Raw genomic sequence first — 72,089 nt, forward strand, 5'->3', positions numbered from 1 at the left:
TCATAATCCTATTTTGCCGGAGGAAGTAACCGTTGGCTGATTTACCAGGTCTACCAGAGCAAAAGATTCTGCTTGTTAGCGGCTCTCCTACCATGGTTCATAGAGGAGGGTTCCCTGCTCTATGATGCCTATATGCCGTAGTAGGCACGTGGAAAGGGGCTGTCAATGTGAGACAAGCCCTGTATGGATAACATTGGTGCATGTTCTAGTACAGTTCACAAAAAATTCTCAGGTTGGTTCTTATGTGTGATGCTCCACATTGTCTTGTCCTTTTTGTTCCTACAGCAGCTTTTCCCCTGTTGACAGCGCCCACAGTACATTACGTTCATTTACTAATCACATAAAAATGTTTTGTAATGTTCATTGATTTTTCTATTTATTTTAATGGATCAATCACAAGTACAGCTTCATAAGCATCACATCCTCTTACCTTGTCCATGGAGCAGTGTGACCTACATAATGTGATAATAGATTTTTAATATTGCTAACAAAGAATGCCAGCTGCACAGACTGTAAAATGTAAATCACTTTAGAATTTCTTTCAGTTCACAATGGCTTGATTAAATTGGTAATCTAAATAAGGCATGACAGTAGTACCATAAGTTGTCAAAGGGTATTTTTTAAATCTGAAATATTTTACAGCATCAACAACTTTCAATGAATAGTAGATAAATGTCCTACACCTTAATCTATCCATGTTCATTGTAGCCCTTTACAAATGATGAAAGAGAGATAGCAGTGGAATGTGAAATCTAATGAAGGCTTGAATCTCCTTTGGAATAATTATCTATCTATCTATCTATCTATCTATCTATCTATCTATCTATCTATCTATCTATCTATCTATCTATCTATCATCTATCTATCTATCTATCTATCTATCTATCTATCTATCTATCTATCTATCTATCTATCTATCTATCTATCTATCTATCTATCTATCTATCTATCTAGCTATCTATCTATCTATCTATCTATCTATCTAGCTATCTGTCTGTCTGTCTGTATATCTGTCTGTCTGTCTGTCTATATCTATCTATTTCATATCTATCTATTATCTACCTATCGTATTTTTTATCTTTCCTATATGTGACCCTACTGAGTAATCTCATAACTCACATAGGATCTTCTTGGTTTGATGGAGATAATATTTATTTATAAGTCTAGGTTCACATTAAAGCCCTGCTCACACTGAGTTTTCCTCTGTGGAAACCGCGTCGGAAAACTTGGGAAAAAAACTGCCGAAAATTGATTTCAATGGGAGGCTGACGCGTTTTTTACCGTGAGCGGTAAAAAATACTCACGGTAAAAAGAAGCAACATGCCCTATCTTCAGGTATTTATGCCTCTGACCTCCCATTGACATCAATGGGAGGCAGAGAAAGCGTTTTTGCCGTGGCACTGAATGGGCGCGAGCGAAAAACGCTGCTAAAAACGTGGCAAACGGCGTGCAGGCAGATGAAAATCTGCCTCAAAATTCCAAACGGAATTTTGAGGGAGAATTTTCTGCCTGCAAAAAACTCAGTGTGAACTCAGCCTAAGTTAGAGCATTCTGTTTAAATGACTTGTTTCTTTTCATTTATATAAAAAAACAATGGATGTCAAACAGGATGATGCAATAGGATGCTTATGGCTCTGTTCACATCACAAATTATGTTGTTTTTTTTCTGAACGTAGCATGCACTGCTATTTTGTCTGGCAAAATTAGGTAAACTATGACAGAAAACCAACGCAACTCATTAAAGTCAATAAACCTCAGTCAGGTGTTGGTTTCTGTCATAAGACAGATTCAGCTGTTCTGTTTTTCTTGATACTCTGTTTTTATGATGGAATAGAATAACGGAAATTGTAGCGCTTATGTGTAGAAAGCCTATCCTGCGGCATCCAGTTGCTATAGACCGGCATTGTACAGAAAAACAGAATTGGTCAGGATCCAATTCTTCAACAGTTCAGAAAATAAAACATTCTCCGTTTGTATTGTTAAAAAAAAAAACGATTCTGACAGAAACTTATAAAACCGAGACAAGCAGACACTTTAACCATGACGGAAGCCCCATTAAAAACCTATGGATTATTATTTTATTTTTTTCAATGCTGTTTTTATTGAAAATATTTCAAGAAGTAAGACATGGCTGGATGATAACTATGACTGGGCTGTTAATATGCAGGGTTACAGTCTGTTTAGAAATGATTGCATTAATAAGAAAGACAGGGAAGGGTTTGCTTATATGTAAAATCCTGCCTAAACCCCATCCTGTGTGATGATGTCTATGAGAGAAATGATCATGTGGAGTCCCGAAGGGTGGAAATAAAGGGAGGAAGAAAGAATAATAAAACACTGATAGGGGTTTGTTATAAGTTTCCAAGTTTATTGGAAAAAGCATAAAATCAACTAATAAAGCAAATAGATGAGGCAGCGAACCATAATGAAGTCATTATTATATGGGACTTTAACTACCCTGATATAAACTGGGAGGCAGGTCCTACAAAGGAAACAGGTTTTTGACGATAATTAAGGACAATTACCCTTCACAACTGGCGCAAGATCCAACAAGAGGGGAGACACTTCTAGACCTAATTTTAACCAATAGGCCAGACAGGATATCAAAAGTACAGGTTGGGGGTCCTCTATGTAATAGTGACCACAACATAATACGTTATCATGTATCCTTAATAAGATGTTTGGTAGAAGAGCTACAACAACACTAAACTTCAGAAAGGACAATTGTCATGGGTTAAGGAATGACATTAAGGGCATAAACTGGGACAATGTCCTCAACAATAAAAATACACAAACTAAATGGGACACTTTTAAAAGCCTCTTAAAGGCTATGTACACCTTTGACAACGTTTTTCTGTTTTTTTTCAAATAAAATTGTGCATCAGTGTGATTGGTGCAACTTCCTAAATACATTTTTATTAAAAATGTTAACTTTTTGAGATGCAGCTGCTTTTATTCAGTATACAGATCAGATATATCATTCGCTAAGACCAGAATCCGTCAAGTTTGCGGGACTGACATGCAGGATCCAACTGTAATCAATCACATCTAAATGATTAACTTAAGGCTGGGTTCACACAACCTATTTTCAGACGTAAACGAGGCGTATTATGCCTCGTTTTACGTCTGAAAATAGGGCTACAATACGTCGGCAAACATCTGCCCATTCATTTGAATGGGTTTGCCGACGTACTGTGCCGACGACCAGTAATTTACGCGTCGTCGTTTGACAGCTGTCAAACGACGACGCGTAAATTGACTGCCTCGGCAAAGAAGTGCAGGACACTTATATACATTATATGCAGGACACTTCTTTGCAACGTAATTTGAGCCGTTCTTCGTTGAAGTCAATGCAGAGCAGCTCAAGATTACAGGCGTCAAAGACGCCTCACATAATACGAGGAGCAGCATTTACGTCTGAAACGACGCAGCTGTTTTCTTCAGAAAACAGTCTGTCTTTTCAGACGTAAAAGCCTCTCATCGTGTGCACATAGCCTAAATGTGATCATTAACAGCTCGATCCTGTGTGCCAGAGACACGCAGTACCCGCTGAAACTGAACCCATCACTGCCACGGACCTGAAAGATACAGGATTCAGGGTAAGATACAACTGCTCTGTATAAAGAAGCTGTATATCAAAAATTAAAACTACTTTTTAATAAAATGTATTTAGGAAGTTGCACCAAACACACTGATACACATTTTTATTCATTGAAAAATATATACCTTATGGGAATAAATGAGGTAGAAACAGGGTGAAACCAATGTGGTTAAATAAAACAGTAAGGGGGGCGATAAATGATAAAAAGAAAGCATTCAAACTATTAAAGCAAGACGATAGTGACGTGGCATTAAATAATTATAAAGAAAAAAATAAGTTGTGTAAATGACAAATAAAGGCAGCAAATGATTGAAACAGAGAGACTCGTTGCCAAAGAAAGTCGAAATCGGCCATCGGCACCCCCTGATCACACCACGGGGGGGAGGATTGCTGTCAAAGGGGGGTGCCCCTCTCTTTCTAACATCTTAGAAGCTGCGATCGTGCTTGATCGCAGCATCTAAGGGGTTAAATTACCAGGGACAGCGCAATTGCTGTTCCTGGCCATTAGTCCTGGGTGTCAGCTGTAAAACACAGCCGACACCAGATCCAAACATCACACCACGACACAATAATACGTTGTGGTGCACGAACAGGTCAATGGAAAATTTACTTCATGCCTAATTATGTCGTCTGATATTGGACTTTCCTGTGTAAATACAGTAGAGCAAATGGTTGATTAATTTGGTTCTTTGGAGCAATTCCAAGAAGAGCCTTGATGCCTTTCTTGAAAAATATAATCCTACAAGTTATGTCAACTAGAGTGTGGCGATCATGGGACATTGATCCAGGGACTTATTTTCATTCCCATATTTAAAGAATTTTCTTGCATCCTCACACATGTGGAGAAAACATGCGAGTGAGAAAGGATGAAGTCTGCTTCATTGACTGAAAATTTTTGGTTCAATTATGATTTCGATGCTTTTAGAAAGGATGCTTTCCCAAGAGCTATTTAAATCTCTGCCTCTCCCTTTTTAAATCTATTACCCATGGCAATGAGCTCTCCTCTAATGACAGATTTATGTGCCTCCCACAAGGTAGGTTTAGTCATCCCTGGTGTGTTGTTCAGCTGAACGAACTCAGAGCTAGCACCTGCCATTACTGATTAATAAAGGACGAAGTTCCAATTTCTCTTTTAGAGGGAATCAAAGTGAATAGTAATAAGAGACAGGGGTTTGCACTGAGATTGTGATACAACCTGATTTGGAGTTAATTACCGCTGGCATGTGGCGCTTAGTCACAAATAAATAGTCTAACTGGTGATAGGTGAGGTAGGGGGCTAAGAAGTAGGTAATGTCCTTCATTCCTAGGTTGTGTAGTCTCCAAAAGTCAACTTAGTGTGCCAAGTGGGGACCTTAGTGATATTAAAGGGGCTGTCCCATTCCTCAAAAGGAATGGAGTGGCAGGTCGGGCAAGCGTACTGCCACTCCATTCTATGTTTATGGGACTGCCAGAGAAAGCAGAGTACAGCTCTCGGCTATATCCGGCAGTGCCTTAGAGAATGAATGGAGCATCAGTGCGCATGCTCGACCTGCAACTCCATTTGGAGGAGTGGCACACTCGTTCTCATGATTGGCATCGACCCTTAGCCCTATTTGCCAGACCTCCTGTTTTATATTTTGTTTTGATCACTGGATTCTGGGTGTGTATAATTAGTTTTTTGAGTAGGAGCGCGATATGTTGAGGGAGCCCAGTGGCTGCCAGGATAAGACTCCATTGTTGCCATCTCTGCTTTTTCTGTTCCTCCTTGCAATGACGTGGCTAGTTTAGGCCCACGGCTCGAATTACCACTGTGGTTCTTTGTCACAAACTTGTCGAGACTTGTGTACTGGATGAGCGTTGTAGGTTGACACAATCACGCGACCTGTCTCCCCAGATCTTGATGCGCAATTAGGGGATAAATGTACAAATATCTCAGATTGCGCTGATAAGTAACTAGTCCATTGACATGCGGACTAGTGTGGGCATGAGTGCTGCTTCAATTGACTTAGGAAGCAAATTGAGGGGAGGGTGGCGGGTGGGTTGCTTCTTAGGTAGCAGTTCAGGCTGTAGCATAGTTCTGTGGACCTGCACGCAAGCAAGTCCGGAAAAATTATAACCCTGCCTTTAAGAATTGGAGCAGCTGGGAATGATGCTGTTCTCTGATTGCAACCTGCAGGGATAAGTGCATAAAGCCTGGGAATCACTGCATCAGCAGACTTAGGAAATATGCAGCTGGAGTCCAAGAGACAGAGAGAGCTGCCAAGCCTAGGAGTTTAGATTTTGCACAGGAATCATGACCTCAAGGTTACTACGGTGGTAACAGACAGTTTGGGTGCAGGTGTGGCAGTTCCCTGTGTCTGTGTCCCAATACAATGCCAATTAAGCTGTTGTATTAATGTTGTATATATATATATATATATATATATATATATATATATATGTACATCAATAAAGAGAAGGAGCGAATTGGCCCTCAAAAATAAAAAATAAATTGGTTTTATTCATCCAATATCCACTACAATGATTCACCCTCACTATGAAGGCTTTTTCAAGTCTATATATACCCTCTAGAGGTAATTTGTAGTGTTATACTTGTACCAATGGTCTCAGCAAGATACTCTGTATTTCTAGCAATCCTTAGGATTATGGAGGAGCTGGAGTCACCAGACCCAGCAACCACAGATAAGGCGAACCACTGAATGTGTAGAGGTATGTGGTTTAGTTCATCCCTTAAAGTGCTGGAAGTAATATCTAATGGCTGGCTGCCTTTATCAGTGTGCTTTGCCTAATTCAACACTTGTTGGTGCATGGAGTCATCTTGTTTATCATCAAATACTTTGGGGAAAAGAATCCTCAACTTAAATGGGCTTCCCTGTGAAGTTGAGCCTCTGTGCTCCAATGTGCCGGTTATGGAGGTTCAGTGTAGGTCTGGGGCTTAGGAAAGTCTGCTGTCTTTGGAGGTCTGGTAGGTTGTAGTAGGCCTCAATTCAATGGAGTTGAATGCCTCAATGAATCCCTACAATATGGGTATCAATCTTTTCAGTAAAATGTGCTGAATACTTGCCATCATTTGATGTAAGGTTATGTCATAGTCGGCAAGGGGAAGTATTGAGCCGGCTCACGGGCACTACACTGTAAGGAGCGGGATCGCAGATATCTCCAATCCTGCTTGTTTAACCACTTGGAATGCCGCAGTTAATATCAACCACAGCATCTAAGCCATTAGAAAGAAGGCGGTGACCCCTCCTACAGCCCTTTAGGCCCCTTGTGATGAGATCGCGGGGTGCCAATGAAGGCCCCCAGGTCTGCTATCTTTCTGCTCCTAATAAGCCCTCCCAGAGGCAGAAGAGCTGGTGTAGAATGCAATATACTGCAATACATATATTATTGCAGTATATCGATCCAAAGATTGCTAACTCAAGACCCCTCTGGGGACTAATAAAAAAAGTTTAAAAAGTTAAATAACGTTTTTTCTTATATACAAATATAAATATTTTTCCCCAAAAGTAATATATATATATATATATATATATATATATACACAGAGAAGGAAATAAGTATTTGATCCCTTGCTGATTTTGTAAGTTTGCCCACTATCAAAGGATAGTGGTGTCAGGGGCAACCCCAGAGCCAAAGTCACTGGCAGAGCGCTACTAGCACTCTGTCTGGGACACTGCTCTGCTCCTGACACCACTGTCCATATATGGACAGTGATGTCAGGGACTTTCCCCAGAGACTGAGTCCCAGAGCAGAGCCACTTCTTGCGCTCTGCCTTGGACTCCTCTCCTCCTGAAATCAGTGTCCCACTAGAAGCAGAATCCCCGGCAAGACTCTGGCCGGGGACTCCAGTCCTGGGGGAGCCATGATGGTAGCGGCAGCCCCTGGTGGCCTAGTGGGCCCCCCCAAAGGTAGTGTGCCCCAGCACATGCCTGTTTTGCCGGGTGCTGATGCTGGCCCTGACGTTATACATCGGTTCTAGTAACTGTCACTATCTAAAGTGAAGGAAATAAGTATTTGATCCCTTGCTGATTTTGTAAGTTTGCCCACTGTCAAAGACATGAACAGTCTAGAATTTTTAGGCTAGGTTAATTTTACCAGTGAGAGATAGATTATATAAAAAAAAAACAGAAAATCACATTGTCAAAATTATATATATTTATTTGCATTGTGCACAGAGAAATAAGTATTTGATCCCCTACCAACCATTAAGAGCTCAGCCTCCTCCAGAGCAGTTACACGATCCAAATCAACTTGGTGCCTGCATTAAAGACAGCTGTCTTAAATGGTCACCTGTATAAAAGACTCCTGTCCACTGACTCTAACCTCTACAACATGGGCAAGACCAAAGAGCTGTCTAAGGATGTCAGGGACAAGATCATAGACCTGCACAAGGCTGGAATGGGCTACAAAACCATAAGTAAGATGCTGGGTGAGAAGGAGACAACTGTTGGTGCAATAGTAAGAAAATGGAAGACATACAAAATGACTGTCAATCGACATCGATCTGGGGCTCCATGCAAAATCTCACCTCGTGGGGTATCCTTGATCCTGAGGAAGGTGAGAGCTCAGCAGAAAACTACACGGGGGGAACTTGTTAATGATCTCAAGGCAGCTGGGACCACAGTCACCAAGAAAACCATTGGTAACACATTACGCCGTAATGGACTAAAATCCTGCAGTGCCCGCAAGGTCCCCCTGCTCAAGAAGGCACATGTACAGGCCCGTCTGAAGTTTGCAAATGAACATCTGGATGATTCTGAGAGTGATTGGGAGAAGGTGCTGTGGTCAGATGAGACTAAAATTGAGCTCTTTGGCATTAACTCAACTCGCCGTGTTTGGAGGAAGAGAAATGCTGCCTGTGACCCAAAGAACACCATCCCCACTGTCAAGCATGGAGGTGGAAACATTATGTTTTGGGGGTGTTTCTCTGCTAAGGGCACAGGACTACTTCACCGCATCAATGGGAGAATGGATGGAGCCATGTACCGTCAAATCCTGAGTGACAACCTCCTTCCCTCCACCAGGACATTAAAAATGGCTCGTGGCTTGGTCTTCCAGCACGACAATGACGCGAAACATACAGCCAAGGCAACAAAGGAGTGGCTCAAAAAGAAGCACATTAAGGTCATGGAGTGGCCTAGCCAGTCTCCAGACCTTAATCCCATCGAAAACTTATGGAGGGAGCTGAAGATCCGAGTTGCCAAGCGACAGCCTCGAAATCTTAATGATTTACAGATGATCTGCAAAGAGGAGTGGGCCAAAATTCCATTTAACATGTGTGCAAACCTCATCATCAACTACAAAAAACGTCTGACTGCTGCGCTTGCCAACAAGGGTTTTGCCACCAAGTATTAAGTCTTGTTTGCCAAAGGGATCAAATACTTATTTCTCTGTGCACAATGCAAATAAATATATATAATTTTGACAATGTTATTTTCTGTTTTTTTTTTAATATAATCTATCTCTCACTAGTAAAATTAACCTAGCCTAAAAATTCTAGACTGTTCATGTCTTTGACAGTGGGCAAACTTACAAAATCAGCAAGGGATCAATTACTTATTTCCTTCACTATATATATATAAAATTAACATAATTGTTATTGCGCATCTGCGAAAGTCTGAACTTTTACAATATAACATTATTTAACCTGCACGGTGAACGCTATAAAAAAAATAAAATAAAAATGTCAGATTCACTGTTTTTTGTCACCTTGACTCCAACAAATAATGTAATAAAAATTGATCACAAAGGTGGCCCCGCAAAAAACAGGGCCTCAAATCGTTTAATCAATGAAATTATAAAAATGTTATGGCTCTCATAATGGCACACAAAACCCATTTTCATTAAATAATAAAACATTTTCTTTGTAAAAGTTGTAAAACATAGAAAAAAACTATATAAATTTGGTATTGACGTAATTGTTTTGACCCGCAGAATAAAGTTAATATGCCATTTTTACAGCACAGTGAACGCCTTATAAGCAGAATCCAAAAAACAAAGTCAATGTTCATTTTCATTAATATACATTTCCCTCCCTGACCCAACCAATTTTTTTTTTGCAGTTTCTCAGTGCATTATATGGTTCAAGAAATGGTGCAGTGAAAAACTACAACTCGTCCCACAGAAAACACATCCTTATACAGCTGTATCGACTGCAAAATAAAAAGGGCATGGATTTTGGGAAGATGGGGAGAAGAAAATAAAAATAACGAAATTAAAAATGTCTTTAGCGTCAAGTGCTTAACCCCTTGCGTACCTTCGACGTAATGGTACGTCGCTGGCCGCTTATTCCAGCGTACCTTCGACGTACTATTATGGCGCAGGAATAAACTGTCACTATGTGAAATCACATAGTGACAGAACAGCGGCGGCAGCTGTCATTGACAGCTAACCGTCTCTGCTACCGGCCTGGGGACCAATTAGCAGTCCCCAATGCCGGCGATTGCTGTGATTGGTCAGTCTCTGAAGACTGACCAATCACAGCCGTCTGTGACGTTTTCTGCAGGAGAAAGCTCCTGTCACTTTCTCTGATCTCCTCACTTCTGTGAGATACGTGAGGAGATCAGAGAAAGCGGTGTAAAAAAAAAAACACTATTTTTATTAACCCCTTCCCGAAAATGGGCATATAGTAACGCCCTGAGGATGAAGCGGGCACAGGAGCTGTGCTCGCTCCATCTTCATCGGATGTCGGCTGTAATATACAGCCGACATCCCACTGCAACTACAGCGATCACTGTCCTCCCCGATCGCTGTAGTTTAACCCCTTAAATGCCGCTGTCAATAGCGACAGCGGCATTTAAGTGATTGATACAGAGGGAGGGGGCTCCCTCTGCACCCCATTGCCCCCCCCCGCGCGAAAAATCGCGGGGTTCTGATGGTTGCAATGGCAACCAGGAAGCCTAGCAACGGCTTCCTGGTTGCCAGGTACGGGAGCCTATTAGGTCCTGCCCAAGGCAGGACGTAATAGGCTCAATTGTCAGTTGTAAAGTGACAGTTACAATACACTGCACTACATCAGTACATACAGAAGAAGTGCAGTGTATTGTACAGAGGATCAGAAGATCAGATCTTCCAGTCCCCGAGTATGTGTAAAATAAAAAGTGAAAAAAAAGTTAAAAAAAAGTTTTAGATAAATAAATAAATAAATACAAGTTTTACGTAATAAAAACAATAATCACCTTGTTTCCCTGATCAAGCCCTTTATAATTAGAAAAAAAATGAAAAAAAAGACAAAAACTAGACAAAATAGGTATCGCCGCGTTCGTATCGGCCTGACCTAAAAAAATATCATATTATTTATCCCGCACGGTGAACACCGTAAAAAAAATACCATAAAAAACAATGGCAGAATTTCCTTTTTTGGTCACGATGTTTCCAAAAAAATGGAATAAAAAGTGATCAAAAAGTCGCACGTAGCCAAACATGGTACGAATAAAAACGACAGTGTGTCACGCAAAAAATTTATGTACTCCGCACAGATTACATATGCCCCCACATTATAAACTGAAACACCAGTAAAACACTAAACAAAACTACTACCAAGCAAAATCTGCGCTCCAAAAGCCAAATGGCGGTTCTTCTGGGCCTGGCAATGTGCCCAAACAGCGGTTTATGACCACATATGGGGTATTACCGTACTCTGGAGAACCGCTTAACAATTTATGGGGCGTATGTCTCCAGTGGTACAAGCTGGGCCCAACGCATTGGGCACTGAAATAGCATATATGTGGAAAATGTCAATTTTCAATCTGCAACATCCACTGTGCACTAATTTCTGCAAAACCTTTGGGGGTCAAAATGCTCACTACACTTCTAGATGAATTCCTTGAGGGGTGTAGTTTCCTAAATGGGGTCACTTCTCTGGAGTTTTCACTGTACTCGTACCTCAGCGCAATGCAACATGGCGTCAAAAACAAATTTTGTAAAATCTCCACTCCAAAAACGAAATTGCACTTTTTCCGTTTAGACCCTTGCCGTATGTCCAAATAGCCGTTTACAACCACATATAGGGTATTTCCGTAATCAGGAGAAATTGTGTAACACATTTTGGGGTGTATTTTCTCCTGTATTCCTTGTGGAAATGAAAAATTCTGAGCTAAAGCTACAGGTTATTGGAAAAAAAAAATGTTTTCATTTTCACGGACCAATTCTAATAAAATCTATAAAACACCTGAGGGCTCAAAATGCTCACTACACCTCTAATTTAATTCTTTCAGGGGTATAGTCTCCAAATTGGGATCACATCTGGGGAATTTCTACTGTACTGGTACTTCAGGGACTCTGCAAATGCGACATGGCCCCCAGAAACCAATTCAGCAAAATCTGAGCTGCAAAATCCAAATGGTGCTCCGTCCCTTCTGAGCCCTGCCATGGGTCCAAACAGCAGTTGATTACCACATATGGGGTATTTCCGTAATCAGGAGAAATTGCTTTACAAATTTTGAGGTGCTTTTTCTCCTTTATTCCTTATAAAAATTAGAAAATTCTGTGTTTTTTCCAAAAAAAAGTCTCTTTTCATCTTCACAGACTAATTCCAATAAATTCAGCAAAAAACCTGTGGGGTCAAAATGATAATTATACCACTAGAAAAATTCCTTGAGGGGTATAGTTTCCAAAATGGGGTCACTTTTGGGGGGATTACACTGTTTAGGTCCCTCCAGGGCGTTGCAAACGTGACACGGCACTGAAAACCATTCCAGTAAAATCAGAGCTCCAAAATCCAAATGGGGGTCCTTCCCTTCTGAGCCCTGCCATGGGTCCAAACAGCAGTTTATTACCACATATGGGGTATTTCCGTAATCGCGAGAAATTGCTTTTCAAATGTTGGGGTGCTTTCTCTCCTTTATTTTTTGCAAAAATTAGAAATTTTTACGTTTTTCCAGAAAAAAAGTAGATTTTCATTTTCACAGACTAACTCCAGAAAATATAGCAAAATACCTGTGGGGTCTAAATGCTAACTATACCCCTAGATAAATTCCCTGAGGGGTGTAGTTTAAAAAATGGGGGTCACTTTTGGGGGTTTCCACTGTTTTGGCACCACAAGACCTCTTCAAACCTGACATGGTGCCTAAAATATATTCTGAAAAAAGGAGGCCCCAAAATCCAAGAGGTGCTCCTTTGCTTCTGAGGCCGGTATTTCAGTCCATTAGCGCACTAGGGCCACGTGTGGGATATTTCTAAAAACTGCAGAATCTGGGCAATAAATATTGTGTTGCGTTTCTCAGGTAAAACCTTCTGTGGTACAGAAGAAAATGTATTACATATGAATTTTGTAAAAAAAAATGAAATTTGAAAATTTCAGCTCTACTTTCCTTCAATTTCTGTACAACACCTAAAGGGTTGAAACACTTTCTGAATGCTGTTTTGGATACTTTGAGGGGTGCAGTTTTCAAAATGGGGTGTTTTATGGGGGTTTCTAATATATAGGGCCCTCAAAACCACTTCAGAACTGAACTGGTCCATGAAAAAATCGCTTTTTGAAATTTTCTTAAAAATATGAGAAATTGCTGCTAAAGTTCTAAGCCTTGTGAGGTCATAGAAAAATAAAAGGATGTTCAAAAAACTATGCAAACATAAAGTAGACATATGGGAGATGTTAATTGGTAACTATTTTGTGTGGTATTACCATCTTTTTTACAAGCAGATACATTAAAAATTGGAAAAATCATAATTTCTTCATATTTTCGCTAAATGTTGGTGTTTTTCACAAATAAGCAATGAATTTATCGACCAAATTTTTGCACTAAACTAAAGTACAATATGTCACGAGAAAACAATCTCAGAATCAATTGGATAGGTAAAAGCATTCCGGAGTTATTACCACATAAAGTGATACATGTCAGATTTGAAAAAATGGGTCTGGTCCTCAAGGCCAAAATGAGCTGGGTACTCAAGGGGTTAATTGGCATTTTAGCAGTGTATTTATTCGTTTTAAGCGAAGATACCTGAAGGCTAGGTTGTAGGCATCTGGAGCTGACTGAATATGCTTCCTCCCTGTTCAGCAACCAGGCCATGCCCCACCTATGGATCTGTTAACGGATCCGTTTGAAAATGAAAAAAAAAAATGATAAATAACTTGCAGCAAGTGGGCCTCAGCATATTACTTTATATAATGGCAATAGGGGCTGCAGAGATAGGCATCTATGCAACATTCTATAATAGCAGAGCTATAATTTGCAAGTGTGGAGATTCAATGTCATACTAATAGTCACACCCGACAGATCTATATGTATTCTTATATATTCTTTATTTAATCTAATTTTTCTAAATAAACAACACTGCTGTAATCTACATTACAGCGCCGATCACATCATGTGCAATATAGGGCACTTATAATGTGGTGACAGAGCCTCTTTAAAGAATTCCCTCTTTAAAACCATGAATGTATAAAAGGAATCCACAAAAATCTAGATACATTTATATTTACATTGAATTACATATCCTGTTTGTGTTCATTCCATCTTACAATTCTGCAGTCTTCAGAGCTGAAATCTCCCAGCATTTATTGCTTGCTCAAGATCTGAATTGAGCTTACTCTGATTGTCAGTTTGCATTCTGCTAAGTGTTGTCTTCATAGAATGCATTGTACTGTAATCTGATGTAGGAAAAATGAACTGAAAAACAAAAGAGGTCTTCCGCTCACACTTCACTAATACACCGCAAAACGATCGACCTTAGGGACCTTAAACACCAGATTGTAGTAAAAGTGTAAGTGATCTTACTCTAGCAGTGCAGAGAAATATGTTTTTCAGGCCAAACCTCCTTCCAGTGCTTGCTCCGTTCAGATAAAAAAAACAACCGAGTCTCCCCGAATTTTTCCGCTCCACACCATAGCCTCTCACTGCAACAAAGTTTTACATTTCCCAAACATAGTGTAACTCCGCAACTTCAGATGAACAGTGGAAACAAGGGGGTTTTAATTATACTCACAAACATGAAGAAAAACAGCGCTTTTTCATTACAATGCAGACAGCACGCCTCACATGAACCCGACGCTGGGTTTTGCTTTAACAGCTTCTTCCAGCCACTTTTGACCTTCCTGACGGAGACTAATTTTTCAAATCTGACATGTCTCAATTTCTGTGGTAATAACTTTGGAATGCTATAACCTATCAAATCGATTCTGAGATTGTTTTCTTGTGAAGCATTGTACTTTAAGTTAGTGGTAAAATTTGGTCGATGTATTCAGTATTTAATTGTGAAAACACTAAATTTAGTGAAAATTTGCAAAAATGTGCATTTTTATTAATTTTAATGTATCTGCTTGTAAGACAGATAGTAATACCACACAAAATAGTTGATAATTAACATTTTCCATATGTCTACATTAGATTGGCATCATTTTTTGAATTTGTTTTTTATTTTGGGGCCTTCTTTTTATTACTTTATATTTTAGGCACCATGTCAGGTTTGAAGAGGTCTTGCGATGCCAAAACAAATTAAACACCCCAAAAGAGGCCCCATTTTGGAAACTACACCCTACAAGGAATTTATCTAAGGGTGTAGAGAGAATTTCGACCCTACAGGTTTTTCATAGATTTTATTAGAATTTGAAAATGAAATGTATTTATTTTTTTCCAATAAGATGTTTTTTTTGCTTAAAAAAATGATTTCCACAAGGAATAAAGAAGAATCCCCCCCAACATTTGTAAAGCAACTTCTTTAGAGTGCGGAAATACCCCATATGTGGTCATAAACTGCTGTTTGGGCAGAGACGTGCCATTTGACTTTTGGAGCGCAGATTTTGCTGGATTGGTTTCTCAGCACCATGTCGCATTTGCAAAGCCCCTGTGGGACCAAAACAGTGAAAACTCGCAAAAGTTACTCCATTTGGGAAGCTACTCCCATTGAGGACTTCATCTAGGGGTGTAATCACCATTTTAGCCACACAGATGTTTCATAGTTTTTATTAGAATTGGGCAGTGAAAATAAAAATGTAATGTAACTTTTTTACAATAAGATGTGGCTTTAGCACAAAATTTTTCATTTTATCAACAAATAAAGGAGAAAAATAAATACAACATTTGTAAAGCAATTTCTCCCGAGTACGGCAGTACCCCATATGTGGTCATAAATGGCTCTGCAGGGCTCAGATGGAAGAAGCGCCATTTGACTTTTGGAGTGAAGATTTTGCAGGATTGGTTTCTGGGCGCTATGTCCCTTTTGCAAAGCCCCTGTAGGAACAAAACAGTGGAAACCCCAGAAGTGACCCCATTTTAGAAACTATACCCTCAAGGTATTCACCTATGAGTGTAGTGAGCATGTAAACTGCAGTTTTTCTTGTCCGAGATGTGCAGTGCTCGTGTGAATCTGGCCTAACGCTGTGAAGCAATCCTTTCTGCACAGGCCGGTGTCGCACTGACAAATGGTGTTGTTTCTTATCCCCCGTTTGGTCCACACTCTGCACTTTTGCAGATTGGGGAATTTTGCTGGGGGGTGTTGTCATGGTATAATACGGGCGCCCTCGCTTCCAGCAAATATGTTTGAGTCCTACCCTTCCTGGTTCCCTAATTTTAGGGCCTTGATAAATTGCCTCTCAAAACAGAAGGAATATTCCCCTCGGGCCGGCACAGCTACATATTTTTTCTTTCCTGACTTATTGGAGCCTTATTTAAGTTTTTAGATGTAGCAGTATGAGGGCTGTTTCTTTTTGGCGGGACAAGCTACAGTTTTTATTGGTACCATTTTGGGGGTATATGCGACTTTTTATCCTAGTTTTTTAGGATGCTAGGTGACCAAAAAAACAGCAAATCTGTCATAGTTTTTTTTAGGGCTTTTTTTTTTATACAACATTCACCATGCATTATAAATAACATGTAAATTTTATTCTGCGGATCAATATGATTCTGGAGATACCAAATTTATAGAACTTTTTTATGTTTTACAACTTTTTGCACAATAAAATTACTTTTGGAAAAAAAAAAATATTTTTACTGTCGCCATGTTGTGAGAACCATAACTTTTAAATTTTTTTGTCGACAGAGCTGTATGAGGGCTTGTTTTTTTGTGGGACGGGTTGTAGAACGGGCGTGTCGGCTGCGTCTAAGGGCATGACCACACATGGCGGAATTCCTCCGCAACTGTCCGCATCAATGCCGCACAGAATCTGCGTTGCAGATTCTGCAGCGGATCTGCACAAAATGTGCAGAAAATTGATGCGGACTGGCCGCTGCGGACTGCAGGAAAAGTGCTTCTCTTCTCCCTATTCAGTGCAGGATAGAGAGAAGGGACAGCACTTTCCCTAGTGAAAGTCAAAGAAATTCATACTTACCGCCCGTTGTCTTGGTGACGCGTCCCTCTTTCGGCATCCGGCCCGACCTCCCTGGATGACGCTCCAGTCCATGTGACCGCTGCAGCCTGTGCTTGGCCTGTGATTGGCTGCAGCCGTCACTTACACTGAAACGTCATCCTGGGAGGCCGGACTGGAGACAGACGCAGGGAGTTCTCGGTAAGTATGAACTTATATGTTTTTTTACAGATACATGTATATTGAGATCGGTAGTCACTGTCCCGGGTGCAGAAACAGTTACTGCCGATCGCGTAACTCTTTCAGCACCCTGGACAGTGACTATTTACAGACGTCTCCTAGCAACGCTCCCGTCATTACGGGAGCCCCATTGACTTCCTCAGTCTGGCTGTAGACCTAGAAATACATAGGTCCAGCCAGAATGAAGAAATGTCATGGTAGTAAAAACAATACGCTCCGCAGCACACATAAGATCTGCGGACTTCATTGCGGAATTTTGACTCTCCATTGAAGTCAATGGAGAAATTCCGCCATGAGTCCGCAACCAGTCCGCCACTGCTCCGCAACAGACAGAGCATGCTGCGGACAACAAATTCCGCTCCGCAGCCTATGCTCCGCAGCGGAATTGTACGCATCGTGTAAACGAACACTGCTAAATTAAAGTGAAAGTCAATGGAGAAACGGCTCCGCTGCGGATTAACGCTGCGGAGTGTCCGCAGCGGAATTTAAGTGAAATTCCGCTATGTGTGAACCCGCCCTTACAGCCGACACTTCAGGATAACGAGCAGGATCCCGCTAGTTTAGCCTTTTAAATGCCGCGGCCAATAGCGGCTGCGACATTTCAATTACTATAAACAGGGTGCGCCCCCTGTAACGTTGCAATAGCCCCTCTCTAGGGGGACAAGTAAAAAGTAAAAAAAAAAAAACCTTTTCCCTTTTTCCCTCAAGCACAATGCACAATTTTTTTTTTACAATTAACATAACTGGTATTGATGCATCCGTAAAAGTCTGAATTATTACAATATATCATTATTTAGTCCGCACGGTGTACGCTATAAAAAAAAAAAACAGCCAGACTCACTGTTTTTTGTTCATACATCTCAAACAAAAAAATTTTAATAAAAAGTGATCAAAAAGTCTTATGTATCCCAAAATTATACCAATAGAAACTACAACTCGCCCCGAAAAATATAAGCCCTCATACTGTCTAATCGACAGAAAAATAAAAAATATGGCAACAAAACTCAAATTTTAGTTTTAACAATCCAGTTTTTTCCTTGTAAAAGTAGTGAAACATAAAAAAAAAACTATATCAATTTGGTATCGCCGTAATCGTATTGACCCACAGAATAAAGTTAACATGCCGTTTTTACTGCACGGTGAATGCCGTAAAAACCTCCCCCCCAAAAGATTGAGGAATTGCTGTTTTATTCTACCCCACAAATATTTTTTTACCAGTTCCCCACTACATTATATGGTACAATAAATGGTGCCAAGAAAATCTACAACTCATCCCGCAAAAAAAAAACAAGCCCCCATACGGCACTATTGATGGAAAAGTAAAAAAAAGTTATGGCTTTTGGAAGGTGGGGAGGAAAAAACAAAAGTGAAAATCCGAAAAATAGCTGCGGTGGGAAAGGGTTAACATTTTTTCTCTTATTTGGATCCCTCTGTATCATACAGTATCTAATTGAAGGTAAACATTAATGGCAGTTAAACTGGGTTGTTAACACTCTGCATTGATTACATTACCAGGTATTTATTCCTGGGTGGATAAAATGTTGTAGATATTTACAACCCAGATTTCTTTTCCCGCTTTGCTGGGCTGTGCATAAGTGAAGGGGATGAACCAGATGCCCTTTTAATTACGTTCTTGACAGAAGATTAATTGCTGGAAAACCCCATTTAGTTGAAATTCAGAATCAAATTCATTTTGAGTTTCAAAATCTGATCTTTTCAAGGATACACAGAAGTAAATGTCTGAAATGCTATTTCCTACCAGGAAATATAAAAACAATAAAAATGAATTCAACAGACATATAACTCAATAACATCTCTAATCCTCACAAATCTTTTATACTCCATTTACATATATCTACCATTATTAACAAAATACAAGTGTGCTATAAACAATATAAAACTATTTATATTTTTTGCTGTTATGTTTCTTCCTTTTTTGTTGTTTTCATTTCTATCCAGTTACTATAGGATCAGGACAGGCATAGATCTTATTTAGACAGACTATCTATCCACCAAAATTGTATTCAAAGCTTTCAATAATTAGTCAAGACATGAAAAACATCAGAAAAGACCAAAAAATTTCCAGACTGAAATAACAACCACGTATTTCAAATTTCAAAAATACCAATCTTTATTGTCCCATTACGGGAATACCCCCCTATTTACCCTCAATACATACAACGGTTAAAAAACATATATTAAAAGACAACCTCGGACAAGAGACTCCACCATAACATGAAAATATATATATATATATTCGTCAGTAAAAAAGACCAATAATAAAGTAGATGTATCTGCAGGAGACCAAGTATCTAGAATATGGTCTCTCAAATTGCACCATAGGATCATCAGAAAATATATATCATAATAAAGACAAAAACAATGTTCAAGACATTTTACATATGGTGGACATACTGATGGATGACAGTCTCCGATCCAAGGAAACACCCCGACGTGCGTTTCGCTACCTTCGTCAGATGTCCAACTCTGATGATGACCTTCAGATCATCAACTTTTCAACACGAATACTGACCATTGACGCGACTAATCTCCTTAAAAAGGGATTGTTTTTTGTCCCGACTAATAGATTTGATGTTTTTCTTGGGTGAAGGACTTGAATTTGTTTGCACACAAACTAAAATGGAAAGTTTTTTCCAAGGCTCATGATGGACGCCAATGCCAGGAATTAGGTATTCTTGAGGAAGACTTACCACAGTTGAGGGTACTGGGTGACTTATGGGAGGAAGGTCAAAGAGAGCTGGGCGAGGGTCCATTCACTGATCTAAGACCATTATCGGTGAAAAATCCCCCCAAAAATGACAATACCCCCATAGATGTGTTTCTGGAAATAGTCAGTGACAAAATAAAAAAACTGGAGGGTCACACTAGCTTACAATATAATACATCAAGTAATGAGATGCTTGGACTTCAGACACTTGAAAAAGACGACTCAATTGTTAAAAGCCTTCTGATACGGGGGTAATATTGTCATTATGAGTCATACCCAGTACAGCCAAATGTGCAATCGTATCCTCAAGACTAGGGCATGCTTTAAAATTTTGTCAAATGATCCAACTGTGGGGTTCATAAATGAGCTCAAGTGTATTTTGAATGATGCCCATAAAGACAAACTCATCAATGATAGAGAGAGAGCATTCATTCATTCTAGGTGAATATCATCATCTTGCCACTTTTTATAGCATACCAAAGGTCCACAAAGGTCTAGACCCTCTCAAAGGTAGACCGATTGTGTCCGGTATAGACAGCATCTCTCAAAATGCTAGCCTATATGTGGACACTATCTTGAGACCATTTGTTATGTTCCTTCCTTCGTATATTGGGGACACGATGGATGCACTTAGAAACTTGAGAATGTTAGATGTGATCAATGGGTCTTCCTTGCTAGCCTGGATGTTGAGGCTCCATACAGCTCTATTCCCCATGCACTTGGATGTAGATCTGTGGAGAGCTTCCTTCTAGGTAGAGGTATGCACTTTAAGTCCCAATTTGTGGTAAAGTTACTTATGTGTGTGTTACAGCATAATTTTTTACTCTTCCATACCAAAATGTTCCAATTGGTGGTAAAAAGAAGTGTTTATTTGTGAGGACATGGAGATCTGGACGTCTTCCGTCCTTCTTTGGTTAAGGTTTATAGACGACTTCCTCATCCTGTGGTCAGGCACAAGGGAGCAGTTTCACAAATTTGTATCTGACCTGAATGTAAACAATCTAGGCGTTGTCTTTACATCTGAAATTCATGAAAACACTATAAATCTTCTGGATATTAAACCCCAGAAAACTGAGCAGGGGTACATCCGTACAAATATGTACAGGAAAGATACAGCCACCAATAACCTATTATGATGGGAGAGTTGCAATCCAAGAGCCCTGAAGAAATGGATATGTAAGAGACAATATCTAAGGGCCCGATACAATTGCTCCACAATAGCAGATTTTAAGACATCAGCTCAGGATATGAAAGGAAGATTTAAACGCAGTGGCTACCCACAGGGAGTTCTTAAAAGTGTGTACCAACATGCCCTGGGCCTAAATAGAGACCAATTGCTTAATCCCAAACAAAATCAGACCGAAGATCAACTCAGAATTATAGGGACGTTTGACTAAGCCAAAGTTGAAGTCCGTAAGATCCTCGAAACATATTGGGGCATTTTGAGGACTAACCCTGATATTGGAGGTTTGCTGGGAGAATACCCCTCCATTACCTTCAGATGAGGTCAGAATATCTGGGACAGTCTGGTACATAGTCATCTCCTTCCATTGAAAATATCCACTTGGTTGACCATGATCGCGAGGGGCATCCACCGGTGTGGACATGCAAATCCTGTGATTCAAACTATACTAGTAAGACATTTAAAAGTAACTCTACTGTTAAGGTCTATGTAAACAGATCTTTCATCAACTACATGTATTTATAATGCTCAATACATAGGAAAAACAAAAAGGGAATTCAGGCGACCTATTAGGGGCCACATTTGTGATATCCTAAAGAAAGAAGATAATCCAGTATCTCATCATGTGTGGGATGTACATCAGGGGGACCACACAGTGATTAAATTCCAAGGAATGGAACTTATTTGAACATCTGGAAGGGGTGGAAATTGGAATAAACAAATTCTCCAAAAAGAGGCCCAGTGGATTTTTTTTAGAATGGGGACCACTAAACCACAGGGTCTAAATTAGCATTTTCCTTTACGTGCTTCCTTTAAATGTCTCTTTTAGGGGGTCTTTGTGCCCTCTCTGATGATCTTCACACCCTTGGCCATACATTATACCAGTTTAGGATATATATGGTTGGTTATTTGATCTGTAGTTCTTAATATACTAATATACATATGTAGTCAGCTTTAACTTGATTCTGATAACTTGCTGGAGCGTGACATCACACAACAAAAGCCATTGAAATGTCATTGAAAAAGTCAAGATAAGAGATCTAGCCACTGTTTATTTAATGTGTTAAAAGTCAAAGTAAAGACGGCTACATCTGTAGGATTTATTTGGCTGGATGTTTCATCTGTACTTAGCAATGATGATCTGGCTCATCTATCCTTTATATGTGTACTCTATCTTATGCTATTCTATATAAGTATATGCAGCATAATATTTGGCGTTTCTGGGGGCACTGTGTGTTTATTTTCTCTGAATTCAAGTTCACTATGTAATTTATTTTCTTCAAATGTCTCCATTTCCAATCTGTTGCATACCGCCATGGAGTAGTTAATATGGCCGCCTGTGTACCCTTTGCACCCTGGGATGCTAAGACGTCTGACTAATGCTAATGGCGGATCAGCGACAGGGGGGCCGGCACTGGTCACGGGCGTCATTACTCATGTAGTGGACTGTGATTTGATAAAGCCGATAGTATGGGCGGGATTAAGCCTGTTTATACTCTGCGTTCTCCCGGCGCACGAGCGGCCAGATATCAGTGTCATTTGCACGCCGGGAGACACGATACAATACTCCCTAGTACTGTATGGCAGTTCACTTTCTATTGTGACATACGGGTCACGTCTTATAGGACATAACAGTACTGCCCGGGGAAGTCTAACTAAAAATTGTCTGTGACCCCTGAGGATGCACTCGTTACACCAACTGGGTGCAGAAATGCGTACAGACACACTATGCTAGTTAGTTGCAATTTCTAGTGGTAGTTTATATCAGTTCGATACATTATGAATTGGAGCAGGTTTACTTAACCCGTTAACGACGAGTGACGGATATATTCGTCACATGCAGGTGTTAGTTCCTGCATAGCGACGGTATCCGTTGCTCTGATCTCGTGGGTACTGTCAGTGTACCCACACGATCAGCGGTAGAAGCACAGCTGTTATACACAGCCTGGCTCCTGCCCCAACTTCCGGAATCGAATCGTTCTCCGATTCCATCAGTTTAACCCATTAGATGCTGCTGTCAATAGCGACAGCAGCATCTAATTTGTTTGACAGGGGGATGGAGCTCCCTCTGTCACCCTTTTGGCAGCCCCACAACGATATTGCGAGGCGCCGATCGGTTTCCATGGCAGCTGGGGGTCTATCAAAGGCCCCCAGGAATGCCTTCAGCATCTGCCTATTAATTTGCCTGTCAGTCTTACACTGACAAGCAATAATGCTTTGGTATACTAAGTATACCAAAACATTATATCTGCGATCAGAAGATTGCAAAGTGAAGTCCCCTAGTGGAATTAAAATAAAAAACAGGAATATTGTTAAATAAAGTTTATATATATATATATATATATATATATATATATATATATATATATATATATATATATATATATATATATATATATGTATATATATATATATATATATATATATATATAAAAAGATTACAGTAAACAGGAAATAAAACCACTTTTTTTTCCCCCTAAATGTGGTTTTATTTAGTAAAAGTGTAAAAAAAAAAAAAAAAAGCTGCGATCGTAAAGACTCACACAAAAAAGTTAACACATTAATTAACCCCTTCCCGACATCCGCCGTATGTATACGGCGCTGTCGGGAGGTGCTTCCCGCAAAGCGCCATATATATACGGCGCAGGGATGGTGCGGGCTCAGGAGCAGAGCCGGCACCATCACCGCGGGGTGACAGCTGTATTATACAGCTGGCACCCTCCTGTAACTGCCAGGACCGGAGCTATTCTCCGATCCGGCAGATTAACCCCTCAGATGCTGCGCTCAATAGAGTTTTCACCCGATCGGCAACCCAGTGATGCAATCGCTGGGTTGCTGTGGCAATCGGACGCCAGAAAATGGCGTCCGAGTCTGCCTTGTACGGGAGCCGATGAGGACCCGCCTGCGGCGTGTCCTCATAGGCTTGCTGTCAGTGAATAACTGACAGCGCTAATACACTGCACTACGTATGTAGTGCAGTGTATTAGAGTAGCGATCGGGGCATCAGGCCCTCATGTCCCCTAGTGGGACAAGTAAAAAAAGTAAAGAAAAGTTAATAAAAATGTGGTAAAACAATAAAAACACACACATTTCAAATAAAAATAAAGCTAAACTGACTTTTTTCCCATAGTAAGTCTTTTATTATGGGAAAAACCGTAAAAATCAAAAAAACTATACATAATTGGTATCGCCGCGTCCATAACGACCCAAACTACAAAACTATTATGTAATTTATCCCGCACGGTGAACGCAGTAAAAAAAAAACATGAAAAACAGCGCCAGAATCTTTGTTTTTAGGTCACGTCTCCTTCCAAAAAATGCTATAAAAAGTGATCAAAAAGTCACATTTACTCCAAAATAGTACTAATAAAAAATGACAATCCGTCCCGCAAAAAATAATCCCTGACACCGTTTCGTGTACGCAAAAATAAAAAAGTTCTGGGTCTTAGAATATGGCGAGACAGAAAACAAATGATTTTATAAAAAAAGTGATTTTATTGTGCAAAAGCCGCAATACATAAAAAAAACTATATAAATTTGGTATCGCCGCGTACGTAACGACCCAAACTACAAAACAATTATGTAATTTATCCCGCATGGTGAACGCCGTAAAAAAAAAACATGAAAAACAACGCCAGAATCTTTGTTTTTAGGTCACATCTCCTTCCAAAAAATGCTATAAAAAGTGATCAAAAAGTCACATTTAGGGCATGACCACACGTGGCGGATTTCCTCCGCAACTGTCCGCATCAAAATGTGCAGTAAATTGATGCGGACTAGCTGCTGCGTACTGCGGTAAAAGTACTTCCCTTCTCCCTATCAGTGCAGGATAGAGAGAAGGGACAGCACTTTCCCTTGTGAAAGTCAAAGAAATTCATACTTACCGCCCGTTGTCTTGGTGACGCATCCCTCCTTCGGCATCCAGCCCGATCTCCCTGGATGACGCGGCAGTCCATGTGACCGCTGCAGCCTGTTATTAGCCTGTGATTGGCTGCAGCCGTCACTTAGACTGAAACGTCATCCTGGGAAGCTGGACTGGAGACAGAAGCAGGGAGTTCTCGGTAAGTATGAACTTCTATTTTTTTACAGGTTGCTGTATATTGGGATCGGTAGTCACTGTCCCGGGTGCAGAAACAGTTACTGCCGATTGCTTAACTCTTTCAGCACCCTGGACAGTGACTATTTACTGACGTCTCCTAGCAACGCTCCCGTCATTACGGGAGCCCCATTGACTTCCTCAGTCTGGCTGTAGACCTAGAAATACATCGGTCCAGCCAGAATGAAGAAATGTCAAGTTAAAAAAGCAAGACGGATCCACAGCACACATAACATGTGCATGACAGCTGCGGACTTCATTGCGGAAATTAGAATCTCCATTGAAGTCAATGGAGAAATTCCGCCATGAGTCCGCCACTGCTCCGCAACAGACAGAGCATGCTGCGGACACCAAATTCCGCTCCGCAGCCTATGCTCCGCAGCGGAATTTTACGCCTCGTCTAAACGAACACTGCTAAATTAAAGTGTAAGTCAATGGACAAACGGCTCCGGAGTGTCCGCAGCGGAATTTAAGTGAAATTCCGCCACGTGTGAACCCAGCCTTACTCCAAAATAGTACTAATAAAAAACGACAATCCGTCCCGCAAAAAATAATCCCTGACACCGCTTTGTGCACGCAAAAATAATAAAGTTATGGGTCTTAGAATGTCGACACAGAAAACAAATGATTTTATAAAAAAAGTGATTTTATTGTGCAAAAGCTGCAATATATAAAAAAACTATATAAATTTGGTATCGCCGTAATCGTATCGACCCGCAGAATAAAGCTAACATGTAATTTAGGGCACACTGTGGATGCCGATAAAAAAACCAATAAAAAACTATTCCAGAATTGCTTGTTTTTGGTAATTTCCTTTACCAAAAAATGAAATAAAAAGTGATCAAAAAGTCGTATGTGTTCTAAAATGGTACCAATAAAATCTACAGCCCGTCTCGCAAAAAACAAGCCCGCACAGCGCTCAATCTACTGGAAAATAAAAAAGTTATGGCACTAGTAATGCGGTGATGAAAAACATCTCAATGCGCAGGCCGGAGGGGAACATTCCTTCAGTTTCAGGGCCCCAGGATTTAGGAACTAGGAAAGGGAAGGGACATCCGCTGGAAGCGACGGTGCCCGTATTATACCAGTGCAAAACTTTCCCAGTAATATTTCCCAAACTACGAAGGAGAAAAAGTCCCCAAAAGGTGCAATGTAAAGAGTGTTACAAAAGGGGGATAAGAAAGAAAACCGTTTATCAGTGTGACACCGACCTGTGCATAACGGATCGCTTCACAGCGTAACACACATCTATGGATAATTGTATTATTTACCCCATTATTATACCCTCTTATTATGCCCTGATATACTCCGCACAGATTACATATTCCCCCACATTATAAACGGAAATACCAGCAAAACCCCAAACAGAACTATTACCAAGCAAAATCCATGCTCAAAATGGCGGTCTTTCCCTTCTTAGCCCTACAGTGTGCCCAAACAGCAATTTATGGCCACAAGTAAGGCATTACCATACCCGGGAGAACCCGCTTAACAATTTATGGGGTAAGATTCTCTAGGGGCACAACATCTTGTGCGGTGAATGGGCAGATCAGTGGAGAAATTGCAATTTTCACTTTGCACAATCCACAGCGTATTCATTTCTGAAAAACACCTGTGGAGTCTAAATTCTCACTACATCCCTTGATAAATGCCTTTAGGGGTGTAGTTTCTAAAACGGGGTCACTTTTGTTTGGTACATCAGTGGTTTTGCAAATGCAACATGGCGTCCGCAAACCATTCCAGCAAAATCTACGCTCCAAAAGATAAATACCGCTCCTTTTCTTCTGAATGCTCCCATATACGTAAACAGCCGATTATAACCACATATGGGGCGTTACTGTACTCGGGAGAAATTACTTTACAAATGTTGGGGTGCTTTTTCTTCTCTATTCCTTGCAAAAATGAAAAATGTGTATCTAAAACGACATCTTGTTTGAAAAAAAAATTATTTTTCATTTTCATGGCTTAATTCTAATTAATTCAGCAAAAAACCTTTGGGATCAAAATTTTCACTATACCCCTAGATGATTCCTCAGGGGGTGCAGTTTCCCAAATGGAGTCACTTTTGGGGTGTTTCCACTGTACTAGTACTACAGGGGCTCAGCAAATATGACATGACACCCAGAAACCATTCCAAAATCCAAATGGTGCTCCTTCCATTCTGAGCCCTACCGTGTGTCCAAACAGATGTTTATGACCACATGTGGGGTATTGTTTTACTCGGGAGAAGTTGCTTTACAAATGTTGCAGTGCTTTTTCTCCTTCAGTCCTTGTGGAAATGAAAAAAAAATACCTAAACCTACATTTTCTTTGAAAAAATTTAGATTTTCATTTTTACGGCCTACTTACAATAAGTTCTGTAAAAAAACTGGCTGGTCAAAATGCTTGCTACACCCCTAGATAATTTCCTCATGGGGTGTAGTTTCCAAAATGGGGTCACTTGTTGGGGGTTTCCACTGTTTTGTCCCCTCAGGAGCTTTGCAAATGCGACATGGCCTCCGTAAACCATTCCTGCTAAATTTGAGTTCCAAAAGCCAAATGGCGCTCTTTCCCTTCTCAGCCTCGCTGTGTGTCCAAACAGCCGTTTATTACCACATGTGGGGTATTTTTTTACTCGGGAGAAATTTCTTTACAAATTTTATGGTGCTTTTTCTCCTTTAGTCCTTGTGGAAATGAAAAAAAATTAGCTAAACCTACATTTTATTTGAAAAAATTTAGATTTTCATTTTCACAGCCTACTTGCAATAATTTCTTCAAAAAACCTGTGGGGTCAAAATGCTCACTATACCCCTAGATAATTTCCACAAGGGGTATAGTTTCCAAAATTGGGTCACTTGTTGGGGGTTTCCACTGTTTTGTACCCTCAGGGGCTTTGCAAATGTGACATGGCCTCCGCAAACCATTCCTGCTAAATTTGAGCTCCAAGAGCCAAATGGCGCTCTTTCCCTTCTAAGCCCTGCCGTGTGTCCAAACAGCCGTTTATTACCACATGTGGGGTATTTTTTTACTCGGGAGAAATTGCTCTACAAATGTTGTTGTGCTTTTTCTACTTTAGTTCTCTTGGAAATGAAAAAAAATTAGCTAAACCTACATTTTATTTGAAAAAATGTAGATTTTCATTTTCATGACCTAGTTCCAAAAATTTTTGCAAAAAAACTGGCCGGTCAAAATGCTTGCTACACCCCTAGATAAATTCCTCGAGGGGTATAGTTTCCAAAATGGGGTCACTTGTTAGGGGTTTCCACTGTTTTGTCACCTCAGGGGCTTTGCAAATGCGACATGGCCTCCGCAAACCATTCCTGCTAAATTTGAGCTCCAAGAGCCAAATGGCGCACTTTCCATTCTAAGCCCTGCCGTGTGTCCAAACAATCGTTTATTACCACATGTGGGGTACTGTTTTACTCGGGAGAAATTGCTCTACAAATGTTGTGGTGCTTTTTCTACTTTAGTTCTTTTGGAAATGAAAAAAAATTAGCTAAACCTACATTTTATTTGAAAAAATGTAGATTTTCATTTTCATGGCCTAGTTCCAAAAAATTTTGCAAAAAAACTGGCCGGTCAAAATGGTCACTATACCCCTAGATAAATTCCTCGAGGTGTGTAGTTTCCAAAATGGAGTCACTTTTGGGGGGTTTCCACTGTTTTAGTTCCACTAGACCTGTTCAAAGCGGATATGGTGCCTAAAATATATTCTAATAAAAAGGAGGCCCAAAATCCACTAGGTGTTCCTTTGCTTCGGAGGCCGGTGCTTCAACCATTAGCGCACTAGGGCCATATGTGGGATATTTCCTAAAACTGCAGAACCTGGGCAATAAATATTGAGTTGCATTTCTTGGGTAAAACATTCCGTGGTACAAAAAAAATGGATTCAAAATGAATTTCTGGAAAAAAATAATGAACTTTGTAAATTTGACCTCTACTTTGCCTTAATTCCTGCGCAACGTCTAAAGGGTTAAAAAACTTTCTAAATGCTGTTTTGAATACTTTGATGGGTGCAGTTTTTAAAATGGGGTGACTTATTGGGGGTTTCTAATATCTAAGGACCTTAAAGCCACTTCACAACTAAACTGGCCCCTGTAAAAATAGCATTTTGACATTTTCTTGAAAATGTGAGAAATTGCTGCTAAAGTTCTAAGCCTTGTAACTTCCTAGAAAAATAAAATAATGATCAAAATACGATGCCAATATAAAGTAGACATATGGGGGATGTTAGTTAGCAACATTTTTGTGTGGTATAACTGCCTGTCTTACAAGCAGATACATTTAAATTGAGAAAAATGCTCATTTTTGCAATTTTTCGCTAAATTTTGGTGTTTTTCACAATTAAATACTGAATGTATCGGGCAAATTTTGCCAGTAACATAAAGTTCAATGTGTCACGAGAAAACAATCTCAGAATCGCTTGGATAGGTAAAAGCATTCCAGAGTTATTACCACATAAAGTGAAACATGTCAGATTTGAAAAATGAGGCTCTGTCAGGAAGGTCAAAAGTGGCCAAAGAGGGAAGGGGTTAAACCACCTGGTTAACGGCGTAAATAAAACAAAAACAAGGGCAACATTTCTTTTTTTCTCCCATTCCCCCCATATAAAATAAAAGTTAATCAATAAGTCCCATGTACCCCAAAATACTACCAATGAAAAGTACATGTTGTATCGCAAAAAAAAAAGCACCACATAAGGCTACATCGATGGAAAAATGAAAAAGTTACGGCTCTTGGAATGCGGTGATGGCAAAGCAAGTAATTATTAATTTTTAAAAAAGGGGTTTTATTTAGCAAATGTAGGAACACAAAAAACCTTTACATATTTGATATCCCTGTAACCGTGCTGACCCATAGAATAAAGGTAACATGTTATTTATGCTGCATAGTGAACGGCATCAATTTATAACGCAAATATCTATGCTAGAATAGCTGTTTATTTTCAATTATTTCTCAAAATAAAGTTAATAAAAGTTAATAAATATATTATATACACCCAAAATTGGTGAAATTGAAAAATACAACTCGTCCCGCAAATAACAAGCCCGTATACGGCTATGTTGACGGAATAAAAAAAACAAGTTGCGACTCCTAGAATGCGACAGTGAAAAAAAAAAATAATAATCCTTGGTCAGGGGTTAATATGGAAATTAAACTTTTGCTCTCTCCTTTTCCTATGTTCTCATCAGTCTGATACATATTGCTTTCGCCTGTTACCAGATTGTCACAGCCTACGGATATATGGACCGTATAGGCCGCACCGCCGTAGTGGGGAGGTAGCTGGCCAAACAACAGAGCACCACACATCAATACAAAGTCCCGCACTAGGGTACCTGTAGTCCAGACAGTGGCAGAGGCTTTAGCATGGATGGAGGTGGGTGCAGCAGGTTGCGCCAGACGTAGCGGATGACAGCAGATGCAGCAGGTTTCGACAGACGTGGTGGATGACAGCAGGTGCAGCAGATTGTGCCAGATGTGGCTGATGACAACAGGTGCAACAGGTTGCGCCAGACATGGCGGATGACAGCAGGTGCAGTAGGACACTACCCCAAACACTTCAGGCTCAGGAACAAGGACACAGCACAGGATACAGGATACAGGTAGCAGGGCACGGGTAAACATTAAGGGACTATTTGCAAGGCTTAACATGGGAATACTAACAACATTCAGGCAATAAGCAAAGGGCCAGGGCCATTCTTATAATCCAGGGTGATCATGGGCTAATTGCTGATGTTTTACATGTGCGCGCACAGGCGCGAGCACCCTACGGGACACAGCAGAGTGGAGCGTAAGTGAGCGCTGGCATCTCCTGGGGAGTTGATTTGGGCCCGCGCTCACCAGACCATGGCTGCTGCTGTCGAGGGGTGAGTAATCCCGATGGTCCGCGACCATGGATTTTACACACATATATGTTGGCACATTAGCCCATTTTAGTGTGATACTTAATAAAAATATTAATATTTTTTTTCTTTCAGGTAGTTATGTTTAGTTTGCCAAATGGTGTCACTTTTGGGGAGTTTCTACTGTACTGGTACCTTAGGGGCATTACAAAAGCGACATGGTGCCAAGAAACCAATCCAGCAAAATTTGCGCTCCAAAACCCAAATTGTGCACCTTCCCTTCTGAGCCCTGCCGTGTGCCCAAACAGCAGTTTATGCTTTACGAATGTTGGGGGGCTTTTTATCCTTTATTTGATGAGAAAACAAAAAAATTTGAGCTAAAGCTACATCTTAGTGGGAAAAAATTTAATTTTTCATTTTCTCTGCCCAATTCTAATAAAATCTATGGAACACCTGTGGGATAAAAATGCTCACTACAAACCTAGATGAATTCATTAGGGGTGTAGTTTCCAAAATGATGAATTTTTTTAGGGGTTTTTCTTGTTTTGGCACCACAAGACCTCTTCTAACCTGAAATGATGCCTAAAATATAATCTAATAAAAAGAATGCCCCAAAATTCACAAGGTGCTCCTTTGCTCCTAAAAGCCTGTGTTTAAGTCCAGTAGAACACTAGGGCCACATTTGGGATATTTCTAAAAACTGCAGAATCTGGGCAATAAATATTGAGTTGTGTTTCTCTGGTAAAACTGTCTTTGTTACAGAAAAATTGATTAAAATTTAATTTCTGCAACAAAAAAAAATATTTAATTTCTGAATTTCGCTCCCACTTTGCTTCAATACCTGTGAAAAGCCTAAAGGGTTAAGAAACATTCTAAATGTTGTTTTGAATACTTTGAGGGGTGCAGTTTTTAAAATGGGGGCGATTTATGGGGGTTTCCCAAAATATAAGCCTCTCAAAGCTACTTGAGGACTAAACTGGACCGTATAAAAATAGGCTTTTGAAATTTTCTTGAAAATGTGAGAAATTGCTGCTAAAGTTCTAAGCCTTGTAATGTCCTAGAAAAATATAAGCATATTAAAAAAAAAAACAATGGCAACATAAAATAGACATATGGGAATTGTTAACAAGTAACTATTTTGCGTGGTATTTCTATCTGTCTTACAAGCAGATACATTCAAATTTAGAAAAATGCTAACTTTTGAAATTTTCCTCCAAATTTTGGTGTTTTTCACAAATAAGCAATGAATCTATCTTCCAAATTTTACCCCTGACATAAAGGACTATTTGTAATGAGAAAACAATCTCAGAATCATTTGGATAGGTAAAAGCAGTCTAAAGTTATTACCAAATAAAGTGACACATGTCAGATTTGAAAAAATTGGCTTCGTCTTTAAGACCAAAAGAGGCTTAGTTCTGAAAGGATTAAAGGGAAGGTCCTTCGCCACAATTTCTTATAAAAAGAAAAACAAGAAAAAACTGTTTCAGTTAATCTAAAACTAAGCAACTTCTCAAATAGTTTAAAAAAATCTCCTATCATTTTAAGTCTACAGCTCCTGTGCAGACCTAAATGCTTCCATGGTAACAACTACAAACAAACTCTGTATTGTGTGATCCTGCAGTCATTCTCCTTTCCATCGATCTCCTAATTTTTACTTATTTACGTGCACCGGAAGCTATGCAGTGTTCGGTGCCGGAAGCAGATGACTCTGTACACTGTATAGCGACCATGCTTGCTTACTGCAGCTCTGCTCTTATTCACTTGAATAGAAGCAGATCTGCAGTACTGCAGCAGGGTCGCTATTTAGTGGTCAAAGCCTTCTGCTTCCCACACCGACCACTGCATAACTTGCGATGCAGGAGGCTGCCAATTGGTGTGGGATCCGAGTGTCGGACCCCCACCGATCTTATATGATAACCTATCCTGGGCATAGGTCATCAGTATGAAAAATGGCCCCATGCCCAGACAACCCTTTTAAGGCCCTGTTTATGGCTTACGTTTATTGTACACCAAAGAAAGTTCTTGACGTATACCTTAAACGTAGGCTGTGACGGATGCCTTCACCCCTAGACTATAATGGGATATGTTCAACGTATATGTCATGAACGTTCATGACCTTTTCATGACTTATACTTTAAATGGATCCCATAATAATCTATGAATGATGGAGTCTAATGTTAGGCATACGTTATAGACATCCGCCACCCATAGACTATTATAGCATCCATTAAACATATATCTCATGAAAATCTATTAAAAATCACACAACATATACGTTAACAGACACCTGTGACATATGTCATACAGTGTAATCTATCACCCATTAGCTCCCAAAAAACATATGTTAGGGATCCCATTGTATGGAATAGCATAATCTACTATCCTATTCCATAGCTTTAAAAGCTTTGTTTATCGTATGAACACAAGCTTACCAAGAAGTCAGTGCATGTAGAGCTGATTTCCATTACAGCAATGATAGGATGATTATAAATTACCGACTGCTAAACCACCAGTGAAAAAAAAGAACATCAGGTAGTTGCCACAGATTAACTGAGACTAATGGGCCAAATGTCCACCTTACTCAACTATCATATAATACAGCCTGTATTATAGACAACACCTGCATTCACAATTCTGTGACCTCAGAGCTGCAATCTTCCAGCATACCTTGCTCAATCCAAGCCTATACAGTACTGTTTCAGATGATTTGAATTGAACTATAGTCTATATACTAGGTACTGTACAGTAATCTGACGTACAATACGTTGTCCCACTCCATTATAGGTGCTAAGATAAATTGTTAGGAATCTGTCTGACAATAAACGTGTTTCTAAAGACAATGAGCAAAATACAGGTTGTAACGCAGGATCAGTACAAGATATATAATGCTATGTTTTTACAAAGAAACAACTTTTTATGCAGCTTTATTCTATATATAAACTCTAAAGTGTTATTTAATGTGCTCTGTTGTATTAGTATATTTGTGGGTGGATCATGTTTTCATGTACTGTAAGTACTTGAGGCTTTGGCTACAGCCATTTAACATATTAGCCCTGCCTTACTATTTAACCTTACAGTTATGCTCAGAATATTTTCTGTCTTTTCATCTCTAAAGAGCAGAATATACTTCAACTAGATATACAACTGCCAACAAGTTAGTTCATGCTAGAATAGTCTACCTCCTGTTAGACGAGGGTCTACAGATATCAATCAAATTAATCTCTATCAAGTTATTTATTCAACCGGCAAGACATTTGTACACATTTATTAAAGTAATTAGTAAGAAACGATAATTCTAATCATTTTTGAAGAACGTCATAGCATTTGTTCTGTGTATAATGAAAAATGTGGACCTGAGAGATTAACACCTATGCAGTATATGTGTTATCCACTGCATTTAAGAGTCGTAATTGAAAAGAAAAATATCTTTTCATACAGTATCATGCCGCGTCTGCTACTACGTGGAGCCAAAGATTGTTAGTACACTTAAATTCCCCAAATTCCAGCCGAATCTGTTCTATAGTTGATCAAAGCTCTGATACGGAAGAAGCCCTATACTTAATTTGAATTTTGCACATTTTAGGATCCGTGTCGGTTCTGTGGTGCCACAAGCTGCTCTGATAGGTCAATTAAATACCAAACAAATCTTGAAATGGTTCCTTTGTTCTGTTTCTACCGGTACGACTTTGCCTTAGAGAGCACCAGCTTCTTATTTGTCTTCATTTTCCTCCAATAACTGCAATTAGCTAGATAAAAGCAGAAGAAATGCAAAAAATTTAAAAGTACATACCATGGCTTTTACACCAATATCAGGTAAGTAAAAATGATATATATATATATATATATATATATATATATATATATATACATACATATATATATATATATACATATATATATATATATATATATATATATATATATAGGTATATATAAATATCATTTTTACTTACCTGATATTGGTGTAAAAGCCATGGTATGTATATATACCCTCTAAAAAATTATGGCTTTGTCTATGCTTTATGATTCTTACCGATGTGTCCTCCCTTACTTTTTCTCTATAACCATGGCATGACAAGCATGTAAGAAAAAAAGTATACCTCCAAAGTATACCTCCAATAGATGTCTACAACGAATGGCATGCGTCACCTATAGACCCCATGTTAAAAAATGTATATGACAGCCATCCAGCTATGACAAAGCCGTCCAGTTAAAAAAGGATGCGTTAAACGTATACTTGTTTTTATTAAGAGAATCTATGGACGATGGGTGATTGGCGGATGGCATCCATCGCCCATAGACTTACATGTTAAAAAATGTACCTTTTTTTTTTACTGGATTTTGCGACATTGTTTTCAATTGGTATCATGACAAATTGTACAACTCAACGATATTCAAGAAAAAGTATTGAAGTATTCAAGTATACTACAGTAAAGGAGTTTTATATACCAAAAAGATACACAGCTGGCATATTTTAAAGGGAAGTGAATTTAAAAAAAACTTCCAATATCCATACTTCCATTATAAAGATCATACTTTTCTTGTGCCATTTTTTTTTTTTATAATGTTATTGAAAAGTGTAGCAGACTGGATCCTTTTTTCCCCCCAGACATATACTGCCAACTGGTCAAATGCAATATGTACAGAGCCATAAGCAGTGGCACACATGAAAGAGAAGGTACCATATAGTAAAATTCAAACTGGGTGCCCTATTATGGTGCCTGGTCTTGTCACCAAGGACATAAGGATCTTGTGTTTGATTCCCATTCCACGTCGTTTGCATTATCCTTGTGTCAATTTTCCATCCTCCAACAATACAGTTCCTTTGTAGAGGGGAGTCTTGCACAGGTTTGTGCCTCCTAATACCATTACGAAGAGGACTATGCCCCCTCTCTCCAAAGGCCACTTACTAGCTGCATAGGCTGCCTCCATGGTATACACACCCTTAGCCAGTGGCTTCTCTTAAAGTTACTTCATTTCCCCTGTCTATGGGTTGTTTTTGTAAAAAAAAAATATTAAATAAGGTTACATTTTACTGTATAGAGGAAGAACTATAGAAAGGCATCTTTGTTTGATTGTTCATTGTAACATGTCGTCCTTACCACCTTTCTGAAAATAGTATAATCCTTTCAACATAGAAGCAGAAAAATCATTAGCAGGTACTAAACTTTTATTCTTTATTTTCCATGAATAAACTGTTAAAATAGTGGAAATAGGGGAAAAATAGAAATAACATTCTAAGATTGATAATTGATAATTGTATTTAAATTTAAGATAGTAACACATTAAGTGTTCATATTAATAATACGTTAAAACATCTTGCATCTATACAATCTTAACCAATGTGAACTAGGGCAATGGTCCCCTTCCTGATAATGACTAGGTAGCACAAAACACAGCAACACTCTAGAAGGTGCCATGGCCCTGAACATTCAGATTATGAAGAATGCCAAAGGATTTTATGATGGTTGATTCATTAAATTAATTTAAAAGGGTCTTTCTAGAAAGTTATAACATTAGAGGTTATCTGTACTTGATTGCTTTGGATGAATAACAAATCCAGGGATTTATTCTGATTGAATACCTCAACAGAGATTTGTTTGATTCTCCAGTTGGTCTTTTAGTTCTACTATTTAACAACAATTATGGTTATGGATTGATCATTGTCATACATGTCAAACTTGTTCAGGGTAGTTCTCTTTTTCCATTTCTTTTTTGCATTTTTTTCATCCCACAGAACAAATTAGAGAGTTTTGCTAAATAAATTTTAAGGAATTCTGGGGAAAATGCATGCCTATTAGTATTTTTGGAAACGGTCAGTAAACATGAGTTTACAATTTTTAGATGGGGTAATATGTATAATGTGCAAACAAATATCTACCTTTTAATACCATTTTATTTTAAGTTCCAACATTCTGTACTAATTCATTTCTAAATATATTTTATACAGTCAAAGCTCCATTTTCTGTTCCTGGACTAAAAGTCTACTGCATAGCCTGCCTACCACCACTAGAGGGAGAAATAGATCCTAGTGGCAGTTAATTAGATGCAATGTCATCTCTAAATTGGGTTGTCTACTGCTGTACCTTTGGGTTCATTATTGTGCCCGTGTATGGGTCCACTGAAAATCCTCTGATAAACTGGAGGGGCAGTCCTACTCTCAGGAGAACAGATCCATACATATTGTGAAAGGGGGCTCCATTTGTCATTTAAAATTCCCTGGAAGCGCCTAGAAGGGGTGAAACATAAGTTGGGCAATAAAGGAATCTTTGGGTGCCTAATGCATGCCAGATTTATGTATGAAAGAACCTGGGAGACAGTGGAGATGGTGACGTGGTAATGTTTTAGACTTTCTTGCAACAGTAGGATTGCCCCTTCGTTTGAATTATACCTTATTGGAGCTACTGTATTTTACCAATTATACTCGTTTGAGAGCTTTGACCCTACATACCTTATACACTTGAATGATTTGCTGGAGTGTGGACCTCTCAATTTGTTTAAGGTTGCTGCTCCTAATTTTACTCTTCATTAAGGACTTATCCTTCTGTTTTGGCTTTAAACTATTAGGGCTTGTTCACACGTAGCGGAATTGCTGCTTATTTTCCGTCCGGAATTGCGGACGGAAAATTTGCAGCAGAGTGCAGTAGCAGCAAAGTGGGTGAGATTTAACAAATCTCATCCACATGTGGTTTTGTTCAGACAGCACTAGTATTCTCAGGTGCTCGAAATAGGGTCCCAACCCAGTTATAGGTCAAAAGAATTGTATTCGGCACACATTCGGAGTATTCAGTGTAGTTTTATTTCAAATTTTTATTTTTTAAAAATTTTTTTCAATATATGCCAGTGGCTACATGTGCAACGTTTCGGTCGTGAGACCTTCGTCGGGCACTGAGCCGTACTGGGGACTGGATTAGAGATAATTGGCGCAGCTAAGATATAATATGGTGGCTCACTGCTCCCTATGGCGCTAAAGAGAGTGGTGAGCCGCCATATTCTATCTTAGCAGCGCCAATTATTTCTAAACCAGTCCCCAGTACGGCTCAGTGCCCGACGAAGGTCTCACGACCGAAACGTTGCACATGTAGCCACTAGCATATATTGAAAAAAAGAAAAATTTGAAATAAAACTACGCTGAATACTCCGAATGTGTGCCGAATACAATTCTTTTAAATCTCATCCACAAACTGCGTAAAATTTCTGACCAGAAATTGACATGCGGAGCATATTTTTCATACCACAGCATTTCAATTCCTGCTGTGGAAAGTGGACTGAATTGTTAAGTTTTTCAGAGATGTTACCATCTCCCAAAATTGAGAAAAATGTAGCAAAATCCACACCATTTTCTGCAGTAACGAAGGAAATGGTGCGGTTTTTCCTCAGAGGAGTTTCTGAAAATTTCTGTGCAAATTGCTGCAGAAATTTTCTGCAGCAATTCTGTTCTGTGTGGACAAGCCCTTATTATAACTGAATTTATCATATTAGCTCTTCTCAAATATAAGAGTTAGAAACACATACTAGCTGTAAAGGACACCTGGAGCACCCTGACGTATATATAACAAATCCAAAATCCAGCAGTACAGGCAGCGTGTGGGTGCAAGCCCTGGGGAACAGACCAGACCGTATAGGTACAGACAAAAATTCAGGCAGCACTCCGTAGAATATTGAGCAAATAAGTAGGGTACTTTATTTACCCTAAGTGCAACGTTTCAGCTCCTATTGCTGGAGCCTTTCTCAAGCAATGACATGGTATGGTAACAAAATATTTAACATAGTGTCAATTAATAAAGTTACAAGGTACAATCAAAGTGAAACAGTGTAATAATTCATAACTACATAATTGCATACATCAGAAACTTATGAACAATAAAGTGCATAGTCATATAAACAGCGTATCAAGTATAACAATTTCAATAGTGTTTCCATGGAAAAGTATGATGATTACAGACATAATAAGTATTAATCAATACATGCACTCCAAAATTAGTACTAAGGGCTAGGTCTAAATCAAAGACCGACCTCCCTCCCATGTGTTATCAGATAGGCAACTCTATTTAATTATATTGAAGACACGGAAAGAAGAGAGCTTGTAGCCAAGATAATATATTTAAACATACAAAATTTATTAGCAACATATACAAGGATACAATTAAATAAAAAATATATGTATAGAATACCATATATTAAAGGACGAGACTCTAGAAAAAAGTTTCGAGGAGCAAATGTCGGTAGTAACAGTATGCAAATAGGGTTGGCTATATTATAATAGGAAAGAACCCCCTCTTGTAGGGCACAGTCAAAATTACAAAAAACCCAATAAGAGAAACATATTTATGAAGATCTAGATACTAAGTATAACTTCCAGATCAGGTATCTTCCTACAAATGGTTAATGAGAGAGAGAATGTGTTGGACAAAGCTTACCCATATTGTATTGCAGTGGTAGTCCGATATGTGCTCCAGCACAAAAGCCCCAACGCGCGTTTCGCTCTAGTATTGCTTCCTCAGGGGGAGATGTGTGTATATGTCCTGTGTCTTTAGGCCCTTTTATACTGTGTGATGAAACAAGAAGCAGCCGATGATTTGCGGCGCATGCCCAGAGCCACGACCGGAAGCGAGGAATGCCCCACTTCCGCCTCCACATGCTGGAGCACACATCCGGATACCCGACGCGTAGCGGGATTTCCGGACATGCACAGTGCATCATCGAAGACGCAGCGGGGACAGCATCGCAACCCAGATCGGATCCGGGCATGCGCACACATCGTACCAGCAGGTTGACGGATTCAATGTAGGTGAGGTGATGTTTATCTAGGGTGTAATGTATCGTGTGTATATGTAAACAGTCGTTTTTAAAGACAATGGATATGACGTAATGTGGTATATTAGGATGTGTGAACGCAACGGGGAGAACATAAAATCTGATCACATAAAGTGACAGTGTAATGCTCATAAATAGTGTAGTGTTGAAAGACAATTTTCAAATGGGGAATATAGTTGACCGTACGTAAAATAAATAATATGCGACGTGAGAATATGTGTACAAAAAGTTTTTTTATATATATATATATAAGTAAGAAGAATCTTACTGTACTCAGTAATTGTTGACATAGAGAGGATGTTAAATGCCGTACTCACGGGCTGATCGCCATAGATAATAGTTACAAAGATAATTTGCAGACATAGCGAAAAACCCAACAAGAGTGTTACAGTGCATAAAGAATAATAAAAAATAAAAAATAAATAAAAAAAGAATAATAAATTAAGACAATAGCACAAGCTATTGATATACAGTGACCGTAATTTACAGTAGATTTATATAATTCATGACAGAACAGAATACATCCAGATAAACTGGTGCATCGGTCCTATGATGAATGTTAAATATTAAGAAACATACATAAAAATGTGGTGAAAAACATTAGTAAAACGTGATATATGATACATATGCTGATGATAATTAAAATTAGTATCTACAACAGTTATAGTCTATGGGAGACCATTATATAAGGTTTAAGACATACATCCGCCACTCATAATAGTAAAGGTTGACATGGAGAATATTAAAAGATCTTCCAGACCTTCACATATTTAGGAATACAGACAACACAAGTCTACTCTTACCCCACAATCTAATCATAGTTATGACAACAAGGTCAGACTAACATACATCAGAGACAATTATCAACATAAAGTGTCACTATGTTATACTATGCAATATAATGGGTCGGGCATTCTTGTTGTTCAGATGTTCTGGATAAAGAGAAGGGATTAGGGACATCAATCACAGTCTTCGGGCAAAAAGACATACAGGAACATTTTTTGGAAACCTAAATTAAAAGCAGACAATTAGAAATAGTACACAAAAAATTAAAAGGATTTAAAACTAAGTAGGGGCAGAGACTATAGAAATGGAATGAAGCTCAAATTCTCATTAAGGCCATGGGGTTTCATGGATCCGATCATCACGATCCATTTACATTCCCTTTGTGACAAAATTTTCTTCACGTTGCCCCCTCTGATGCCACAGTGTATTTTATCAATGCCGCGTATTGACAGAGTTTTGGGGTTGCAATTATGGTACTTTTTAAAGTGCCTAGGTAAGGTTTTAAGGCTCAAGAGGTCATCGACTTCAGCTGCTTTAACAATATCCCGTACATGCTCTCTAGTCCGGGTTCTTAGTTCCCTGAATGTGAGTCCAATATAGATTTTCTGGCAGCCACATGTGGCATAGTACACCACATGTGTACTGCTACACGAGATGTATTCCCTGATCTCAAAATGTTTGAGTCCATCGGCTGACACAAAGTTAGTTGCTCGGCATATATTGCTACATGCCTTGCAGTCGCCACAGGAATAACAACCCTTTCTAGGTCCACGGGAACCGAATGGGCAGATCTGACGAGGTATGTAATGACTTTTGACTAAGAAATCCCTCAAGTTCTTGGCCCTCTTTGCCGTCATCATTGGCCTTTCTGGCAAGGTCCGAGCTAATACTGGCTCGGATCTTAGAATTGGCCAGTGTTTATCCAATATTGCCCTCATCTGATTCCATTGTCTGTTGTACATAGAAATGAATCTAATTTCAGGATCATTGGGTTGATAGGGTTTGGGTCTCAAGAGCTCATTTCATGATGTATTTTTAGCTCTCCCATATCCTGTTTTAATCACTCTATTACTGTACCCTCTCTCCCTGAATCTGATTTTTAGATCATTGGATTGGTTTTCAAATAGGGTATTGGATGAGCAGATCCGCCTGATCCTAAGAAACTGTCCAACCGGGATGGCTCTAATGGTGGATGGAGTGTGGGCCGATGAAGCATGCAGCAAAGAATTGACTGTCGTAGGTTTACGATATACATCAGTGTGCAGGAAGCCAAAATCATCAGTGAATATTTGTATATCCAAGAATTCAATCCGCTGTTGATGGTATTTATAGGTCAATTTGATGTTATACGGATTTATATTCAATTGCTGCATGAAATTCAGCCCAGACTCCGATCCCTGCCAGATAAAGAAAATATCATCTATGTATCGTAACCATAGATGCACATGGTCCGCGGCACAGGCGCCATCCCCATGGAAAATCTGCCTCTCCCAAAAGCCAAGAAACAGATTCGCATAGGATGGCGCACATGCCGCGCCCATGGCTGTGCCTTGTTGTTGTAAATAGTAACAATCCTTGAACACAAAAAAGTTGTGACCAAGGATAAATTTTAGCAATTCCAAAATCAATTCACATAAAGAGCCATCCCGGTTGCCAGTCCCAAGGAAGAAGCGGACTGCCTCTATTCCATCATGGTGTCTGATGTTTGTATAAAGTGACTCCACATCAGCTGAAACTAAGTACATATCTGCTTCCACTTGGATCCCATTGATCCTACACAAGATGTCCGTCGTGTCCTTAACAAAAGAGGGTAAATCATTTACCAAAGTTTTTAAGTAGTAATCGATGAATTTACATATCGGATCACATAGTCCGTCAAACCCGGACACGATGGGACGTCCCGTGGGGTCAATGGGATCTTTATGTATCTTTGGCAGGAGATATAGTGTAGGGACCTTTGGATCCGCAGTCATCAGACCGTCATAGATCTTTTTTGGAATAACACCTCGTTCGAGGGCCAGGTCGAGGATTGTCTGTAGTTCCCGTGAGAAACGAAGTAAAGGGCTTGAGGGTAATTTCAGATAAGTCTGTCTATCGCGCAGTTGTCGAAATACTTCTTTTTCAGATTACTATATTTCCCCCTTTGTCAGCGGCTTTAAAGACAACATCATCCCAAGTTTGTAGTTCCCTAAGGGCGTTTCTTTCATCTCTCGATATGTTATCATTTGTCCTAAATGTGGACAGTTTCTTAAAATCGTCCATAACCATTTTTGTGAAAATCTCTATCTGCGGACAAAGTGACAAAGGGGGAAATCTAGTAGATCTAGGCACAACTATGGATGGAAACGTACCTGATGATTCAGTAATTTGTTCACGCAAAAGGTCTTCCAATGCTTTTAGAGCTTCTCTTTCTAATTCACTGGTAAACTCAACAGATGTATTACTATGGAGTTTCTTGAGAACCAGTTTTCTCGAGAATAGATGCAAATCTTTCATGGCTGTAAAGAAGTTAAAAGCATTGGTTGGTGAAAATGTCAGACCTTTCCCCAGAACATCACGTTGGGCATCAGAGAGGGCATGTGTGGAAAGGTTAATTACCTCCAGGTTACTCCTTGTTTTTTTGTCCCGCAGGTGATTCGATATGTTCTTTCTTTTAACCTGTCGCTCAAAACGCCATCTTGGACCCTGGGTATTCTGGCTATTCCCAAGTTCTGGGATGTTGGCAGTTTCCCTAAATCTAGGGGGATCATCAGCTGAGTTTCGGGAGGAGACAGAGGAAGATCTGGAGTGGGACGTACTCCCAGACCTTCCCCTGTTTCTATGCCATTTGTACACCCGCCCTTGCTGGTAATCATTAGTATCCCTCTGAAACGTGCCCGTTTTCACCGTACAAATCTCAATCTCCTAATTTACCAAAGTTTTTATCAAGGTCATCCGACAATTTATCCAATGCTATGGTGGAGAGATCTGACCTAAGCCCCACCTGAATAGCCTCTATTTCTTTTTTGAGTTGGCTCAAGCTAGTCTGATTGGAGCTAATAAGTAGTTCCATAAAGCCTCTAGAACAGTTGTCAGAGAGTTCCTCCCATTTATTCCTGAACATCTCGTTCTCCATTTCAAATGAAGGGAAGACTTGCACCCTTAAACCACGCGGGATAAGTATTTTATCCAAATATTTCTCTAAGAAGGCTTTATTCCACCAAATTTTTATTCTTTGGTGTAGTAATGACCTTAATTTTTTAATGGCTTCCCTACAGTCCCTGCCACTATCATTTAAAAGCAAACTAGAGTCCTCCTTAAAGATTTCATCAAGTTGTGCGAGCCATGACTGGTCACGGACTCTGAAATCCATTAGATGCAAAGAGCCAACAGCTGTGAACAACACAGAATAGGAAGTAATCAATACATGCACTCCAAAACACATTAGTACTAAGGGCTATGTCTAAATCAAAGACCGACCTCCCATGTGTTATCAGATAGGCAACTCTATTTAACTATATTGAAGACACGGAAAGAAGAGAGCTTGTAGCCAAGATAATATATTTAAACATACAAAATTTATTAGCAACATATACAAGGATACAATTAAATAAAAAATATATGTATAGAATACCATATATTAAAGGACGAGACTCTAGAAAAAAGTTTAGAGGAGCAAATGTCGGTAGTAACAGTATGCAAATAGGGTTGGCTATATTATCGCTATGACAAAATCTCTCAAGTATAATAGGAAAGAACCCCCTCTTGTAGGGCACAGTCAATAATAAGTATTAATCAATATGTAAATAGTGCAGGTGTTTGTAACAAATATTAAAAACAAATGTATCACCTCGAGGTATCCAGGACAGGAGACATTATCCAGAACGGCGTCCGCAACACTCAAACACGCATGCGCGGAAATGAGTAGTGGAGCCCAGTATCCAAAGTATAGTGTGCATGTCCAGGCATGCATACCAATCAATTAGGAGGGTAAAGTGGCCATAGGAAATACTGGCAATGGGGATTTAATTGTGTTTGTCAGCTCATGCGTACGAACTATGGTCCTGTTGGGAACGAAGGCTAAGGGAATATTATATATGGTGAATAAAGCAAAAGAAGACTAATTAGTACTGCTTAGTGAAAATAGGCAAAATTAAAATAAGATAAGGACCATATGTATTATAGAGATAGTGTAGATGTATGCCACATATAGGACCGAAGATGGCTGTAAACCCACATATAGATAGTGACAGTTACTAGAACCGATGTATAACGTCAGGGCCAGCATCAGCACCCGGCAAAACAGGCATGTGCCGGGGAAACAATACCTTTGGGGGGCCCACTAGGCCACCAGGGGCTGCCGCTACCGTCATGGCTCCTCCAGGACTGGAGTCCCCGGCCAGAGTCTTGCCGGGGATTCTGCTTCTAGAGGCAATCCCTGTTTAGGAGGCGGCATAACTGCCGGTCTAGCAGCCATAGCAGCTGCCACGGGGCCATTCGCCATCACAGCCCCCTCCCCCATGCCCAGTGGCCCCACTAGCTGCCACCATGGCTGCTAAAGCGGTAGCGACGCTACATTCAATAGTATCTGCAACCTTAGGTACCACCCCGCTCTGCCATTTGCTATGCTACAGACTCCCAGGCAGAATGCTAGTAGCACTCTGCTTGGGACTCTGGCTCTGGGGAATCCCCAGACATCAATGTCCATAAATAGACAGTGATGTCAGGAGGAAAGAAGGAGTCCCAGGCAGAGCGATAGAAGTGGCTCTGCTCCGGGACTCCATCTCTGGGGAAAGTCCCTGACAACACTGTCCATATATGGACAGTGGTGTCAGGAGCAGAGCAGTGTCCCAGACAGAGTGCTAGTAGCGCTCTGCCCGGGACTTTGGCTCTGGGGTTGCCCCTGACATATTTATCCATATATGGACAGTGATGTGTTAGGGGCTTTCACGGAGATGGAGTACCGGAGCAGGGACTTTACTAGCGCTCTGCCCGAGACTTCAGCTCTGCTTCGGACATCACGATCCATATGCTAGTAGTGCTCTGCCTAGGACTATGGCTCTAGAGTTGCCCCTGACAACACTGTCCATATATGGACAGTGATGTCAGGGGCTACTCCTGAAGTGGAATCCCCATCTCTGGCTTGGGATTCCACTCCTAGAGGGAGCCCCAAAGGCGCTACCTACAGGGACGGGGGCTGTGTAGCACTACCAGAGAGGGGGGCTGTGTGTCACTACCAGTGAGGGGGGCTGTGTGGCACTACCAGGGAGGGGGCTGTGTGGCACTACCAAGAAGGGGGCTGTGTGGCACTACCTGGGAGAAGGGGGCTGCGTGGCACTACCTGGGAGGGGGTAGTGTGGCGCTTCACCTTGCACCTATGAAAAGAGGATTGAGGAGGAGTGGAAGATACGCTGTGTCCTGTCGGGGACGGGAAGACCTCCAAGGAGGAAGGCAAGGAGGAGGAGTAGCAGGAGGAGGATGGTAGGTGCCTGGTGTGAGTTGAACCAGAAAGATACAAGCGTGGAGGTGGTAATGCCTGGTATTGCTGCGGTGGTGCATCGGACTGCAAAATATTGACCTAGTGGGCCGTGAAAGACATGTACTGTCCCTGCCCATAGTTGCTGCTCCACGTGTTGACGGTGGCATGTACCCTGCTGCACACGGATAATTGCAAGGACTGGCACACCTTTTCCTCCACATGCTTGTGCAAGGCAGGGACAGCTGTTTTGGAGAAGTAATGTCGGCTAGGTATTCGCCACCTAGGCTGAGCGCACGCCATCAATTGCTTGAAGCCGGCGGAGTCAACCAGGTGGTACGGCAGCGACTGCACCACCAACAACTTAGCCAGGTATGAATTAAGCCGCACGACAAGTGGATGACTGGGTATATATTGTTGCTTATTGGACAACGATTCCGTAATGGATAACTGACGGGACGTAGGAGGAGCACTAGATGACAGTGATGATGATGATGACAACGACATGGTGGATAAGGCCTGGCTACTACTTAGATGACAGGGACTCGGAGCAGCAGCAGCAGCGGCAGAGGGGTCTTCATTAGATGTACATGATGATGGTGGGGCATGTCGATTGTCCCACATGGCCTTGTGATGCCGCTCCATGTGTCTGGCAGGCTTTTTTCGGGAGCCTACACCAGCATCAGTGTCGCCGTCACCGGCTCCTGAGCTGACCCTACCGCTGCAACGTTTTGCAGATTGACTTCTGCCCCTACCTCGGCTTGGCTGTTTATCATGGCCAGTGCCGCCACTACTACCCTCCTCCTCTGACACCGTCATCACCTCATCACCTGGTTCCCACGTCCTGTCTAAAACAACATCATCATCATAGCCTTCCTCATCATCCCCGCCACTTCTGTCACTGTGTTGTGAATGTGATGTGACATCATGGCGGGCTCCATGCCCCCCCTCATTACTGCGTCTGCCACCACGGCTACCACCACCAACACTCCCACTACCGCAGCTATGCGTCTCGGACACCGCTTCCACCTCCACCACCGCCGCAACACACTCCGTTGGCTGACTCGCGGAAAACAAATCATCATCATCACTATGTTGTTGAGTATCTACCTTTGCACCCGAGGAGATGTCTCTTAGGACTCTCAGGAAAGATGGCTTCCCGCTAGGAAGGGGGAGCGAAGACATAGATGATGGAATGGAAACACTAGAAATACCTATATTACTACTGTCACTGTGCCAAGGAACTGTAGAGGATCTGGAATCCAACTAAACCTGGCTTGAAGCCAGATCGTCAGAGTCTTCCTGCTGAGATGACCGCGAGCCAGCCAACCAGTCCACAATGGCCGTATTGTCTAAAGTAACCCGCCCACCGGAGGAGATGGACAAGTCTGGCTTGCTGATACTGCTACTACTACCAGCAGGCACATGGCTGGTGCTACAAGTGGAACTGGGCACATGTCTTGTGCCACAAATGCTGGTACTGGGTCTGGCACCAACAGATCCAACATTTGGACTGGAAGAGGAGACGGCATGGGTGTTTTTTCCTCTACCCCGTCCTTTCACAACCTTTTTTTTACCAGACATTTCACTGCTGGAGTGCAGCAAGTTGAATCAAAACCTGGGGTATGAGCCCCTTCTAAAAGCGTATTCACACTGACACTGACTTGGCAAATGGCAATGAATGAGAATTTCTATCAGCCACGCTGCAGTGCACTCAGGGAATGCTGGGCCTTGTAGTACTACGTCTACTACAAAGGCTGCCTGTATTGCAAGTTGGATTGTTATTTGTTTGTTATGTTAACGCCCGGGGATGAGCCCCTTCTAAAAGCGTATTCACACACTGACACTGGCTTGGCAAATGGCAATGAATGAGAATTTTTATCAGCCACGCCGCAGTGCACTCAGGGAATGCTGGGCGTTGTAGTACTATGTCTACTACAAAGGCTGCCTGTATTGCAAGTTGGATTGTTATTTGTTTGTTATGTTAATGGCCGGGGATGAGCCCCTTCTAAAAGCGTATTCACACTGACACTGGCTTGCCAAATGGCAATGAATGAGAATTTCTATCAGCCACTGTGCACTGACTCAGGGAATGCTGGGCGTTGTAGTACTACAAAGCCTGCCTGTATTGCAAGTTGGATGCAACAGGGATGAGCCCCTTATAAAAGCGTATTCACACTGACTCTGGCTTGCCAAATGGCAATGAATGAGAATTTCTATCAGCCACGCTGCAGTGCACTCAGGGAATGCTGGGCATTGTAGTACTACGTCTACTACAAAGGCTGCCTGTATTGCAAGTTGGATTGTTATTTGTTTGTTATGTTAACGGCCGCGGATGAGCCCCTTCTAAAAGCGTATTCACACTGACACCGGCTTGGCAAATAGCAATGAATGAGAATTTCTATCAGCCACGCTGCAGTGCACTCAGGGAATGCTGGGTGTTGTAGTACTACTACTACTACTACTACAAAGGCTGCCTGTATTTCAAGTTGGATTGTTATTTGTTTGTTATGTTAACGGCCGGGGATGAGCCCCTGCTAAAAGCGTATTCACACACTGACACTGGCTTGGCAAATGGCAATGAATGAGAATTTCTATCAGCCACGCTGCAGTGCACTCAGGGAATGCTGGGCGTTGTAGTACTACGTCTACTACAAAGGCTGCCTGTATTGCAAGTTGGATTGTTATTTGTTTGTTATGTTAACGGCCGGGGATGAGCCCCTTCTAAAAGCGTATTCACACTGACACTGGCTTGCCAAATGGCAATGAATGAGAATTTCTATCAGCCACTGTGCACTGACTCAGGGAATGCTGGGTGTTGTAGTACTACAAAGCCTGCCTGTATTGCAAGTTGGATGCAACGGGGATGAGCCCCTTATAAAAGCGTATTCACACACTGGCTGAGTAGTGAGTAGTGGATGAGCCCCTTCGATTGCTGGATTCCTGCCTTTTAGATTTCTAAAGCTTTCCCTTACTGCACAGAGATGCTTTGCCTACAGCTCCTGTCTGTAAAATTGCCGCTGAGCTCCGTGCATAGACTTTTATTGCAGGCTTGAGCCCGCCCCTATGCTGCCTCCCGATTGGCTGGGAGAGCCATTTGCAAGGCATTATGGGGTAGCCTGATGTCAGGTGATCTTGTGAAATCCTCCATTTTAGATGTAACATGTGGCAGGCGCCAAAATGTAGCCGGGTTCGGTCAAAACGGGTTCGGCCGAACCCGGTGAAGTTCGGATTCGCTGTGAACCGAACTTTTCCGGAAGTTCGGACCGAAACCGGGTTCGGTTGTCCCGGTTCGCTCATCTATACAGGCAGGGCCGCCATCAGGGGGGTATTACTGGTACTCCCGTCAGGGGCCCGGCCACATGGATGAAGTAAAAGGGGCCCGCCGGGCTGCCGTTGCCCCCCCCCTCGGACTGTTGCCCCCCCCTCGCAACGCTCACGGGCCCCCGCGCAACGCTCACGGGCCCCCCCTCGCAACGCCCGCGGCACCCCCCTAGCGACCCCCCCCTAGCAACACCCCCCTAGCGACACTCCCCTAGCAACACTCGCGGCACCCCCTGCATACCTATTGTAGCTTCACTGGAGGGGAAGATGCAGCATGTGCTGAAGCTGCGTGTGGAGATCCCGCCCCCCAGCTCCTCTACACTGCCGACCGGACCTGCAGGCTGGTGAGTATGTTCCCCTATCCATCCTGCTTCCCATCCCCCTGACCCCATTTGTAGATAGTATAAAGTTGGTTAAAAAGTTTTTGGGTATTTTTTCGTTTTCCTAGCGTTTTTTTGCCGCAATTTTCGTAATCGCGGCAAAATGGCGCAGTTTTGCCGCGATTATATAAAAATCCGCGTGATTTGTGCCGCAATTACGAAAATTGCATAAAAAAAAGATACAAAACATGAAAAGTGCTGTTAGGCTATATTCTCACAGTGCGGTCAAGTCACGTTTTTGCAAAAATTTGTGCAAAAAAAATGGGATTTCACCGCACTGTGTAACTAGACTAAGGCCTTATTCAGACGGCCGCATTCGGTCTGTGACATACGGAGCGTGTATCGGCTGTATCTCACAGGCTGACCACAATTCATGGAGCCGGACTCCTAGCATCATAGTTATCAGTGTTGCTGGGAGTCCCTGCCTCTCTGCGGGAATACTGTCCCATACTGTAATGATGCTTTCAGTACGGGACCGAGGACATTATTCCCACGGGAAGGGAGGGACTATGATCATAGATAACTGTGATGCTAGAAACCCGGCTCCCTGAACTGTGGTCGGTCCGTGAAATATGGCCGATACACGGTCCTTATATCACAGACCGAACATGGACATCTGAATAAGCCACTTACTTGCCTCCTGTTTTTGGTGCAGATTGCGCACTGAAAATTCACTACAAATTACAATATAAGGCCTTATTCACACGAACGTTTTATACGTCCGTGATACTTATTATGTCGCACGGACTTATGTTAGTGAATGGGGCCGTTCAGACTGTCAGTGAATTTCACGCAGCGGGTGTGCGCTGTGTAAAACTCACGACATGTCATATACTTGCCCGTGTTTCGAGCAGCACGCACCCATTGAAGTCATTGGGTGCTTGCAAATCGTGCACGGCACACGGAAGCACTTCCGGGTGACGCGCGTGATTCGCGCTACAGTAGGTAAAGAAGTGAAGGGAAACATAAAAGCCCCTCCTTCTTTACTGTGTTGTAACATCAAAACAGAGTGTCATAATGATGCCGGCTGCGTGAAAATCACGCAGCCGCGCACCGTATGCTGACGCCACACTGAACTTTTGCTCGGGCAAAATACAGCGTTTTTTGCGCGTGCAAAACGGACACGTTCGTGTGAATAAGGCCTAAGGCGATATTCAGACCAACGTGTGTGAAATCAGACGTGAAGAACGGCCGTTTTTTGTGGCCGATTTGCAGCCGTGCGGGACCCGTTTTCACACATCCCTCATAGACTTGAGTCTATTGAGGGATCTGTGAAAACGCACAAAAATAGGACGTCCTATTTTTTTACAGGCCCTTCACACGATCCGTTAGAACAACAACCGTGTGAATAGCCCCATAGAAATACACGCAGCCGTGTGACGGCCATTAAAAAAAACGTCCTTCACACGGACGATTAACACGTTAGTCTGAATAAGCCCCAACTCATGTGAATGGGGTTTGTCAGAACGTCATGCACGTGCAGCATTTCACCCCACAAATAATTTTTTTTCAGCTTCCCAGTACATTATGCGGCACAATAAATGGTGCCATGAAAAACTACAACTTGTACCGCAAAAAACAAGCCCTCAATTAAAAAAATTATAGCTTTTGGAAGGTGGAGAAGAAAAAACAAAAGTTAAAATCCAAAAAATGGCTGAGGAGGGAAGGGGTTAAATAAGCTGCATGCCTATTAGCCCTTATTCACACGACAGGCTTTCCCGGCCGGGTGACGGCCGTTCATAAATCGTCCGTCACCCGGCTGCAGTAGGAACAATAGACCCCTAAAGGGCTATTCACACGACCGATTTTTTGACGGGCCGGGAAAACCGGCCGTCAAAAAATGTGACATGCCCTATTTTCGGCCGTTTACCCGGCCGCCCGGCTCCCATAGAAGTCTATGGGGCCGGGTAATACACGGCCATCACCGGAATGTTTCCCGAGTGATGGCCGTGTCTACCGTCGCTCGCTCTCTCCTCCTCACAGCGCAGAGTGCATGTGAGGAGGAGGAGTGTATCTCATTCAGAAGAAGCGCTCTATGCTGGAGGTAACACTGTGGGGGTACTGCTGTAGCGATGTCCCTGCTCTGCTATGTGCAGGGGTACTGTGTGGCAGGGCTGGGGTGTAGAGCAGGTGGAAGGGGGCGCTGCGCTGGCTCCCTTCCCAAATCGCCCTGGCCCGGCGAATCAGCTTCCTTTCCGCCCTGGCGCTTCTTCAGGCATCGCTACAGCTATAGCAGCCATAGCAGCTGCTAGCGGCGACACCTACCATGGGCGATGGCGCCGCTAGCAGCTGCTGCGGCTGCTACTGCTGTAGCTTCGTCCCTACTCTGCTATGTGCTAGCCCCACTTTAGCTCCCTGAAGGAGCGGAATCCCTGTGTGTTTGGGGATTCCGCTCCTGGACAGAGCGCTTGATGTCTCTGTCCATATCTGGGCAGTGACATCAGGGGAAACTCCTGAAGCAGAATCCCCGAACACTCTGTGACCGGTGATTCCACACCAGGAGAAGCCAGTAACGTTCAGTGTCCATAAATGACACAGACGACAGGGGCTTTTCCTGAAGTGGAATCACCGGCCACGTGGGGACTCCCCTTCAGGAGTTGCCCCTGATGTCACTGTCCAGATATGCCCGGCCCGGAACGGATGCAAAACTAATGCAAACCGGCCGGGAAAAACAGCGGGACACTGTCGTGTGAATAAGGCCTTAGGGTATGTTCACACAATTAGCAAAAACAGTCTGAAAATACAGAGATATTCAAGGGAAAACAGCTCCTGATTTTCAGAAGTTTTTTTAAGCAAACTCGTGTTTGCTCATCCACTTCTCTTCGTTACCACCCAGCTTCTGGCAGTGCACAGACACACAGCGTGTCCTTGCGAGATCACGCTGTGACGTCACTCACTTCCTCCCACAGGAACTTCATCGCGTCGAACGAGCGAGGACAAGCTGTGTGTCTGTGAACTGCCAGAAGCTGGGTGTTAACGAAGAGAAGTGGATGATGCTGATTCGTCAGTATCATACACTCCTAGTCACAACGCAAAGCTAGTAAAACAAGTAAAAACGCCCAGATGTACATACACAATACACGCCCAGTTGGACATAACTTTAAACACGCCCCGTTGTACTTAAGAAAGCCTCATTTGCATAAATATAAAAATGCTCATAACTTGGCCAAAAATGGTCGTTTTTGAAAAAAAAAAAACGTTACTGTAATCTACAATGCAGCGCCGATCTGCTGCAATAGGAGATAGGGGTTTGAAAATCTGGTGACAGAGCCTTTTTAAGGCCCCTTCACATCGTATTGTTGCCCTAAGTTTATCGTGTAGTCAGGAAATCTCCTACCTTACAGTATAAACAACGTAGACGATAATTCACAGGGCTCCATTATGTCCTTTTAGCCTCCGTCGGGCTGGTGGACGTCGGTTTACCTTCTTTTTGAAGGATGAAATGGCGTAGTAGACTTTGTTATTCCGGAGTCCCCAGGCAGCATCACAAGTGCTCTACCCGTGGACTTTGTCCCTGGGAGCTCCTGACATCACTGTCCATATATGTAAAGTGACATCAGGGGATTCTCCAGGGCCGGAATCCCTGGCCAGAATGTTGCCGACGCTCCGGCCGTGTACTCAGGCTTTGTGCAGCTTCGGACGTCACTTTATGTATATGGACATCAGGAGCGGCGCCATAGTCCCTGGGCAGAGTGCTAGTAGAAGGCTCCAGCCCTGTTCATGGACAGTGACTTCAGTAGTTTCCCCTGGGCCATTCCCCAGGCGACGTATCCCACTATATGCCATACAGTCGGATACGTTTTAGCTAAATAGATCAAAATCCGGAGCATGAACCGGTCACTGCCGGCTCCATGGTTTCCTTCACTGTAATTGACATCAGCACCAAAATCATTTAATGCGAATAACGTACAAACGTGAGCGCCACACTTTCCGTTGCCCACCCCCGGTAATGGAGGGGGGGGGCCCCAGACATCATGGCTGTATGGGGCTCAGAAATTCCTGATGGCGGCCCTGTATACAGGTAACCATTTAAGACAGCTGTCTTTAATGCAAGCACCAAGTTGATTTGGAGCGTGTAACTGGTCTGGAGGAGGCTGAACTCTTAATGGTTAGTAGGGATCAAATACTTATTTCTCTGTACACAATGCAAATAAATATATATAATTTTGACTATGTGATGTTCTGTTTTTTTTAAATATAATCCATCTCTCACTGGTAAAATTAACTTAGCCTAAAAATTCTAGACTGTTCATGTCTTTAACAGTGGGCAAACTTACAAAATCAGCAAGGGATCAAATACTTATTTCCTTCACTGTATGTATATATATATATATATATATATATATATATTAGCTATATGAGCGTGTATTCTAAATCGTCTTAACAAGATCAAGAGGCCAAATTGGACGAGGATGCGCCACCGCTTGGTATGCATCCACTCTGGGTGCTCTGTGTCAGCGCCCCTCTCTCCATGTGATGGAGAGCTGTGTGAGGGATGTTTGATTGGCCCTGTGCTTCTCCTGCCTCTCCTCCCGTCTGCTTGGTTATCGCCGCTGCTACACCGCTGCTACACCGCTTGGCACCGCTTGTTGTGGATGGTGTTGCTACCTCTGTGGATGATAATAGGAGGCTATCGCTTCCACTTCAATTGATGCTCGATGCCTGATGCATGAACGCTAATATTAACGCTGCTACTGCAGACACTGCTAATATCGCAACTTATGACGGCTGGTCTCATACGTGCTCCTGAGCCCTGATACAGTCTGATTGCACCTGACACAGGAACCCTGAGCCCTGCTTGATATTGTATATATCGCTGCTGTTGACCTGTTAAGTTTGAATTTTGCGCGGTTTCCCTAAAGATAAATTGACTACGCAGGAGATAAATAAAAATTTACTATGCCCCCCCACACACACCCCTGATGTAAAGTTTTAGGCTCTAGCTATTTGTGCTCTGGGGGTTGAGAAGGGTGAGGAGGGCAATCAGCATTGTTGGTATAGATCCAGCTCTTTTGTTGGTTCTTTTTTTTTTCCCCTCCACCTCATTCTCTTCCAGATAGCCCTCCAGCTCTTTTATCCATTCTGCTGTTTCCACTTTCTTATCTAGTAGTAATACAGTGAAGGAAATAAGTATTTGATCCCTTGCTGATTTTGTAAGTTTGCCCACTGTCAAAGACATGAACAGTCTAGAATTTTTAGGCTAGGTTAATTTTACCAGTGAGAGATAGATTATATTTAACAAAAAAACTGAAAATCACATTGTCAAAATTAGATATATTTATTTGCATTGTGCACAGAGAAATAAGTATTTGATCCCTTTGGCAGACAAAACGTAATACTTGGTGGCAAAACCCTTGTTGGCAAGCACAGCAGTCAGACGTTTTTTGTAGTTGATGATGAGGTTTGCACACATGTTAGATGGAATTTTGGCCCACTCCTCTTTGCAGATCATCTGTAAATCATTAAGATTTCGAGGCTGTCGCTTGGCAACTCGGATCTTCAGCTCCCTCCAAAAGTTTTCGATGGGATTAAGGTCTGGAGACTGGCTAGGCCACTCCATGACCTTAATGTGCTTCTTTTTGAGCCACTCCTTTGTTTCCTTGGCTGTATGTTTTGGGTCATTGTCGTGCTGGAAGACCCAGCCACGAGCCATTTTTAATGTCCTGGTGGAGGGAAGGAGGTTGTCACTCAGGATTTGACGGTACATGGCTCCATCCATTCTCCCATTGATGCGGTGAAGTAGTCCTGTGCCCTTAGCAGAGAAACACCCCCAAAACATAATGTTTCCACCTCCATGCTTGACAGTGGGGATGGTGTTCTTTGGGTCATAGGCAGCATTTCTCTTCCTCCAAACACGGCGAGTTGAGTTAATGCCAAAGAGCTCAATTTTAGTCTCATCTGACCACAGCACCTTCTCCCAATCACTCTCAGAATCATCCAGATGTTCATTTGCAAACTTCAGACGGGCCTGTACATGTGCCTTCTTGAGCAGGGGGACCTTGCGGGCACTGCAGGATTTTAGTCCATTACGGCGTAATGTGTTACCAATGGTTTTCTTGGTGACTGTGATCCCAGCTGCCTTGAGATCATTAACAAGTTCCCCCCGTGTAGTTTTCGGCTGAGCTCTCACCTTCCTCAGGATCAAGGATACCCCACGAGGTGAGATTTTGCATGGAGCCCCAGATCGATGTCGATTGACAGTCATTTTCTATGTCTTCCATTTTCTTACTATTGCACCAACAGTTGTCTCCTTCTCACCCAGCGTCTTACTTATGGTTTTGTAGCCCATTCCAGCCTTGTGCAGGTCTATGATCTTGTCCCAGACATCCTTAGAAAGCTCTTTGGTCTTGCCCATGTTGTAGAGGTTAGAGTCAGACTGATTAATTGAGTCTGTGGACAGGAGTCTTTTATACAGGTGACCATTTAAGACAGCTGTCTTTAATGCAGGCACCAAGTTGATTTGGAGCGTGTAACTGGTCTGGTGGAGGCTGAACTCTTAATGGTTGGTAGGGTATCAAATACTTATTTCTCTGTGCACAATGCAAATAAATATATATAATTTTCTGCTTTTTTTTTTATATAATCTCTCACTGGTAAAATTAACCTAGCCTAAAAATTCTAGACTGTTCATGACTTTGACAGTGGGCAAACTTACAAAATCAGCAAGGGATCAAATACTTATTTCCTTCACTGTATATGTCTACTAGAAAAGTTGTTTGGAATGTAAGAGGGTCAGTGAAACTAATTAAGAGATGTACTGCTTTTGATATAATGAACAGACATCTTCCTGTAATTATTTATCTCATGGAAATGCATCTTACGGAGGAGAGCGTTGGAAGGACCAGAAAGAAGTGGGCGCAGAAAGAGTTCCATGCTGTGTTCTCCTCATATGCCTGGGGGGTGAGTGTGTATATCCATAGAAGTGTTAAATTCGATACTTCAGACTCCAGGGTTGATGTAGAGGGAATGATGTATTCTTGTATGGTAAACTGGAGGAAAAGGTCTGTTTCTTAGCATTTGTTTTCGTCCTCCCTCTATTCTACATCAGCATCCTAAACCATTTATTGAAATTTACTGTACAAACAGAATCTTGCTCTGTTTTAAACATAAGTGATTTTAATTGCATTATGGATGAACGGTTGGATAGGGTGAGAATTGAGGTAAATGACAGAGGCATGTAGAGGATGGGGGCTCCTCTGCTCTGGCCAAATTTTGCAATGAAACTGGAATTTTGGATGATTGGAGAGTGAAGTATGGGTACAAACAAATTTTCCCTTGCTTTAGTCGTACATATAAATCGTTGTCCAAAATTGACATGGCACTTATTAACAATGGCTTTGCTGATTAAAAAAATGAGATATGAACAGTACTACTACTGTTGGTTTTTTACAAAGTATGTCATTAGTTGTTGAAAGAGAAATCATAATAAATATATTCTGTGAAGATAGGCATACATACTTTGCAACAGTTTAGGCCTTTTTTATGGAATATTTTATTCGAAATTATGGAACCAATAAATGAATGTTGGGACACTATAAATACAACGTACCTGGCTGTATCTGCCAAACGGCTCTGAGGAAATCCCGTTCAGGGATGAAACGCGTCAGCTGATCTAATCAAACTGGGCGGATAGTGACGTCTAAACCCTGCCTTGCAAATCCCTGACTATGCTGGAGACACCACATGGAAAAAAGATACCATACGGCTTGGAACTTACCTTTTTGCCAGCGTGTGCCCTCACCCTCTCGGATTTTGTGCTTCTTGGTGTATGATGTGGAGATATCCAAAATACTGGCAAAGAAAGAATCACTTGATGTGACGGTGGAAGTTTGGAGGCCTCAAGCAATATATGACCATACAAATTAGAACTTACCTGGTGAAGGCCTTCCATGCGGCCCGTCGGGCTGACTGTTCCTCCACACGGCTCCCCGATGCTCGCTGGATGATTAGAGGTAAAACCTGTATGACCAATGGAAGTTGGGCTTGCCGTATAAAAATCTTGAAAAAACGGCCCTCTACAAGAGTAGAGATCGGGAGGGCTACATATTGACCCAAGGGTCTATGAATAGACTGCCAGTCACCATTAATCCCTATAACAATAAGGATGCAATTACTGAAGAAGAAGAGGGAAATAGACACGCTGTTAAATTTGTCACCTTACTATATGATGGCCATCTTCCTATGACGGGAGCCACACTATACAGAAAAAAATCATTACCAACTATCTGGAATAGGAGCTCTGGCCATTCCTAGGATAAAAAATATATATTGCCCAAAATCGCAAGTGTGAACACAACCTAGCGTTTGTTCAGAATTATCCCTCTGATATTATTCTTAGGAAAAATATATATATATGTAAAGGATCTGCCAGGCACAGCTTCTGTGTCAACGCCCATAGGTAATCAGTCTGCACCTGCTTCTATGTCTGTGAGACTGACTCCATCTTCCACCACTCAGGATGGCAGGCTTAGGAGTTGGAGAGCCTATCATGGCCTGGCCAGACGGAGCTAGCTCCCACCCTCTGTCTATTTATACCTGCCTTTCCTGTTCCTCCTTGCTTGTGATTCTTCTCGTTTGGTTTCCTGGCCCTGCTGCAGCTTCTGAACTATTTGACCCTGCTTCATATTGACCCTGGCTTACTGACTACTCTCCTGCTCTGCGTTTGGTACCTCGTACACTCCTGGTTTACCTCGTCTTGTTCACTACTCTCCTGCTCTGCGTTTGGTACCTCGTACACTCCTGGCTTGACTCAGCTCATTCACCACTCTTGTTGCTTACGGTGTTGCCGTGGGCAACGGTCCCATTTCCCTTAGCTTCTGTGTACCCTTGTCTGTTTGTCTGTCGTGCACTTATTGAGCGTAGGGACAATCGCCAAGTTGTACCCCGTCGCCTAGGGCGGGTCGTTGCAAGTAGGCAGGGACTGAGTGGCGGGTAGATTAGGGCTCACTTGTCTGTTTCCCTACCCCCATCATTACATAATCACAAGCCCTTATACCTAGTCTACCCTGGTCCCTCACACTACTATGGACCCCCTTGAGACCCTGGCTCAGCAAATGCAGGGTCTCTCCCTACAGGTCCAGGCCCTGGCTCAGAGGGTCAACCAGCCTGATGCTACCATGGTAGTGCCCCTCACCTCACCTCTTGAACCCCACCTCAAGTTGCCTGACCGGTTCTCAGGGGACCGGAAGACTTTTCTCTCCTTTCGGGAGAGTTGTAGGCTCTATTTTCGCTTAAAGCCCCACTCCTCAGGTTCTGAGAGCCAGCGGGTGGGTATAATTATGTCCCGGCTCCAGGAAGGGCCCCAAGAATGGGCCTTCTCCTTGGCTCCTGACGCCACTGAACTTTCCTCCGTTGATCTTTTCTTTTCTGCTCTCGGACTCATCTATGACGAGACTGACAGGACTGCCTTTGCCGAGAGTCAGCTGGTGACCTTACGTCAGGGTAAGAGACCTGTTGAGGAGTATTACTCTGACTTTAGGAAGTGGTGCGGAGCTTCTCGGTGGAATGACCGTGCCTTAAGGTGCCAGTTTAGGTTGGGTCTGTCGAATGCCCTGAAAGATCTGCTAGTTAGCTATCCCTCTTCTGACTCCCTAGACCAGGTTATGGCTTTAGCGGTACGACTTGACCGACGTCTCAGGGAACGACAACTTGAACGTTTTTGTGTTTTCCCCTCTGACTCCCCCATGATGCCTCCCGAGATTCCGTTGCTTCGCTATTCCACGGAAGACTCGGAGATACCTATGCAACTCGGGGCCTCCGTGTCCCCCCGACAACGTAGAGAGTTCCGCAGGAAGAATGGTCTCTGCTTCTATTGTGGGGATGACAGAACCGATAAAAACAAGGGGACATATACAAAACCACCGAAAAAGGCCATACTTACAAATGGACACAGCCAGGTCAGAAACGCTGATGAAGGAGTGAGCAGGTGCTTTAAATAATAATAGCCACTCCCACTGGTCTTGAGGGGGTGGTGTGTGGTGCATAGAATGTGTAGTAAGAAATAATAAATGAATAGTGTGTGTGCAAGTGTAATACTATTGTAATGGTGGGGGGGTAGGGAAACGGACAAGTGAGCCCTAATCTACCCGCCACTCTGTCCCTGCCTACTTGCAACGACCCGCCCTAGGCGACGGGGTACAACTGGGCGGCGGTCCCTGCGCTCAGTAAGTGCATGACAAACACGACAAACAAACAAGGGAATACAAGCAAGGGAAATGGGCAGTTGCTCGCGGAAACACCGTGAGCAACAGAGTAGTGAACGAGCCGAGTCAAGCCAGGAGAGTGCGAGGTACAAAGCGAAAAGCAGAAGAGTAGTCGGTAAGCCGGGGTCTGTATGGAGCAGGATCAAAAAGTAGCAGGAGCTGTAGCTGGGCCAGGAAACCTCAAGGAAAGAATTCACAAGCACAGATGGACAGGAAGAGCAGGCTTAAATAGACCGAGGGCGGGAGCTAGCTGAGTCTGGCGAGGTTGCGATAGGCTCTCCCACTCCTAAGCCTGCCAGCCTGAGTGGAGGAAGCTGGTGTCTGTCTCAGGGATGTACACTCAGGTGTTGACTGATTAATTCTGGGAATTAACCCCGAAGCAGTGCCTGGCAGATCCTTTACAGTACCCCCCCTTTTATGAGGGGCCACCGGACCCTTTCTAAGTGGACCTGGCTTACTGGGGAAACGCAGGTGGAACCTCCTGACCAATACCCCAGCGTGAACATCCCGGGCGGGTACCCAAGTCCTCTCCTCGGGCCCGTATCCTCTCCAATGGACCAGGTACTGGAGGGAGCCTTGGACCATCTTGCTGTCCACGATCCTGGCCACCTCAAATTCCACCCCCTCAGGGGTGAGGACGGGAACAGGAGGTTTCCTCGAGGGGGCCAAGGACGGGGAGCAGCGTTTCAGGAGGGAGGCATGAAACACGTTGTGTATACGAAAAGACGGGGGTAACTCCAGCCGGAAAGAGACAGGACTGAGGACCTCAATGACCTTATACGGCCCAATAAACCGGGGAGCAAACTTTTTGGACGGAACCTTGAGACGCAAGTTCCTGGATGACAACCACACCAGATCCCCGACCACAAACAGGGGGTTAGCAGAACGTCTTCTATCGGCCTGAGCCTTCTGTATGCTCTGGGACGCCTCTAGGTTCTTCTGAACCTGGGCCCAGACTGTGCACAGATCCCGATGAACGACCTCCACCTCGGGATTGTTGGAACAACCAGGTGAAACGGAGGAGAACCGTGGATTAAACCCAAAATTACAGAAAAAGGGAGAGACCCCTGACGAGTTACTGACCCGGTTATTAAGGGAAAATTCGGCGAGGGGAATGAAAGAAACCCAATCAAATTGACAGTCAGAGACAAAACATCTTAAGTATTGTTCTAGAGACTGATTAGTCCTCTCCGTTTGGCCATTGGTTTCAGGATGGAAAGCAGAGGAGAAGGACAGATCAATCCCCAACTTATTACAGAAGGCTCTCCAAAACAATGAAACAAATTGTACCCCCCTGTCAGAAACAATATTGACGGGGACCCCATGGAGACGCAGGATGTGTTTGATAAACAAGGTAGCCAACGTCTTGGCGTTGGGTAGTTTCTTGAGGGGCACAAAGTGGCACATTTTACTGAAGCGGTCTACCACCACCCACACCACCGACTTGCCTTGGGATGGAGGCAAATCGGTGATAAAATCCATGGAGATATGTGTCCAAGGTCTCTGGGGAATGGGCAACGAACGCAATAAGCCCGCTGGTCGGGACCTGGGAGTCTTGGACCTGGCACAAACCTCACAGGCGGCGACGTAGGCCTTAACGTCTTTAGGCAAACCAGGCCACCAATAATTTCTGGTAATGAGGTGTTTGGTACCCAGGATGCCTGGATGGCCAGATAGTGCGGAGTCGTGATTTTCCCTAAGTACCCTTAGCCGGAATTGCAGGGGAACAAACAGCTTGTTCTCAGGAAGGTTCCCAGGAGCTGAACCTTGATCAGCAGCAATTTCAGAGACTAAATCGGACTCGATAGAGGAAATGACTATACCTGGAGGCAAAATACAAACAGGATCTTCCTCCGAAGGAGGGCTGGCCATGAAGCTACGCGACAGTGCATCCGCCTTAATATTTTTAGACCCGGCCCTATAGGTAACCAAAAAATTGAATCTGGTAAAAAACAACGCCCATCGAGCTTGTCTCGGGTTTAGCCTCCGGGCAGATTCTAGGAAAACCAGATTCTTGTGGTCGGTAAGGACCGTTACCTGGTGCCTAGCCCCCTCCAGGAAGTGGCGCCACTCTTCAAATGCCCATTTAATGGCTAAAAGTTCGCGGTTGCCAATATCATAGTTACACTCCGTGGGCGAAAACTTCCTAGAAAAGTAAGCACAGGGGCGGAGATGGGTGAGGGAGCTGGTACCCTGGGACAAGACGGCCCCCACTCCCACCTCGGACGCGTCAACCTCCACAATAAATGGCTCCCTTTGGTTGGGCTGAACCAGCACGGGGGCCGAGATAAAGCACTTCTTGAGGGTCTCAAAAGCCTGGACGGCCTCAGGGGGCCAATGGAGGACATCAGCACCCTTGCGAGTGAGGTCCGTAAGAGGCTTAGCGACGACCGAGAAGTTAGCAATAAATCTCCTGTAATAGTTAGCGAACCCCAAAAAACACTGTAGCGCTTTCAGGGAGGCAGGTTGGACCCATTCAGCCACAGCCTGAACCTTGGCAGGGTCCATGCGGAATTCATGAGGAGTGAGGATTTGACCTAAAAATGGTATCTCCTGTACCCCAAATACACATTTTTCGATTTTGGCAAACAGTTTGTTTTCTCGAAGGACCTGGAGCACTTTCCTGACATGCTCTATGTGGGAGGACCAGTCCCTGGAAAACACCAATATGTCATCAAGGTACACTACAAGAAATATCCCCAGGTAATTTCTCAAAATCTCATTTATGAAGTTCTGGAAGACCGCAGGGGCATTGCACAACCCAAAGGGCATGACGAGGTATTCAAAATGGCCTTCGGGCGTGTTAAACGCAGTCTTCCACTCATCCCCCTCTTTGATGCGAATAAGGTTATACGCCCCCCGTAGATCCAATTTAGAGAACCATTGGGCCCCCTGAACCTGATTAAAGAGATCAGGAATCAAAGGAAGGGGATACTGGTTCCTTACCGTGACCTTATTCAGGCCACGGTAGTCAATGCATGGCCTAAGACCCCCATCCTTCTTCCCTACGAAGAAGAAGCCAGCACCTACCGGAGAAGAAGAGGGACGAATGTAACCCTTGGCCAGGGATTCCTGGATATACTCCCTCATGGCTTCACGTTCGGGACAAGAAAGGTTAAATATCCTACCCTTAGGAAGCTTAGCTCCTGGTACCAATTCGATAGCGCAATCGTATTCTCTATGAGGCGGTAATACTTCGGAGGCCTCTTTAGAGAAAACATCAGCGAAGTCCTGAACAAACTCGGGTAGCGTATTCACCTCCTTAGGGGGAGAAATAGAATTAACAGAAAAACATGACGTACAACATTCATTACCCCATTTGGTTAGCTCCCCAGTATTCCAGTCAAACGTAGGATTATGCAACTGCAACCAGGGAAGACCTAGAACCAAATCGTACGATAATCCCTGCATCAATAGTACAGAGCATTGCTCCAAATGCATGGAGCCAACAAGGAGTTCAAAAACAGGGGTATGCTGTGTAAAATAACCATTAGCAAGAGGAGTGGAGTCGATACCCACTACCGGAACAGGTTTAGGCAAATCAATCAGAGGCATAGCGAGAGACATAGCAAATTCCACAGACATGATATTAGTAGAGGACCCTGAATCCACGAAGGCACTGCCGGTAGCAGACCTACCACCAAAAGAGACCTGAAAGGGAAGCAATATCTTAGTACGTTTCATATTTACGGGAAATACCTGTGCGCCCAAGTGACCTCCCCGATGATCACTTAGACGCGGGAGCTCTCTGACAGCATTCTTACGCTTGGGACAGTTGTTTACTTGATGCTTGACATCCCCACAGTAGAAGCAGAGACCATTCTTCCTGCGGAATTCTCTACGTTGTTGAGGGGACACGGAGGCCCCGAGTTGCATAGGTATTTCTGAGTCTTTAGGGGAGAAACGAAGCAACGGGACTTCGGGAGGCATCATGGGGGAGTCGGAGGAAAAAACACATAAACGTTCACGTTGTCGTTCCCTGAGACGTCGGTCAAGTCGTACCACTAAAGCCATAACCTGGTCTAAGGAGTCAGAAGAGGGATAACTAACTAGCAGGTCTTTCAGGGCATTCGACAGACCCAACCTAAACTGGCACCTTAAGGCAGGGTCATTCCACCGAGAAGCTACGCACCACTTCCTAAAGTCAGAGCAATACTCCTCAACAGGTCTCTTACCCTGACGTAAGGTCACCAGCTGACTCTCGGCAAAGGCAGTTCTGTCAGTCTCGTCATAAATAAGTCCGAGGGCAGAAAAGAAACAATCAACGGAGGAAAGTTCAGGGGCGCCAGGAGCCAAGGAGAAGGCCCACTCTTGGGGCCCTTCCTGGAGCCGGGACATAATTATACCCACCCGCTGGCTCTCAGAACCTGAGGAGTGAGGCTTTAAGCGAAAGTAAAGCCTACAACTCTCCCGAAAGGAGAGAAAAGCCCTCCGGTCACCTGAGAACCGGTCGGGCAACTTGAGGTGGGGTTCAAGGGGTGCGGTGAGGGGAACTACCAAGGTAGCATCAGGCTGGTTGACCCTCTGAGCCAGGGCCTGGACCTGTAGGGAGAGACCCTGCATTTGCTGAGCCAGGGTTTCACGGGGTTCCATAATGGTGTCAGGGACCAGGGTAGACTAGGTAAGAGGCTTGTGAATTTGTAATGGTGGGGGGGTAGGGAAACGGACAAGTGAGCCCTAATGTACCCGCCACTCTGTCCCTGCCTACTTGCAACGACCCGCCCTAGGCGACGGGGTACAACTGGGCGGCGGTCCCTGCGCTCAGTAAGTGCATGACAAACACGACAAACAAACAAGGGAATACAAGCAAGGGAAATGGGCAGTTGCTCGCGGAAACACCGTGAGCAACAGAGTAGTGAACGAGCCGAGTCAAGCCAGGAGAGTGCGAGGTACAAAGCGAAAAGCAGAAGAGTAGTCGGTAAGCCGGGGTCTGTATGGAGCAGGATCAAAAAGTAGCAGGAGCTGTAGCTGGGCCAGGAAACCTCAAGGAAAGAATTCACAAGCACAGATGGACAGGAAGAGCAGGCTTAAATAGACCGAGGGCGGGAGCTAGCTGAGTCTGGCGAGGTTGCGATAGGCTCTCCCACTCCTAAGCCTGCCAGCCTGAGTGGAGGAAGCTGGTGTCTGTCTCAGGGATGTACACTCAGGTGTTGACTGATTAATTCTGGGAATTAACCCCGAAGCAGTGCCTGGCAGATCCTTTACAACTATAAGTGAAATATAGGGGGCAGTAATGAGTGAAGTGCTTCAATAGAAATAAATGGATAATGGGGTGCAAGTGTTTGAAACATGGAGGGATAGTGTGTACGTCATGAGGCACAATGTGTATAGCCAGGTAGAAGCCTATTTGTGACGCCTTGATAGTTCATAGCGCGGGCTACCCTGCTTGCTATGCCAAACAACAACACACCATGCTCTCCCAGCATCAAAGACCCGGCTGTGTTCAAGAGAAGCGAATATACGTAGTAATGAAAAATACCTGGGGTATTAGTAATCATTTTGGCCAAAAGGACGCAAGCTCGCAATCCACGACAAGGATCCCCAGACTTGCGAGTCCCTAACTCCTTAAATGGAACAGAATGTTCCTGATGTACAGACAGAACCGATAAAAACAAGGGGAAATATACAAAACCACCGAAAAAGGCCATACTTACAAATGGACACAGCCAGGTCAGAAATGCTGATGAAGGAGTGAGCAGGTGCTTTAAATAATAATAGCCACTCCCGCTGGTCTTGAGGGGAGTGGTGTGTGGTGCATAGGATGTGTAGTAAGAAATAATAAATGAATAGTGTGTGTGCAAGTGTAATACTATAAGTGAAATATAGGGGGCAGTAACGAGTGAAGTGCCTCAATAGAAATAAATGGATAATGGGGTGCAAGTGTGTGAAACATGGAGGGATAGTGTGTTTCTAACCTGGCTGTGTCCATTTGTAAGTATGGCCTTTTTCGGTGGTATTGTGGGGATGACAAGCATCAAGTGAACACCTGTCCTAGGCGTAAGAATAAGCAGCCGGAAAACTTCCGCGCCTAAGTGATCATCGGGGAGGTCACTTTGGCGCACAGGTATTTCCCGTAAATATGAAACGCAATAAAATCTTGCTTCCCTTTCAGGTCTCTTTTGGTGGTAGGTCTGCTACCGGCAGTGCCTTCGTGGATTCAGGGTCTTCTGCTAATATCATGTCTGTGGAATTTGCTATGTCTTTAGCTATGCCTTTGATTGATTTGCCTAAACCTGTCCTGGTAGTGGGTATCGACTCCACTCCTCTTGCTAATGGTTATTTTACACAGCATACCCCTGTTTTTGAACTCCTTGTTGGCTCCATGCATTTGGAACAGTGCTCTGTACTGGTGATGCAGGGATTATCGTCCGATTTGGTTTTAGGCCTTCCCTGGTTGCAGTTGCATAATCCCACGTTTGACTGGAATACTGGGGAGCTTACCAAATGGGGTAATGAATGCTTGACATCATGTTTTTCTGTTAATTCTATTTCTCCCCCTGAGGATGTGAACACGCTACCTGAGTTTGTTCAGGACTTCGCTGATGTTTTCTCTAAGGAGGCCTCCAAAGTGTTACCTCCTCATAGAAAATACGATTGCGCTATCGATTTGGTACCAGGAGCTAAGCTCCCTAAGGGTAGGATATTTAATCTCTCTTGTCCCGAACGTGAAGCCATGAGAGAGTATATCCAGGAATGCCTGGCCAAGGGTTACATTTGCCCCTCTACTTCTCCGGTAGGTGCTGGCTTCTTCTTCGTAGGGAAGAAGGATGGTGGTCTTAGGCCATGCATTGACTACCGTAACTTCAATAAGGTCACTGTAAGGAACCAGTATCCCCTTCCTTTGATTCCTGATCTCTTTAATCAGGTTCAGGGGGCCCAATGGTTCCCTAAGTTTGATCTACCAGGGGTGTATAACCTTATCCGCATCAAAGAGGGGGATGAGTGGAAGACTGCGTTTAACACGCCCGAAGGTCATTTCGAATACCTCGTCATGCCCATTGGATTGTGTAATGCTCCCGCGGTCTTCCAGAATTTCATAAATTAGATTTTAAGAGATTACCTGGGGGTATTTCTTGTAGTGTACCTTGATGACATACTTGTGTTTTCCAAGGGCTGGTCCTCCCACATTGAGCATGTCAGGAAGGTGCTCCAGGTCCTCCGGGAAAACAAACTGTTTGCGAAGACCGAAAAATGTGTGTTTGGGGTGCAGGAGATACCATTTTTGGGTCAAATCCTCACTCCTCATGAATTCCGCATGGACCCCGCCAAGGTCCAGGCTGTGGCGGAGTGGGTCCAACCTGCCTCCCTGAAGGCGTTACAGTGCTTCTTGGGGTTCGCTAATTATTACAGGAGATTTATTGCTAACTTCTCGGTCATCGCTAAGCCTCTTACGGACCTCACTCGCAAAGGTGCTGATCTCTTCCACTGGCCTCCTGAGGCTATCCAGGCTTTTGAGGTTCTTAAGAAGTGCTTTATCTCGGCCCCGGTGCTGGTTCAGCCCAACCAAATGGAGCCATTTATCGTGGAAGTTGACACATCCGAGATGGGAGTGGGGGCTGTCTTGTCCCAGGGTACCAGGTCCCTCACCCATCTCCGTCCCTGTGCCTACTTCTCCAGGAAGTATTCGCCCACTGAGAGTAACTATGATATTGGCAACCGCGAACTCTTAGCCATTAAATGGGCATTTGAAGAGTGGCGCCACTTCCTGGAGGAGGCTAGGCACTAGGTAACGGTCAATACCGACAACAAGAATCTGTTTTTCCTAGAATCTGCCCGGAGGCTAAACCCGAGACAAGCTCGATGGGCATTATTTTTTACCAGATTCAACTTTTTGGTTACCTATAGGGCTGGGTCTAAAAATATTAAGGCTGATGCACTGTCGTGTAGCTTCATGGCCAGCCCTCCTTCGGAGGAAGATCCTGCTTGTATTTTGCCTCCAGGTGTAATCATTTCCTCTATTGATTCTGATTTAGTCTCTGAAATTGCGGCTGATCAAGGTTCAGCTCCCGGGAACCTTCCTGAGAACAAGCTGTTTGTTCCCCTGCAATTCCGGCTAAGGGTACTTAGGGAAAATTATGGCTCCGCACTATCTTGTCATCCAGGCATCCTGGGTACCAAGCATCTCATTGCCAGAAACTATTGGTGGCCTGGGTTGCCTAAAGACGTTAAGGCCTACGTCGCCGCTTGTGAGGTTTGTGCTAGGTCCAAGACTCCCAGGTCCCGACCAGCGGGCTTACTACATTCTTTGCCCATTCCCCAGAGACCTTGGACCAATATCTCCATGGATTTTATCACCGATTTGCCTCCACCTCAAGGCAAGTCGGTGGTGTGGGTTGTAGTAGACCGCTTCAGTAAGATGTTCCACTTTGTGCCCCTCAAGAAACTACTCAATGCTAAGACGTTTGCTACCTTGTTTGTCAAACACATCCTGCATCTCCATTTGGTCCCTGTCAATATTGTTTCTGACAGAGGGATACAATTTGTTTCATTGTTTTGGAGAGCCTTCTTTAAAAAGTTAGAGATTGATCTGTCCTTCTTTTCATCCTTCCATCCTGAAACTAAAGGACAAACTGAGAGGACTAATCAGTCTCTAGAACAATATTTAAGGTGTTTTATCTCTGACTGTCAATATGATTGGGTCTCATTCACTCCCCTCGCAGAATTTTCCCTTAATAACCGGGTCAGTAACTCATCAGGGGTCTCCCCCTTTTTCTGTAATTTTGGGTTTAATCCACGGTTCTCCTCCGTTTCACCTGGTAGTTCCAACAATCCCGAGGTAGAGGTCGTTCATTGGGAACTATGCACAGTCTGGGCCCAGGTTCAGAGGAACCTAGAGGCGTCCCAGAGCATACAAAAGACTCAGGCAGATAGAAGACGTTCTGCTAACCCCTTGTTTATGGTCGGGGATCTGGTGTGGCTATCGTCAAAGAACTTGCGCCTTAAAGTCCCGTCCAAGAAGTTTGCTCCCCGGTATATAGGGCCGTACAAGGTCATTGAAGTCCTCAATCCTGTCTCCTTCCGACTGGAGTTGCCCCCATCTTTTCGAGTACACGACGTGTTTCATGCCTCCCTCCTTAAACGCTGCTCCCCGTCCTTGGCTCCCTCGAGGAAACCTCCTGTCCCCGTTCTCACCCCTGAGGGGGTGGAATTTGAGGTGGCCAAGATTGTGGACAGCAAGATGGTCCAAGGCTCCCTCCAGTACCTGGTCCATTGGAGAGGATACGGGCCTGAGGAGAGGACTTGTGTACCCGCCCGGGATGTTCACGCTGGGGTATTGGTCAGGAGGTTCCACCTTCGTTTCCCCAATAAACCAGGTCCACCTAGAAAGGATCCGGTGGCCCCTCCTAAAAGGGGGGGTACTGTAAAGGATCTGCCAGGCACAGCTTCTGTGTCAATGCCCATAGGTAATCAGTCTGCACCTGCTTCTATGTCTGTGAGACTGACTCCATCTTCCACCACTCAGGATGGCAGGCTTAGGAGTGGGAGAGCCTATCACAGCCTGACCAGACGGAGCTAGCTCCCGCCCTCTGTCTATTTATACCTGCCTTTCCTGTTCCTCCTTGCTTGTGATTCTTCTCGTTTGGTTTCCTGGCCCTGCTGCAGCTTCTGAACTATTTGACCCTGCTTCATATTGACCCTTGCTTACTGACTACTCTCCTGCTCTGCGTTTGGTACTTCGTACACTCCTGGTTTGACTCGGCTTGTTCACTACTCTCCTGCTCTGCGTTTGGTACCTCGTACACTCCTGGCTTGACTCGGCTCGTTCACTCGTTCTTGTTGCTCACGGTGTTGCCATGGGCAATGGCCCCATTTCCCTTACCTTCTGTGTACCCTTGTCTGTTTGTCTGTCGTGCACTTATTGAGCGTAGGGACCGTCGTCCAGTTGTACCCCGTCGCCTAGGGCAGGTCGTTGCAAGTAGGCAGGGACTGAGTGGCGGGTAGATTAGGGCTCACTTGTCTGTTTCCCTACCCCCATCATTATATATATATAATGAATGTTATTCATCTTTTAAGGGGTTCAATTTATGTATAGAAGAACAGTTCCAACTGTATATTATCTTTTCCTGGCCAGGAGATTTTTTTAAATTTGTGTGTATTTATTTATATTCCCGAAAATATTCGGAGTTCAAAATAAAATAATTTTCATAAATTTCTATTAACCCAAGAGTGTCTAGTATATTTCTGGAATACCTTTTCTTTTCTTTTTGTTTTCTATATATCTTCTATCAGAAATGGCACCGTGCTATATTTACATTGCATTTTTGGGTATGTTTATCAGGTATGGTTTAGTTATAACCACATCTTGTTCTATATAAGTTATTTGGAGGGTGTTTGTTGTTTTCCATCGTAGATTAATTTTAAGCCACCTAAGACGAAAATGGGATATCCAGAGTTTAGAAGCCTATAGAATGTCTAAAATAACACCAAGGGGATTACGTAGACGCACAATTCCAGCGTCACATTTCAAAAGCGAGTAATTTCTAGAAAAATGGGATGAGGAGTGTTTGAGACACTTAAGGAATTTGATGGATCTGTTAATAGAAGAGGAGAAAAATTTGTTTGGTTCGCTCAATATCGATATTGCGGAGAGTGTTAAAAAACTGGATGCATTTTGTGACGATCCAGAATTTGAACAATTAAATAATAGCCTTAAAAAAGAGGTAGAAATGGAACTTTGGGAAATATCAACACGTAAAAGGAAAAAATTTCAAAGGGATACCTTTGATTTTGAACAAAAACAAATCTTCTCCTTTTCAAAAAATAAGGAGAGACAAAATAGAGGTAGACCACGGATAAGAAGGAATACCTTCATGTCGACAGATGGGGAAACGACTAGTGACCCATCTAGTGACAATGAGATGTGGAAACACATTAGAATTGAGGAATCACAATCAAAGGTATCTTTTTTAGGGGATCGAAACAGAGGAAAATACGGAGAGGAAAGAATAATAGAGAAAAAAGGAGGACCCAATACAAGACAGCGCAGGGGAAGATAGATAATAACATTAATAACATAATAAATTTGACAGATTTCCCCTTGTCGATAGATCACATTTCCCTATTAAATCATGGTTTAGGGTTCTCACCCGTTACCCCTGGAAAAGAATTTGAGATATGTAAAGATCTCCATCTCTTTTTGAGAAAGATCCTATTGAGACTCTGGCATGGGGAAAGGAATGAGGGAGATAGTAAAAATGAGAATATAGAATTACCATCACAGAGAGAAACAACGGGATTTGGAATAGTTTCTAATTTGGAATTGTCAGATTGGAATACTTTGGTGGATTTAAAGGAGTTATGGAAGGAAGGAAATCCATTTGAAGACATAGACGAACCTAAGGAAGACTGTATTGACATTATCCCAGAATATACAGGATTGCGAAAAAAGAGTAGTACCATGCCAAGCATTTACTCTAATAGATATACACAAGCCTTTTTGGAGGCAATACTTAGGAATATTGGTCTCATCGACTAGTCCTCCTTCCTGTGTGAGGACAACTTAACAAAAAGAGAACGGAAAGCCCTAAAGGAATTGCAAAATGTTAAAAATATTGTGATAAAACCTAGTGATAAGGGTGGAAATGTTGTCCTCCTCAGGGACTATGTCGGTGAGATTAAAAGACAATTAGACACGGATGCATATACTCTCTTGACGAACAACCCACTTGAAAACATAATGGGGATATTAAATAGGAAATTAGTCTTCGCTTTGGATGAGGGTGTAATTAATAAACATGAGTTCCAATATTTGGAGGTGAGAGAACCTCGTATGCCTACTATCTATGTGCTTACCAAGGTGCATAAAAATTGGAATACTCCACCGGGCAGACCGATCATTTCAGGTTGTGATGGCCCAACAGATCACCTTGGAAAATACATAGATGAGAAGCTGAAACCCTTTGTTCGCACACTCCCCTCCTTTGTATTGGATACAGGAGATCTCCTAAACAAAATTGAGAACTTGACAGTTGAGGACGATATTTTTCTGGTTGGATTAGACGTAGAATCACTGTACACTTCGATCCCACATGATATCGGCCTAAGAGCTGTTGCACATTTTCTGGAGAGGAGAGGAGGAGACTGGGCTCATCAAAATGAATTCATCATAGAGATGTTAGAATTCATTTTGAATTATAACTGTTTTTCTTTTGATGGTAAGTTCTATCGCCAGACTCATGGAACAGCCATGGGATCTTCCTGTGCACCATCATATGCCTGTCTACATCTGG

The sequence above is a fragment of the Rhinoderma darwinii genome, chromosome 11 (genome assembly GCF_050947455.1).
Source record: "Rhinoderma darwinii isolate aRhiDar2 chromosome 11, aRhiDar2.hap1, whole genome shotgun sequence".
Taxonomy (NCBI): Eukaryota; Metazoa; Chordata; class Amphibia; order Anura; family Rhinodermatidae; genus Rhinoderma; species Rhinoderma darwinii.